This window comes from Chelmon rostratus, chromosome 2 (assembly GCF_017976325.1).
Source record: "Chelmon rostratus isolate fCheRos1 chromosome 2, fCheRos1.pri, whole genome shotgun sequence".
In the NCBI taxonomy this organism is placed as follows: domain Eukaryota; kingdom Metazoa; phylum Chordata; class Actinopteri; order Chaetodontiformes; family Chaetodontidae; genus Chelmon; species Chelmon rostratus.
The window spans coordinates 26550441-26622529 of record NC_055659.1 but is presented as its reverse complement, the minus strand read 5'-3'; the positions used below and the strand labels follow the sequence as shown (position 1 = coordinate 26622529).

Sequence of the window (72089 nt, the reverse complement as noted above, 5' to 3'; positions counted from 1 at the left end):
TGAGCTCTGGTACCTAGAGGTAATGCTTATGAAACGACGAAGGCCTTGTTGCATTATATGAACTTTTACAATACATGGATGCAGCATGTACTGCTATATAAGCATAAGCTTGGAAATGAAAATGCACAATCAGGATGTAATATAGACATGTCCCCCTGCAGCTTGAGTGTTCTTGTACTGAAGAGCATGTGTTAATCGCTTTTGGGCTCAACTGCTGGACCTGATGTAGGCCAGAGTTTGTATTGAAGTACAGCACTAGCTTGCAAAGTAGTCCTAACCTAAACCTCTACAGTGAAGTGGCTGCATTTTGAGCACAACTGACAATCACAATGGCAAAAAAAGACTATGAAAATTGAACTTTACTGCTTTACATAGATGGGTACATTAAATGCACTTTGGCACCCCAGTTGGCTTCAGGACAGAACTGGTTGAGTTTTTCAATGCTCCATAGATCTGGTGTTCAGAAATCACGAGTAAACTTAATCCTGCTCAGAGCTAAACTTAATCATCTTATAGGTGATGATGCTGGATGTGAAGAAACACTTTCATTTATCACTTTGTGGTTAGAACCGTTCCTGTCAGTGCCCATGTACTAGAATTAAATTCAGGGAAATGTGGTTAAGCTGCAGGGTTTCAATTAGCAGGGACGAAATATGCCTCAGTGTACATTGTGTTTTCACATTAAAAAGTCTACCTAGTGCAGCTGGAACATGACGAGGAGGACTGGCTAAACCTGAGACTGAAGGAGGATGCACATCTTGATGTCTGCTAAGGGCCACGAGAGAGTTTGATCATGATGTCAATGTGGTGACCATCACTGCCTGCCACTAGCAGACCCAGTGGAATGTGGTGTGGAAATCAGCAATGTTAGCCATGAATGCAACGCATGGATGTGTGCTATGTGTGCCGTGGAGGTGTTGAATGGTGCTCAAGGAAAGAAGACGATGCATTATGGATGTCAACAGTTGGAAGAGGAGAGAGAACGAAGCACATAGGAAAGCTTCTATAGGCTGGGAGTCCAGGTGAGCTAAATCAGCTGATGACTCTCCTTTGTCAGCCAATGTCCTCTGAGTTTTTAATCAATACAGCTCACATTCACACTGTGCGTGCAAATCCACATCCTGAGGCATATATTTTTTTAACAATTCAAATCCATTATTTTTCCATAGTGCAGCAATTGTGTGTTGGGCTCTGGCTGCTGCCGAAACACAGGCGGCCTCCACTCAGTACTGTGCCTGAACACATCCTGTGAAGACACAGATGGAGCGCTGAAGCTGCTGCTCAGCTACAGCTAATACATCCTGCATTAAGTCATGCATTAACTCAGTTCAGTATTACTTTAGTATACTTTTTGTGCTATGTGCTTGCTACTTTCACTACACAGACTGCATTGAAAGGGTGTAGAGGCAAAGCATTACAGTTTTTAAGGGGCCTTCTCAACAGTGGAGGGGCCTTATAAAGGCGACATATTTAATCATAAATCCCTCAGTTGACAGTGATCACCAATCAAGAAATGTGACTCTTTGCATGATTAGATTTGCGCAGAAAAAAAAATTGTCAGATGCAGCCAGAAATGTCCCGAATCGAGTGGCTCCAGCCCTACAATTGGCTTGGATTTCTGTGCAAACAGCCAGAACACCACGGACAGAGCACACTTCATTGTTATTTTTTTAACGCTTTTCACAGATCCACCATGTACATTGTTGGATTGTCGGTGGAGCGTTGACTGTATTCCCTTGCATAAAATAGCTCTGACTTGGATGTATTTGCTCAGTGATGCCTCAATAGCATTTACTTCCCTCGCAGATGGCTGCTCTCCTATAGCCTGGAGGAACATAGTCAAGTATGAGCTGCTCTTAAATGTAACCCAGTGAGCTGGCTTCAGTTGTGTTAGTATTACAAATATCTCTGGGACAGGAGTATATGCATTTATCTCCAGAACACTGGCTAACAAGAGAGGACACTGAATACTTGATATTTAAGGGCAAAGTGAATTCATGTAAATTTCTGTCTGACAGTCTTTGGGTGTCCGTAGGTTAAGATACGACCATTTATGATCAGCATTTTGCATCCCACATCTCCACTTTGCTATCCCCAGTGAAGTCAGGAAGCGCAGCCATGTAGCAACTCTAGTGCTTTTCCCCACGAGAGAGATGATGAGACTAATTCAGGACCATTCGATCAAATGAAACTTTTCAGTCAAGCTATTTTTCAATGTCACATTTCTTTATGTTTGATCCATGAGGTAGGCCTGTCCCATTGGCATCATCTATCATCATCAAGTCGAGCTACCGGGCTCTCCTGACCACTGAGCAGTCGCTCTCGAGAGACGGATGCCTCCGAGGAACATCTGTCAATCAAAGACTCGTGGAGGCTTCGCTGCATTTCCATCTTCAATCAACCACAAAGAAACTCATGAATCTTATATGCTGGAATCTCGCAATGCTCCTGCTGCTTGTATAGGTATGCATGCATGCACGTGTACCATTATTTCCACGCGGCACACTCACATGCACACACAAACCCATACACATACACTACTTCTCTACTCTGTCTATCTTTGACGTCCCAGTTGCCCGAAGATTTTCGCATGCCTGTCACAGATGCGATTCCTCTGCCAGCTCTGTTAAAACTACAGATTCGAGCCAAGACTGGGAAATTAGCATCGCGGAGGAGAATGTCTTGTGTGTGTATGCGCGTTTGCTAAGGTGAGTGGAGTACTCTAACATTTAAAAACAGCCGATCAATTTGCATTCAAAAGATTTGTTTGACTGCAGTAATAGCTTAAAGGTGAATGCAAAATAAGACTTGGTCAAGCCTTTGGCGATGCAAGAGCAGCAGTTCATTCTGTCACTAGAGAATCATGTTTGAGCGCCTTTGAAGGCTAATCAATGCCACCTGACATCTATCTACAAAGACCCCCAATTTAAGTAGTCTACTTAGCAGAAAATATGTAAACATGCCAGTGCTGCTCACCTGGATGGGCTGAACAAGTCCTTGAAATATCAATGCATGGAACAGCTGCTGATGCAATGCTGACAGAAAGACTGTAGTGGGGAAAAACAGTGAGTGAGACAGTCCCCTGAAGAAAGGAAGGACAGGACAGACAACAGATTTTGGAATATTTGTGGTCACCAAAGGTTGAGCACTTTTCAGACAGAGAAGATGACAACGCTAATTGGGGTCTCACCTCGGGGACATCCTCTCCTTTCAATGCAATTTCCTTTGGAGGTGATGATTTGGCAGAGGATCAGAGGAGAAACTGGTACAAATGAGCCCGATTTTCTTCCGAGGCTCAGCGGTAAAGTGGGAAAACTGGGATCATTTCATCAAATCATATTGGTGTTTAGACAAAACACGTAGCATTCCCCCTCTGCCAATAATAATAAGCGCTGGTTGCCAAGTTGCGAACATCATGTCATTAATCTGTGGTGCACTACACTCAATTACTCCATTTTCTCCAAGGAGCGAGGAACAGACTGTGGCCTTAACTGCGGTTTCACAACATCTATAATTAGAAAAACAATTATTCAATTCCATGATAATCATGGTTGCAACACTGTGTAACACAATACAGCTGCGGTGTCTTCCTCACTGTTCCCTCTCACCTTCAGAGTTCATCTGGGGCTAATGAACACGGCTCATAAGAGCTACATGCTCCCCAGCGCCTTAGGAAGATATTTCACTTGTTTATGTCCACCATATGGTTGGTGTTACTTTTCAGTGGGGACCGGGGAATAGGGTTACCTTCAAAAGAGGCCTCTACACACAAATGTCCTGTTTCGTGTTTGCTTATCTTTTGGATGTGCAGAGCTTAGTACTTTTAAATGCTGTTTTTTAGGTCACTTTGAAGGTAATGTCACTGCTCTGCTACAAAAACAAACAAACAAAAAAACATTCAAGGACCTTCTCTTAAATAATTCATTATATGTTTCATTCAGCATGTAATAAACCTTGTAGTGCCACAACCCCATTTAAAGGGCAGTAGATGATGGTCGGCAGACATCCACGCGGAAAAGTTTGTTAACAAAATGTTAATTGCACAGAGGCTGAATTGAAAGTTCAAGCATTCAGTCTACACAGACAAAAAAGCAATAATTTAGTCCTCTCAGTTATTGCTGATAAAATTATTTATTATAACTCCTTTATAAGAGTTTCCTGGCCAAGCAGCAGCAGCCCATCAAACACAGTCTGAGATATACAATGCTCAACAGTTAGAGCCGATAAGACTTCAGTTCACTGCCAGAGTACACAAAACACGACTCAGGTCAATGGGTCTTGAATCACACTGGGGCAAATAGCTCAGTCAAAGCATCTGCAGCCTGATGCGCCTTCCTTCAACACCTTCAGTGTATTTTTGAAAACATCTAAAGTGGCCGGCTCCCCCAGAACGAAATCATTCTGCAACAAATTCCAAGCCGCAGGAGCGTACCTAAAAGCCCTTTTTTTCCATTTCAAGACAGGCATTTCGGACAGATTGCAAGAGTTGCTCCTGCGAAAAAAGTCACAGAGCAGATATGGTAACTTCCAGCATTTTTCAGGTCTCTATGTTTGCTTAAGTATGAAGGAAGCAAGTTAAGAATTGCCCTATAAATAAGGACATTCCAGTGAGTGAGTCTAACGATGGACAGTGCTGACCCTAGTCTACAGGGAGCAATGGTGAGTGCAGGGTTTAAGATTTGAAATGAATCTCAATGCACGAGGTAGACGGTATCTAACGCGTGAGGGCATTGAAAGATACATGCATGTATGTGTATCACTGTTATGGTCAATTACAGACCTAAAGGAGTCTTAAAGGACCATTACTGCAAGGTCTGTTTAACATTATATGTAATAACCGAGTGGTCACACAGTGCTGATGATGATGGAAGTTCTGTGTGTGTGAGTGTGTGTGTGAGAGCGTGTGTGTGTGTGTGTGTGTGTGGTAACTTGCAACATTGCAACATTAGGATGACAGAGTGCAGGCTGGGAAATAAGGTGAAAAAACCACGATAGCCACAACAGACTTGTCTCAGAGAGCACAGATGATAGCAAATTAGCAGCTGGAGCAACAAATGAGTAATTGTTATCTTAGTTCAAAGGGCAAACAAACCAAAGTAATCTTTATTATGCTTGATACAACAAAACTGCAAATCTGATTCTGAACGAGTCGTGTTTGTCGTCCGTCACACTGACAGCAAATGGACTTTTAAGTCTAAAATAAGGAGCAGATTGGCGACGCTGTTTCGATCAGCAAGAGAGCAATAACAGAAAACCTGCATGTATTTTACCAACTTTCTTGACAAGGAGGATGTATTGTGCATTATGGCCAAGCACCTGGGACAAGGCTACTAATGTTACAAGGGTCTGGGTCCCAGCTTTCAAATAATAAGCTGGTTTGATTCTTGGTAGTACATTTCTAGGTCTTGCTGAGTTTGGGAAGATATTTTTCAACCTGTGAAGTGTGGGGGTCCTTAAAGGAGAAAGAACAAAGACAGACTTCCATATGAGAGGAGTTTCATTGGGGACTAAGGAGAGATTAAAAAGATGCATTAAAGTTAAGTTAATATAAGAACGTTTGGCTCTAGGTTATCAGGACCTGCTGTTTTATGGTGCCTAAAAGTTTGATGGCTTTGTGTACCTGGCTTACTGTTACCTGACCATCAGAACAAATGGGGGATTTCTCTTGCAGATGGTTGAGAGGGTGAAACAGCGAACCAGAGGCAATAAAGTGTTTAATGAAACAGCGAAGCATTATGGTTTTATCAAGGATGTTATGAGAGTCCTTGACAATGCATGGGGGAGGCTAAGTACCATTTTTATTTCCAGATAATGATTTCGCAGTCTTCAAAAACAGCTTTAGCTTTTCAATGTTTCACTAAGAAAATGCTCAGCTTTAGCTTTTTATATTTTTTTAATTCTTGCCTGAAAACCAGCCAGTCTGAATCGAGACTAGGAGCCCATGCTTTGGCACAAACCACATTACGCTCATGTAGTGACCTGGATAAGTCGGCGGTGAACCATGCAGTGTCCTGGCCTTTTACACTGACTTTCTGAGAGGAGCATGTTTGTCATTTCAGTAAGACCCCATGAAAGAATTTCCAAGCACTTTCAGTATCATCAGTGAGCTTAATTCTCTCCCAATCAAAAAACTCTGGTTCCACCCAATGTTTCATATTGTGCTTTATGATGCATGGGTGGGTTTGGGGAGTTTTTTAAGGTACAGACACACAGAATGCAGCTGATGGCTCATTTGTTTTCCAACATGGCGACTGGGTCACAATCTTTCTCATATTACAGCCACAGTACACTAAAATATGTTTGCGCACATTCAGATATGGCCACTGGTCCGGCAGCTTGCCATACCAGATATTCCAAACCACTGACTTGGAGAGTAGGATATTCAAACCTGCTTTTTATGAAGATAGCAATACCACCAAGTCCTACATACATTATATTCATCAATGCGAATATACTTTGTCCATAACAGATCTGCTTAACCATAATTCAGATTTAACAATTACATTCAAATCAGTTGAGGGAAGGATATATAAAAAACTGCAGTGTTTTTCAAAATTTCTGCCCGTGCGATGGGGAAAAGTGCTGCCAAGTACACTGGACAGGAATGACAGGGAGACTCCTGGTACACTCTGACGACTAAGGTTGGATTAGCCTGAAGTTCCAGAACAGAAATGCAATAAGCAATAATGTCATGGTCGTTGTACAGTGCTGCATCAGTTTGTGAAGTAAAACGACTTACGGACATGTGAGTCAGAGTGTGGTTTGCAGCAGCACGGCAAGAACACCGAGGGAAGGCACAGAGGTAGCAGCACAGCAGGCAGCCGGAGGAAGGCAGGTAGCAGGTGAGCATGGAGCTATCACAACGAAACTCACAGGCCGGCGGCAGACTGTGGCAGGTTGGCAGAGACAAAGCGGCAGACCCAGCAGCAGTTAGCAGGAAGTGGAGCAGGGAGCGGAGAGTAGTGAATTAAAACACAACAAAGAAACTCACAGAACAGAAATGACAGTGTTTTCCACTTAGTCTGTGTTGATTATAACTTGGCTCTGTGTAATCAAGCTTGGAGTGCACTATTTCAAGCTCTGCAATCATAAAAAAACGGAAACGCTCGTGCTGCCATCTTGGAAATGCGACTTCATTGCATCAACTTTAAACGAGTGCATCAACTTTAAAGCGGCTATAAAGCTACGATTAATATATAAAACAAAAAAAAAAAACAGTTTTGAAAAACCCACTCTACACTCCCTGCTCAGGGATGACAGTGGTGCTCTATAACCACTGGAACTGCTAAGTAATTATTTTTCTTAGTTACTTTCTTATTTGTCATATCAACAAAGACGATTGTGATATGTGACAAAACCGCCCCAAAGAGAGAGAAGCAATTATTAGAGGTTTAATAAAATGTTATTTACTGTGGCTGTATTTGAAAATGCCTATTAGCAGTTAAACTAACAAGTTTTAGAAAAGGCACCCAGTCTGATTGAAGCAAGGATAACAAGGACAACATGAATGCTTCCAAAGCAACAGAAGTTGCGGGAGGACAAGCTCCAAATTGCGTTACATTTGCATTGAGGTAAGATGAGAAAAGGATGGTGGCTCTGGTTCTGTCCAGTCCTCAGATAGGCGCTACTGGACAGAAATGATACAATGACAAAAGTGAAAAAGAGTGAAAAGTAAGAAGAGCAGCCTATATACTATTTATGAACAAAGTAACAGAGATAGAAATATTCCAACTCTCGCTCCGATGAGGAAGTGGACAATATTGGCCGTAATCAGTGGAGGTCAGGGTGTCTCTGGTCTGTATTTGGATAGAGGACCAAAAGTGGGTGTGGATTAAACAGAAGATCACTTTAAATCATCAAATGTGTTTTAACCTAATATTCATTGGCAGTGCAATTGTTGTGCTGTTAAAGCATCAAATTGATTTAATATTGGCAGATAAATAATTATGAACTATATCTCCACATCCTCATGCGTGGATTTTGCAGCCTGTGCTTACCGCTGATTATCAGTTAAAAACATGCAACGGCCTTCCTCTGTATAGTCTCGCCATAATTAACCAGAAAAGAGGACAAAACTCTTTTCAATTAACACAAATGACCAACAACAAAACAAAAGAGCTATCTTTTTTCACCTCGGCGGAAATGAAATAACAGCAGAATATGAAATAACTGCAACTTTAACAGCAGAATAAAACCTCACCAAAGCAGACAACACAGAGACGTATAAACAATATAAACTCCACAGCTGCTGCAGACACAAACACGCATATTAAAGTAAAGAGAGCTGCACAGTTTTTACACACCGCGTAGCGCACACACAGTGCTCTGTGGTTGTCTCAGTCTCTGTAGCTGTTGTAGGCCACTCACCTGTCTGAAGGTCCTCGTCAGTCTGCTCTTGGTTCAACTTCTTTGCTTCACTATCCTCAGTTCATATTATAACCAGTCCTCTCAGCCTGTATGCCCCCGTATCCTCAAACATTTTCTGCTTAAAGGGACTTTGCAGTCGTAACTAACAGTTGTCAGAAGCAGCAGACCTCACACCCCAATGAGGGAAGAAGTTCCTCAGAAATGTAGAAGTCACTGCTGCAGGATCCACCATGAGCTTTTCAGCATGACTAATTAAGGATGATGCAACCTTTTTTAACTATGCCAAAGCACAATAATGTAAAAAAAAATATGCACAGTCCTCATTTTAGTGCATTTTAGTGCATTGTTGTACCGTTCACTATTAGGCCCAAACCCCTCGCCCTCTCCCCAAGACACACAGCCAGTGAATATACGCATTCAACACAGTCCTCCCTAGATGAAGAGAGAGCGCGTGTGACGTCGCTCTCCCAAGGGGGAGCCCGCTCATCGAATGCAAGGGTTTTTCCAATATGTCAGGGCAGGTGGGAGCTACAGTTAAGAATGGGTATTTTTATCTTGTGGCCATCTACAGTGATATGAAGAGACTTGATGGTTGATGCACAGACACGTCAAACATGAAGATGACTCTTTCTTTTTTTCACTGAATAATAATAATTAGCTACTTCAGGTGTTTCCATAGCAATAAGCGTGTGTTCAAATTCCATCCCTAATACATCAGTACATCCCTAATAATCAGGTACATAGTCACTCTCCCACTCAAACACACACACACACACACACACACGTATGCAGCAAAGCGACAGCCTGTGGTCTGCCTTGCATCACCAGTGCTGACAGTGTCCAGATGTCTGCACCATCCTCACACTGATTGCTTTCACACTGATGGCAGAGTTGGCGATGAAAATAAGTGCCTTCACGAGAGGAAAACCCAGATCAGATCAGATCAGAGCTGAAGGACGGAGGAAAAGCTACCTAGTGGAGTAAGACAGGGCATTTAAGGTCAAATGCAGAATTTTTCTTTATCAATCTTTATTCATTTCTTAATTTATTTGGTCACTTTCGTTTGTTCGTAGTTGACAAGCTTGCGTTCATCCAGCCTACCCGGCATTTCAAAGTCTATTTTTTTTCTTCATCATTAACAAATGGAGTCTGGTGATAGAGCTAACGAGCTTAGTTGTTTCAGCTACATCTATGCATCTTAATGATGTTGAAGCAATTGGTTGTCTCAGTAATTGCATCTTTGAAGAGCACTGCTTCACAGGCAGCACAAATGGCAATCCTCAGATTGGTAATTAAAAGTGTGCAGTCGACGCTGGGATGGGATGATTAAGGCAGTATAGACTCTCTACTGACAGATGATGGAATGAAAGTTTTATTGATAACGGTGCAGAGGAGGCATCAGCGTAGCCCTGTCACAGTGAGGCACAAATATTTCATCCATCCACCACATGCATCTGACATATTATGACCTCATAAAGTTGAAATGGCCATCGTTTCAGCATACATGAACCAAATTTTCATCCTCAGCCCACATGGGTTTCCGACACCATAAATTCATACAGGCCAGGACCAGATCACAGTGGACGCATTTTCAAACAGACAAAGTCCAAAAATAGAAAAAAAAAACGGCTAAAACACCTTTCAAAATCATATCTTCAGGCCATCATTGAGTGCAACAGAATTCACTGACAAAACTGTTTACTATGCAGAACTGCAATATCTGAATAAATGCTAATTAAACAAACTTAAACACAGCTATTCTGGTTTTTGCTCATGTGTACACCAGACCATTTCAGGGTTTTGTTGAGCCACTTGATGCAACGTTAACTCTCTTAAATCATCAGAATTTGTACAGTACAAAAGGACTCCTGCACTTTTGAATCGACCAACCTCAATGGGCAGAGGACGAATATCAGCTCTCAAGTGTGCAACTAAACATGTTTCTTTAGATAAACTGCAGGATTTACTTCACATAAACACTGTCTTATTTTATTATTTATTTAGCAGTTATCTTCTGCCATCCAGGATTAGAAGAGTCCACAGTCAGGTCATATCACATTTTGTTTGCACTCGCCCGGGAACCAAGTCCACATCTCTTCGAATTGTTGGAAAGGGAGCAAATATGTAAACCCCCAGAAAAAAACTGTATAGCTGTACAGTTTTAGATTCGTTTCAGCCCCACATCCCTGAACAGTTCAGTATGGAGGAGACACATGCATCATAAAGTTTGGTATACTGAAGAATCAACAAGAATCATTACATAACTTCAGTTTGTTAATGACTGATCCCAGCACAGTCAACTAGAGACCCAATTCTAATCTCATAGGCCGTTAATTCATCAAGAGAAAAGCAGTATTCATATTCACTAACATGTTCTAAAGCGGCTGAGCCAAAGTTAATTCTTTGTGAACGTCTTACCATACCTTTCTTTCTTAAAGGCATTACTTGTGTTTTACTTTGATTTATTTCTAAACTCCACTTATAAGACCACAAACTAACCACATTTAATAAATTCTGTGGATCAGGCTCAGACTCGTCCCGTAAAATTCAATCTGCAATGTGTAATGAAATATCTAACTTTATCTCATCCAAGCAGATGGCAGCAAAGATTTAAGTCATTCATACACAGTGAAAGAGAGTGAGCATATCACCTAGTTTTTCTTCAAAAGGTGCAGAGAAACAACCAGCACAGAAATCATTGATCTCATCATAAGCAACTGGGTGACTAGACAAGGCTTGGCTTGCGTTGTACATTTAAAGGCATGCAAATCTCTATCAGTCCAATCAAAAACATTTTGGAAGTCAGCGAAACATGTTTGCCTTTGTTCTAATTCTAATAATGTACTGAATGCATAAGACAGATACAGGCTCCATTCTGCTCATCAACAAGATACTGTCCCATTTCTAAATGCTGTGTGAGCTGCCTGGTCAGTACATTGGAATACAGTTTGTGAGCTGGGCTATAGGCTGATGTCCCTATAATCAAGGGTAGTCTGTGGATCTCGGATGACTTTGGAAATGCATTGGATGATGGATTCAAAGCATGTCTTGAACAGACATGCTTTGACGTCTTAGAGATGTGGAGATTTGAAAGCTCCACTTGGGATCCTCTCTATTCTGGCTGCTTTCTGCAATTTTGCTTTGCCTTCAGGCCCTTTTAACTTCTTCTGTAGTGGTGTCACGATTCAGAAATGTATTTGGGCTATAACCTGCTATATTCAGAGCCAACACCAACTCACATTTTGTAGCACAAACATTTAAGAATGCGTCATCAAAACCAGGTGGAAAATGAAGTCCCGCCCTCGTCCCTCTGGTAGCAAATAGTAGGAAAAAACAGCAGGATTATTAAGCAGCTCATTGTGCTCCAAGCATACTTCTATTATACCATCCGCAGTGGCATCCATCGTCGTTTATTCTAAAACCTTCCAACAAATACTTTTTACCAAACACCCCAACTCATCCTGAGGCTTTTCTGGCTCTTACATGTAGCTTCCTGTTGTTCCTAAACAGGGGCAGCCTGGAAAATCACCCTGATTATAATGTGATATGTGTGTTTGGACGAGATGTTTTGTCTCTCGTCCAAGAATGTTCTTCAGTTCTAACTGACTGGTGGGAAGTCTCAGGTACTTATCCTGTTGCAGGATCAATCTAGAACCACGTCTAGAACCACAAGCAAGTCCAGTGGCCTTTGGACGCACTTAGAAGTACCATGACCTGGATTAATCTTCATAGACAACAGGCTTGAGAGTCTGCAGTAATACAATTCCTAGTTCAGACATTGGATGCCTTTCACCGCTCCTGGGTCAGGTCCTCTTTCTCGCATTCTCAGCACTCCCTCTCATTTTTTCATTCGAGTCCTGACCATCACTGTATTGCAGGCCCATAACAATGACTGACACATCAGGATCAAATTCATCACAAAGTTGGGGGCTGATTGCCCATCATAGTAGTCAGTTATAGAGCCGAGCTCTCGAAGCAAGATTGGTCAATGCCAAGATTGGTCAATGACTGGTCATTGACCTACACACTACTCACACACACAAACACACAAAACAAGTAAATACGAGTTACAGCACAAGAACAGAAGCAGCAACTGCATCCAAGATGTTTTCAAAACATGACGTCCAAACTTTTGTACACACAATCAATCAGGAGTGTTTGACATTGTCAGTGGCAAAAATATTCACTTTGGGAGAGATTCACTATGGGCAGCAGCATTGAATAACATCTGTAGCATCTCATCAGGGCATTTATAAATCCAAAACAGATATCATATGTATGAGCGAGTGGTCAGTCTCTTCTAGGTCACTGTGCCGCTAAAGATTTTGGAACAACAAGATTTCCTATTTCCTTTTGCTTTCTACGCTGCGTCTGCATGTATCAGAATCTTTGCAGACAGGAAATAAACAGGAAATGAGGCAGACATAGATAGTTTTGTGTCCAATGATTATTACCAAAACGTTTCAGAGATACTTCGTTTATCACTGTAATGACTGATATAGTTTTTAAACATATTTTTTATCTTGAATTTTAATGTTGTGGTTGGGTTCAGGGCTCCCGGATTTAACAGTGTATCTTTATTAAGCTGAAGCCTCTCCCCTTGTTCTACTGTATCGTATACACTAATTTTTCACTGTCACGCCACGTGTACATTTTAGATTCTGGCTTATTGTTTTATTGTAGGGTTGTACTGGGCAAGCCTCTACAACATTATCATGATTGACCACTAATGTTTATTAAACAGGTCTCGTGTATGTAGCCTTACAGTATCAGTGAAGTCTTTAGTACATCATTCATACAGGTGTATCAGGTGTACTAGTGTATTAAATGTGCTGCAAGTTTATGTTCAGCCAACAATGGCCCAAAAAGATAGAGTCACACTATTTACACAATTATAAAATATAAGCCTGCAATCAATTTGCACAAAAATAGAGCGTGTTTGCATCTATTATACTGTGTGTTTTTCAGACAAGTAGAATATCTGGTCGTTAGGAAATAAAGCCGCATGTGACAGTTTATTCCTGTGCCAATCTGCTGCTTCTTTTGTGTGTGCATTAGAAGCTCTGGGACAAGCAGTATGACATACAGGCAACCAATGATGGCACATAAACTCATGTTTCACTGATCAATAATTTACAGTGACTGACAACGTCCAGATCCCGGGGGACCTCCAAGGTTAACGACATACATGCATTAATGGGCTGAAATGTTAGAGGTTGCTTGGCAGGGTACAACAGATAAGAAGATATTGTTGTTCTGCACTGAATGATTGAGCAAGCAGTGTAGCTAAGGTACAGTAAGAGCGAGAAAGGTCAAACGAAAAGACAAATCACTTACAAGTACATAAAATTTGCTTGAAGTTAAAAAAAGACATTTGATGGTGGATCCATGAGAGGATTGTTGGCTGTTAGTGTTACAGCTTGACAGCAGGTAATCAATAATGGAAGACTCACACACTAGGTACTGAATGTACTTACCAGGAATTCATAGACAATGCAGAGGAGATGTGCTGTAGTATCTGACAGACAGAGAATACAATCAAACTAAAGAATGATATCAGAGTGGTTAGCAACAGCATTCACACTGTCACAGATGTGTAAAATAGGCCACGTTCAAAAGGCAGTCCTTCACGCTCAGCTCTGAAATGCTGCTCAAATCGGACTTATTTGAATGTTTTCCTCATATCTATTCTAGGATGCAACCAAAATCTGACACCAATATGAACTGACAGCCGTGTTGAAAAGGCTCGTCTGAAGAAAGACAGAAACAAAAGATGTCACAATTCAGCAGCTTGTTTTGAACACATTTTGGTTTTGATGCCTGCCCTCTATTTTTGACTTGAATTGAGGCTTCTCCCCAAACATCAGTCAAGCCATAAATTCCACTTCCTTTCCCCTGTTGTTCTCTATCGTCCTTCAGGACAAAGAAAATCCTTGCTAAACAAAGTTGTCATAGTATCGAAGTTAAAACACTCATCTCAGTTGAACAATATGAGGCAGAGCAGTGTAATACCTTATCTGTACCGTTCACAATCTCAGTATACTATTCGATTTAAAGCTGCTAATTAATATTTGTAGCTGTGCTACTGTCTGTCTGTCTATCAGATCACTACTTTGGTCCAGACTAATATAAGTCACTGAATGACATTCATGGTCCCCAGAGCAAGAATTCTGCCTTTTTTGAACCCCCAATGTCTTCACAACTATTGGATGAAATCTGCTACACACATTCATGTCCCCCTAAAGATGATTTTAAATAATTCACAAACTTTCAAATAAATAACTGGTGATCCAGCTCATTAGGACATATTTTGAATTTGTCCAATATTTTGGTTTATGACAAAATAGCTACAAAACTAATGACATTCCCATGAGCCTCAGCTGTTTGGTGATTCGTGCTATCTTGCTAATCAAACTAAACTAAAATGCTGACAACTATAAACATAATACCTGCTAGAAATAAGCACATTAGCATTGCAATTGTAAGCATTTAGCCATGCTAGCATTAGCATTTAGCTCAAAGCATTGCTGGTACATGCCAAAGCCACCAGAGTGGCTGTAGACTTTAGTCTTGTTGTATTCAGTTTTTGGCAAGTTACTTTGAGAATGAAATTAATTCCAGATTACGATTTAGTTTTGCTTGAATATAACAAGCTACTCTCTAATATTCCTGCCTGTGTAGGGTAATGCATTACCAAATCTTCTACTTTTGCCTTACTTTCACCAGAATAACTGCAGAAGTATGAATAGTGTTATATATTACAGCTATATTATTATTCATAATAAAGCTATCACTAATTTAGCCTCAGTATAACCTGGTGTCTATGGCAATATTATCTTACCTTATGATTGCTTCTGACAGGGACAGGGCCCGTTTTCTGATTTGCACGTCCCACACAACAAATACACTCTTGCTGTAATCTCTGCAGCTGCAGCCCCGGCTCGGTGCAGGCTCACGTCTCCGCCGTGTCTCACGGACGTAATCACGACCTAAAGCATTTATTTGCACTTCAAGTCTATTTTTTTTATAAATAGACACTGAATAAATATATTTAGTATTTTGCAACCTTGGCAGAGCAGAGTGTGCTTCTGTCTGGACAGAGACGGCCACACACACACACACACACACACATGCACACACACCACAGCACACATTTCTCATCACTGAGCAGCTTGTTACGTTTCATTGTTTTATATTCCTAACTTTACTGTTTGGTGGATGTTATTTGTTTTTGGCTCTTTTTAGTAAGTTCATATTGTGTCTCTACTTAATGGCCTTTTTTTCTTTTTTTACCGTAATGCAAACTTTTTGTTGTTATCTGCTGTGTAAATAAACTTTTGGCAGTTAAATGATGGTGAAAAATACCGTTCCATTGTAAACATCCATTACAATTCAGAACCCAACTTTTTCTGTGCAATGAGGGATTATTACTGACATTTTGGTGCCACTTTCAATTGTATATTCCAAATAAAGTAGTTTAGATAATCTGGCAAGACTGATGGGCTGTTTACAGCCTGTCTGAATGTCTCACTGTTTGAATTAGTTGCAGAAACATCATCGTGTTCTCTGATCTGAACATTGCTGCACTTAATGTTATCATAACCAAATTATGGCCCAAACTATGCAAATAAGACATGAATTGCAAAAAACTCAAATGATTCTTTAAGTTTTATTTAGGCCAGGTCCCTAAAAGTTGCTTGTTTTAACACTGACTTTTTCCTTCTATGGAAATAGACTTTTTCCTTCCATGGTATCATTTGCATTAGGATTTATGATTATTTTATGTCAGCAGCCTCAACATAACATCCATCATAACCATCAGATTGTGTAAAGACACAATCCACAGACCACAGTGAAGAATGAAGGTGATAAGTGCAGTGTTTGTCAGTCTGAGCCTTCAGCAGTGGTCTTCCACCCAAAGCCTTTTCCCTGTGAACCTGGGAGGAGAGCTCTACAGGCTGCCTGTCAGCTGTCCCATGGTGCTTGGAGAGGGCTCATGGTCTTTTTAATTCCCAGCCAATCTTCTGTCCATCACGGCACTTTATCCCTGCTTTAGAGCTCAGCTCAGGTCCACACACTGTCACTTTCTGACATATCTCGCAGCCTACACCTCGACAATACCAGAAAATATTGTCAGCTTCTCCCCACCCCCAACTCACTTTCAATATGAACAACAAATCATATTTTCAAACTGGATGTAGGAACAGAGCCTCCTGCCTACCTCCCCACACCAATCCACTCCATCTTTGACTTTTCTTAGCAGTGTGTGCGTGTGTGTGTGTGTGTGTGTGATGGGGATGAAGCCATGTGTAGAACAGAATAAGAGCTCTGGGTTTAGTTCATGACAGATCACTCTGTGCTTATCAGGTGACCCAAGCAGTTTCTTCGGATTGTCCCGCATGTTGATAATAATGAGCGGAGGTGGATTCAAAGCAGCACAACATGCACAGCGCAGCGAAGGTAAAGAAGCCACTCCTCGAACGCTGCCATTCTCAGGAGATTTCCATGAATAAAGGATTAGCTACAAGCTGTGAGTCAAGCTCTGGTTCTTCCAGTTGCTTTACATATTTAAGGCCGAATTTTGCACCAGCAGAACAGGCGGCTTAAAGTCAAAGGAGATTGTGCAGCAATTTTGCAAAGTGGGAATGAGTCTTGTGCAAGTATATTGATGTACGTTCTTGAAATTCTCCACATGCGCACGTCTTATCAGGTCTGCAATTTAAGAGATGTGTTAGACAGAGTGGGCTAAATATATGTACATATCACAGTGCCGAACGTACTTTGTTTGAACATTGCAGAAATTATCCCTGACTTTCTCCTGGTAAATTTCCACCTGAGAACGTTTCAGGAAAAAGCCAAAGACATCCCACCATGTTGGACATATTTACAGTAAATCAATTTCTTTATGACACAGAGATTATGAGCTGAGATGAGAAGCTTTCTGCGAGCTCGGAGGAAAGTCATATCGCTGCTGATTTTATCTTCCAGGACTAATGCTAGGGAAACTGCCTAATCCATCATAAATTTAATTGCCTCAACCAGGATCTTTGCTACTGATATCAAGTTCGGGAGTGTCCGTACATGACTTTGATTAAACACTGTGCTTCTCTACATACCAAGTGATGAGAGCGAATGCTAGACAGACAGTCATTTAAAATACCTGTGCTGGTTTGGTAAGATGATGGTTTTCCTGTGATGAGTAATACTCTTTTAAAGGTCTGACAGAACACTGGCTTTATGAGTACAGAAGCGTGACTATTCACAGACACGAGTGTTTCAACCTCTGCATCTTATCTGGTTATGTGTCTTGTCTGCAGAGACTGAATGGATTAACCTTGATTTCACCCTGAACCGGCTGCCTTTGACTCATTGTAGAATTGTGCTGAATTTCCACCAGAACCACTGTTTTGTTTGAGGCTCAGTTCAGAGGATGAATGATTAACAATCTAAAGGACAACAGTGTCGATTTCTGCAATGTCTGAAATGTGGCTTATAGTCATATTCAACATGCTGTGGCGGTATTCTTGACTGTGCTGTGATAGATCCGATCAAACTGGTCTTCACTGCAGAACATCTACAGCAGAATATATTGTCCATATCTGACAGCACCTATTCGCACTCAGAAAGCACTGCTGCCTTTCTCTACTCTAACTCTTTCCTTACTTTTTTTTTTGTCAAATATGAATAAAACTTAATTGTCCATAATAAACTGATCAGGCGGTCTGTGTTCACACTCAGTCTGAGCACACACTGATGGATTGTTGGCACTGCAGAGAGGTTTAGTAGGAACATGGGAACGTGCTGCATTATGTAGGTTGATGATCCCAGAGAGGTCTATGTGCTCACGGGTTGGTTGCAATTTATTGTTTGTAGTCGATAAAGAGTGAATACAAGTTTGAAAATGGATACCAAAGATTAACACTGAGCCAACGGAAGTGAGCGAATAATGGAGAGGGCTGCAGATGACAAGTAAACAAACAAAACACAAACTCTGCTTTCTACTAACTTAAAGCGCCAATAGATAAGTTATTTTCTTTGACGCTGTCATGATAAAGTAAATGCTGACCGCACAATGGCTATAGAATAATGACACCATTGGCATAGACTGGTTCCCTACATGCCTCGCCTCGGCACTTTTGTCTGCCACCAGGTATGATCTCCTGGGAAAATGAAGGCTGGTCCAGTCCAGCTGACATAGTTTCTGTCTGCTTTCATGTGTCCATTGTAGACTAAATGAATGAATAAACTTACTAAAATCTAAACTTCTAGACTTCTTTGTTGTGGTGGTGCTGATTGTTTCTTCACAGAAATTTGGAAACAAATGAAGTTAATCCTGTGTTTTTGGTCACTGCAGCTCGTGAGAATCAGGAACAAAAACATTCAACATCTATAATCTACTGTAATGTGGGACAATTTAAAAAACTATTCAACATTTATGAGGAAGTAACCATTAGTGATACAGATCCTTACTGAAGTATCTATGAGGGGAATCAGCGACTAAACTACACATTAAGTAAAGAATATTTTAGTTTTTATGTCGGCAGAGACTGTCACTTACTCGTCAGAAGTCCGTTCTCAAATGATTAAGTTGGCTTCATCTCTGTCTTTGCTGTGGCAACTTCTAAAAGCCAATCTCTTGCTAATTTTTCCTCGGTCCTGAGGGAAAACTCTGCCTCTTTCTCATTACCTTTCTTTCACGAGTGCAACCTGTTATGGTCCCACAGGAAAGTGATCCCTCAGTGTACTTACTCAACATATCTGCTGCGACGCTCCACCACACACTCTGTACTACAGCAGAACTCTCCTGAGACTGAGATCTGCTACCTTTCAGCGAGGTGTATGAATCCCACGAGCTAAAACACATCCACAGATTAAAGGCTTTCAATGTGAAACTTTTATTGAGTCTTCCTGTCATCTCACAGAGATATCTCATTATAAGAATACCATGGTATTACATTACTGAAGTAACAAATTACAGACTCAGTTAAAGAAGCACATTAATCAGAAACGAGAAGAGGAAATTTGAAATACAAATTTGATACATCATAATGAGATACATTCTAGCAAAAATAAATAAATACAAAAAAAAATAATTAACAAATCCTTCAAAAGCAACAAGTTTAAGGTTGGTGTAAATTTGAATCCTCATAAATATTCTTTTAAGCACTTAAGTCATCAAAACATGAGGGACAAACTACTGCACACTCTTAAACATGTCATCTCAACACCTGCGCCTCGTCTTAAGGACAGCAAGACACACCCATATTAATTAAAGACAGATGGTGGATTAACATTTGCATGATCAACACACGACATGACAACGAGGCATCGAACGACCTGAAATAAAATCTGCACAGCAAACGAATGTGAAATCTAAAATATTACAGTGGCACATCATTACATCTTTACATTTCATCAACATTACTGTAACCTTTGTGAACTTTCTCTCTTTTACCTTTGTGTTCATCTACAACTACTTTGCATCACATCTTTGATTAAATGTGATCGTTAAGCCGATCATTTTTCAATGCTGAATATAAACGATCTTCAAAATATTCAGTAAATTATTTCACTGATACTCTGTTTTGGGGGTACAGTACACTTATACGGTAGGTGTTTATAGTTTGTCTTATCTTCTGTCATCATTTTATCAATCTGCCACTGCAATCACTTCCATTTTCCCTCCACAAAGTTACAGAAAATACAGTTGTACAAATAGAGTCACTAACATTCTACCTCTATGTTCGATAAGCGTGCCCTTTTCAAATAATTACAATCTGCATATTTAAAAGACAGTTCGACGGCAGATTTGAAAGACATAAATTTGATAAGGCAAAGCAGCTTTGTTACATGACATCTACTTCAATATACAACCCATTTAAGCAGCAAATCCTTGATAAGTCTTTAAAAAGAGTTTCGTTTTATAAAATCAACACAGAAAACCTTCACAGCTGACCGCACTCTGTGGCTGAACGGATGCTGGTGTTACAATGTTAATCCTGAAGGTTGCCTGTTTTCATGGATTTAGCAACACCTGTGGTGTTTGGAGGTCACATCAGAGGGGGACGGGGAATAGTATTCAGATTTTTGAAGTGAAACGCTGTCCTGCCCTGACATTTTGACCACAGCTAACATTAAGTTAGCTGGCCCCGCTGCCTGCACAGAGAGCAGCTCGCACACATATTGCATCGGGTTGCGGGTTGCCAGGTTGTGTTGAGAAATGGGTTGAAATTGGGTGTATTGTGTGGATTTTGTGTGTAGATTGCGTTTCATACACGATCCGGCAACTCGGGCGATGTCAGACAAACATACAAAACGTGTGGATCGGTGTCTGATGATTATACATAATAAAGGTTGAGGGCCATGCAAATTCTGCGAGCTTCCCGGGAGAAACAATGTAAGGGTGCTGGGAGATGGCCTCGAATACAGCAGAAAGACGGGAAACATGGGAGTGTTGGCAGGTGTGAACCTACATAATTTCATGCAACATTAAACATGCACTGTGGACTTTGGAGGCAGCAGTCTGACAGTTATTCATTTGAAGAACGTCTCGAGCTTTAAAGCCCCAAAAACAGCCTAGATTGCATTGTTGACTAATGTGGAGCGCAGCAAGGATTACATTTATTAGATAATCCACTGCTTGGGCTGTGATTTCATTTCGTGCATGTTGACAAACTTGGCAGCTTTTTTCACAGCAGACTGCAGCAAAAGCGCAGGTGTTGACAATGGCTCTGTTATATTCAGGTGTGGAAGGAATCTATGCCATTTAGCCCTCGCGCACAATATGAGGGCTGTACTGCAACACCTACAGTGCATTAAAGGCAGCCATTATTGAAATTAATGTTGTTAAATTTATCAAAAAAATATTTAGAAATGTATAAAATATTTCAACTTGTTTGACAGATTTTAAGGGGAGCTCGACTGAATTTACACAATAAAGATGGTTACAGGTCTTGGGGAGCACTGCTGCCACTGTACGGCTGTGCAAAAAGAAGCATTTCGTCCAACCAAAGTCTGATAAATGTCCTCAAGCAATGTCACTTGAGTCAGCGTCAGTTGGGTCCAAAGATAAAGGGTTAGAACAGTGACAATGAGTGCCTGAATCAACCAATACTTGCTCAGTGCCAACATAACTTTTTCCAATACAAGTGTTTCAGTGAACAAGTTTCATTTTTCCATGCCAGCTTTTGTTTTCAGTGCCAGAATTCGCTGTCACTGTTCCAGTCCCACATGTAGACTACAAGTTTGGAATTGAAACAAATCTGGGAGTGTGGAGAAGTGATCTTACCACACCTCTGTAGCCCGCTCCTCATCTCTGCTGGAGACCAGCGGACCAAGAGTTCATTAGCTGCTACTTGCATAGCAATCTCTGACCGAAGCTGCTGCGTCCACTTTTGTGTCTGTTTGAACATTGTGACTCCAACAATGTTACAGGAGTGCAATGCAAAATCACTGCTGTTTTAGATGCAAGGTGTACTGTGCAGCCACAATCAGGTATGTGTTTCATGCGATAGCCTGTGAAACCAAAGGATGAACCATCTTCTTCTCACCGACCTTCTTCTCACAACATGCACAGAACATTGGGTGCATGCATCACTCCCTGTGGATACTTTTACATCTGGTACCTAAACCAAATATTTTGGGAAATATCTTATTGGTGTTATTGCCAAGTGTTAGGTATGAATATCAGTGCCACTCTCATATCTGTGCATGAACTATGGAGCCCAGGGCCGGGCTGCTTAACAGGCTGGAGGCAGGGGGACACAGCTAGAAAGCGAAATTGCTAAAATGTGAAGTAATTCCTTTAATTTTGTATGACTCCAACAACAATGAAAAATAGCATAAGGCTACAGTTGACGTTGCTTTTAACAGGCTTTAAATGATGAGAAGGACGTAAATAGACGGTACGGGTATGTGTCAAGTACATGAAGTAAGTGAAAGCTGCAACTTTCGGTCTGCAACATTCATAGAGGTCACAGCAAGCCAGGAGATAACATGGAAGTCGAGGCAAAATAGGTGGAAACAGACGGTGAACTGGAGGATCCGGGACATGAACCTGTGCTCAGGTTCATTTCAAAACGCCAGATAAGAAATTCATCTTTCCATGTTTATCAAACGCGAGCATCCTGGAGGATTGCAGTGGTCCTGAAAATAGGCAGATGAAAATGCTTTCTAACGCTGCTGTTACCTGTGAGTAACAGTCCAGCCACAGATTTGTGAGCATCTGACAACCTGTCAGAATGCTCCCATCATCCAGTTTTGGTTTGCAAACCCGGGTCTGAGAAACTCTATTAGCTGGCTGAATTTCCACAAGTCTGACATGTAGAAGAGAATCACAAACTATTGATTCTAATGTCCAGAGCTAAATATAAAGGCATAAGAAGCTACAAAATGAACATAGAAAGTACAAAAAATATCATGAAACAGCAAAACTTCACTGGAACTGGACACGCACATCCTTTTGAGTTAAGACCTGGGAAAAAAAGGATAAAAAATATTTATTAGCCATAGAAAGCATGTTGCCTCTTTAAGAGAACTTTAATGAAGCAGCAGCGAGACAGCACATACCTCTGCCAAGGATGCATTACAATCTGAATTTTCATTGTAAAAAAATACTGAATGTGCATCAAAGTGCACACGATAGTAATCATGCAGATTTCTGGGGAATCCTTAAATCCTGGGAATATTTGGGCTTTCTCCAAGGATGGGCAAAGGCTGAGATGCTACCTACAGGCCAAATGCCCCTGTAACTCACTCTGTGTTCTTATGCACATATGTGAAAATGTACACATATGTGCACATATACATAAATCATCCAAATTTGGTTTCAATCTCACCTTTTTTAAGGCAATGTGTGTCAAGTAATAAAGTCATTTTAAGTTAAGTGATTTTTGAGATGTCCTGCCAACACACACACAGACAAAGAGGACTGAAAACACAACGTTGTGGACGGAGATTACTTTGTATACTTTGTGCCTCCTCTTCCCAGTCGTGTGGTGCAGTCTTATTGCAATTTCTGTGTGTATTCTGAAGGCCTTGTTCAAGCTATGGTAAAGCTGATAAACAGTATCAGTCACACAGGGGATTAGTTACACCGAGTGCACCCGTCCCACTGCCTCTCTGCTTAATTCCAACTCCAATCATTTGCATGCTGCAGAGTATTTGAAACTTACTGGACATCTTTGGTATGCGGATGGGGCCACTGCTGGTGCCATGGCCCCCTTCAGTCAGAGCTTTGATCTCAATGAGGTAGTCCTCTCCAGAGGGGATTTGCAGCTCCACACTGGTCTTATTGGTTTCCAGTACAGTAGTCCTGCCTTGCCAGTTCTGACGATACACAACCTGGTGGAAAGTGTGGATCCTTGGGTGAACATTAAATTCGTTGGTTGTGACGGTCGGAAATGAACCCTTTGTAACCTGTACGACTTCAGTCAACATATTAAATGAGTGTGTTAAAAACAAATTAAGCAGGAGAGTGTGTGCAGCCAGACTTTGGTTTGACTCCAGGTGGAGGAGCGCAGGCTTTTCAAAACAGGACCTCAGATATCCTTTTTACACATTTAGTCAAGTAATTTCATCTTCATCAACTTGCAGCATAGTGTTTCATTTCAAAGTTCAAAGGAAACATGCGGCACAGACAGACAAACTGTCAATTTAGTTTTCAAAACATGAAAAATATGTAAGACAGCTTCACTCTTCATTCGCAGTGTTGCCTTTGCCGAATTATTAAACTATTCCTGTCTACACGCTCCCTTACAACAGAGCTCCACAAAAGACTTTCATCATTAAATGAGCAGGGCTGCATCCCTCTGTCTGTCTCTCTTTCGATGTATATTTGTGTGTGTGTGTGTGTGTGTGTTATTATTTGCGGAAAGCATTATCAAATGCAGTGTTTTTTAACACAGGAACGCAAAGTGACTCAAATATGATTCACTGTCGTTGTGGTTGGAAGAAGCTGAATTCCTCCTGTGCATGACGCATTCATTTTATCACCTGGAACAGATCTTTTAATTTTGAAAGGCCAGACAGGGCCAATCCATAACGTAACACTGGAGTGCTGAGGTCTATCTTTCCACTGCAATGAGAAAGCCATTTATTGGGATGACAGCCGCTGAGGCTCTATTTGTTTCCCCAGTTCTGGAGTTTCTGCTATTACTCTGACAAACTCACCTTGTATCCCGTCACCTCAGACTCATTTTCCATTGCCTTGACATGTTCCCAATTTAGAAGGATCTTAGAGTTGGTCAGGTTCCACTCAATATTCCTTGGAGGCTGACTTGGAGCTGCAAGATATATAGTTATATAGACATAAGGTTCACAAATGAATACATAAAGCACTGCAGCCTGCCTTGATGCAATCATCAGGTGTTGCAGCATTTCATAGTATACACTATCTATACTCAATCTTCTGGAAGACACTGGAGAAAAATGTGAAAACACAGCTTATGTGGATGAAATGAAAAGTTGACCCTGAAGCAGCAGCATATTCCAGTGAACAGCTTCACCGGTTGGTGGTGGTTCACTCTCAGGTAGCACAGCTGAAAGCAACACAGGATAAAACATTGAAACGTAGCATAGCTGGCAGCTGTATTGAGGAGCTCAGTTTTGGAATTGCACTGAACATAATAGAACTATTACTATGACTGATAAAAACAACACTAATGCTAATACTAATACTACCATTAATAATAATGTGTTTATTTTTCAATTGATTTGATGCATTGCAGTGATGCAGTTATTGCAGCTTGAAATGCTTCACTTATCTCTTAACGGATAGGTTTCTTATTTTCTAAGTCCATCTTAAAGCAACAGTCCGGTGCCCATATGAGCACTCCAACAGGTTTTTCTCACTGTAATCTAAAACTGGCTGTGAAGAGATCCCATCCTCATCCTCGGCCGTGTCATTGGCTGGCTCTTTTCCTAACTCACAGGCAGGACGTTCTGTGTCTCTAGACACAACTTTAAAGCTGACAGTTTTTACATTTGCTGTGGGGTTCCACATGGCTCAGTTCATGCATTCATCTCCTCTAGGCTAGATTACTGTAATACCCTTTTTGCAGGAGTTCCCGAAAAGACTGTGCGACTCTCCTCCAGCTCATAAATACATCTGTGACCTGCTCGCTGCCTGCAAGCCCTGCAGAACTGTCAGATAATCAGACACCGGCCTCTTAACTGTACCCATGATCAGAAGCAAATCTGGCGAGGGTACATTCAGTACTATGAGCCCACAAACTGCTGAATGATACAGGATGTACCAGCTGTGTCGTATTTAAAAAGCAAACCTGAGACCTGCCTGTTCTCTCTGGTCTGCAGCTTGTCAGTGCCTCTCAGATTCATATTTGTTGTATGTGAAGCACATGGAGCCTACTGAGTATAAAATGTGCATATAACTACATTTGATTTGATTTGATATAAAGTCTGTCTTTCCAACTGTGAACCTGTCCTTTAATGATTTCTGGTTATTTACACGTAGTTCTGCTTTTCTTTTTTCTTTTGACACACAAATATCACATCAGGAACATTTAGCACAAGAGTAAACACTGCCCTTTTATTTTTCATCACTCAGTCACTTGTTAAAACAACTTTTTAAACGTGTAATCAGCATGAAATCACGTGTAGCCTGGTGTTAACTACAAAAATATATGTAGGAGAAGCATCTGTGATGTCGGGGTGTGTGAATCTAAGGTGGGAAAAACATTTGAAACTGATTTAATCAGACTGGCAGTGGTTAATCATGAAGTATGCATTTGTTATTCCTTCTAGCTGTCTGTGGAGAACTATAATAATAATTATAGGCACCGTCATTGTAAATGGGTTTAAATGTCTTCAGGTAATTCATTGCGAGTGAAATCCTGCCAGCTGAAGTGTCAGTTGAAGTTGAAGTTCTGAAATAGTTTGAAGTTCACAAACTGAAAGAAGCTGAGGTGAAGGGTGAAGTGTGAGAGCAGAGGCGGCTGAAATCTCTTCAAATCAAATCTCAGTTTAGCCACACATACGAACACTGAAAATAACTGACGAGCAGTGGAAGATTAGCAGCTGAAAACTGAATTTACAAAAGGCTTCACGTGGCAGCAGCAGACTAAGTGACTGCAGCATAACCGATGTACAGGCTAAAACCAGATTTTTGTTAAAACAATACTCCTGTCAGATACACACAGGAAAGTCACTGGCTGCCCTACTTATTCCTCCTCTCCGTTCTGGCAGTGAAGTGATTTCTTCTTAGACCCACAGCCTACGCACAGCGACCAGGTAGAGGAACAAAGATGACTGAAGTAAAAGGCAGAGCAAACGCCGAAACAAAGCACATTTTGGGGCACTGTGTGTTTGGACTCACGCGGCTTCTTGGTGGTGATGTTGAAAGCGGGGCTGCAGGGTCCGAGTCCGGCGCTGTTCTGGGCTCTGACTGAGATCAGATAGACCGTGCTGCCCTTCAGGCCAGAGAGCAGAGCCGTGGTGTTGATAATCCTCACTCTGTCTGCCTCACTCTGCTGAGATCCTTCCTCCCAAAACAGAACCTGGACCAAAGACACAAGGGTTACCGCCACACTGCTTACCTTACTCTTTCCATTTCTTTTTTTTTTTAAATCTGTAAAGCGTGTGGCAGCTGAGTCGAGTCAAACCTAATTTATTTTGCCAATTTCCCACTGTGACAATCACAATGTGCTAATAAAGAAGAATATTATTATTCCAGAATGCATCTAGTCTGAAAGTGCCTATATATAAGATTGCAGGTCGAAACGGAGCAAGCTGACACACAGTATATGAACATGAAGTACTAGGGCACACACACGGAGACACAGATATCAAGTCTACTAGCCTCTTCTGCGTTCATGCCGTTAAATTGCAAGAAATGTGGGTTCATCTAGGTTTAAGTCTTTAATATGATGAAGCAGTGATTCTACAGGACCTTACTTACTTACTACTTAAGACAAAAAAAACAACAACTAGCTACCGAGCTCTATAGGCAGTCCAACCAGCATCTTTGAACAACCAAGTGATACTGTATCTGACAATCAGCAATACCAAAGGCACTGCTGGGAGTGAGGAGTACAAGGATAAGGAGCTTGTCAGCATCTGTATTCACGGGGAGATCATTCATGACCCTAACGCAAGGCAGGAAGACCAGACAGGAAAATGTCAAACAGATGGTTTGCGAGTAGGTACTTATTCAATTGGCTGCACAAGGTTTTTCGGGGATGTTGCTTGGGAGAGGCAGATTAGGGACAGGGCCTGGAGCTGCTGATAACAGATGCATCTAGGGTGGGGTTTTTTTTTCCGCCAGCGGTTTAATTATAACAGTTTTATCGGCACTCGGGAAAATACCTGAAATACCTGAGCAGGAGAAGTTTACAGTTTTCACACCACCTCTGCTGGGAATCTACGCACACGCTCAAAGAGGGATGAAGGAGAGGCATCTAAGGAGCGCTGTCTTGCTGCATCTTAAGTCTTACAGAGACAGTGGCAAGACAGTGAATCATACCTCCACTGTTTTTAACAATACCAGCGTTTGCGTATGGGAAACACAAATATTTAAATACTATTTTCACATAGCTTCACATTCTGTTTTGAACCTGGTAGGGAAAAGTTTAGAAGAGAATGAGTTATTTGCACCATTGACTTAAAAAGCTCTGACATATTTTCCTTAACAGATCTGTGAGCATTTCTAGAATCGGGGTTCTGACGAAGGTATTTTGCACATCATTATACCTGGTTTTCATATGTACAACATTTTAGCACTATACGTTTTTGAGACTAGATTTGTACACACTTAAAACAACTGCTTTATACGGAGCCCCTAAAGTGTCATAAAGAAAAAAAAAACTATATCGTGCGCACGAGATACTAAAACGTGCGCACGAAATACTAAATCGTGCGCACGAGATACTAAAACGTGCGCTCGATTTAATGCACTCGTTCATTTATACAGCCAGGTAGCAACAACAATAGACAGCCTGGCTCCGTTCACGACTGAATCTGATTTTAATATTTCCCGTATTTTCCGCACTATAAGGCGCACCTAAAAGCCTTTAATTTTCTCAAAAACCCACATTGCGCCTTATAATCCGATGCGCCTTTTATATGGATCAATATTGGTTAATTATGGCTATGGTAGTCAGGGGGCGTGGTCGAAGTACTATTCCACTCTCTGCGTGCCGTCATCTTTTTACTGGCGTGCAGTCAGCTGTCAACCTGAAAGATAAAATGACTATTTCACTGAACAATGAAAAAATATGAATTTATAGGCAATTAAAATATTAATCAAACGTGGTTAATGTGATTTCTGCTCCTGAACCTCAGCGCACAGCGTCTGCACATCAGCGCTGTGCGCCGTCACCTGCATCTTTACGCATGATAAGCTGTCATCTGTGAGCGCGCGCGGTATTTGTTTGAAAACGTGCGAACTAAGATAAAAGACATTTTAAATAAATGGTCATTAATTATTTTCAGGAGCCGCATGTGGCTCCGGAGCCGCGGGTTGCCAACCCCTGATCTAGTGGATGCATAACGCAACCCCAGACACCACAGTACAGTAGTTTCTTTCTATGCGCCGCATAATGCGGTGCGCCCTATATATGAAACAAGTTTTAAAATAGGCCATTCATTGAAGGTGCGCGTTATAATCCGGTGTAATATTCATATTTTTTCATTGTTCAGTGAAATAGTCATTTTATCATTCAGGTTGACAGCTGACTGCATGCCAGTAAAAGGATGACGGCACTCAGAGAGTGGAATACAGCTGTTACTTCGGCCACGCCCCCTGACCACGATAGCCATAATTAACCAATATTGATCCATATAAAAGGCGCATCGGATTATAAGGCGCACTGTGGGTTTTTGAGAAAATTAAAGGCTTTTTAGGTGCGCCTTATATGGTGAATATTAAAATCAGATTCAATCGTGAACGGAGCCCGGCTGTCTATTGTTGTTACTACCTGTCTGTATGAATGAACGAGTGCATTAAATCGAGCGCACGTTTTAGTATCTCGCGCGCACGATTTAGCTAAAACGTGCGCACGTTTTAGTATCTCGTGCGCACGTTTTAGTATCTCGTGCGCACGATATATATATTTTTTTCTTCATGACACTTTAGGGGCTCCGTAGCTTTATGACAAATGCTCATATTTTCCAATCAAAATAAACAGATAATGACACAGTCGTGTTGAAGAGCCTTTAATAAAAAACACTGCAGTTTTGTCAAAGGCAAACAGGACAATATCAAGACAGCAACATTAACATCCACCGAAGGCCGAAGCTAAGAGAAACACTACTCTGAAAGGAACAACAATGTAAGAGCACTTGAAAAGCAGGGGGGAGGGATCATACAACAGACAGTCCAAGTCCATGTGAGGGGAACCAAAGTCCACAATGAGTGCAATGGAGGCAGCGATAACGTGAATACTGCAAAATGATGAACACTGAAAATTGCATCCTGTCTGCCTCGCCATTACACACTGGTAACAGCACACTGATCCCGCAGAGTGTGTTGCTTCAGAGCGCTTTAAAGTATGACTTGAGTTCAGGAGGGTAGTTTAGCTCAAGCAAAATGGCAGCGACAAACGTGGTTCTCTGCAATCGTGCTCCACCATCTTGCCCTTGAGGACGGTCCTGATGTCTGCTGGTTTTTATAAGCTGTCATCCTTGTCATTGTTGTGTGCAAATGTGCTAAAAAGGCCTGTTCATTGAACATGCTCATGTTTTTGTTGAGTGGTGAATTGAGTGTACCTGTTAGCGATGAGTCAACATTTTACGGTGCCCAGCAATAAGGACGGTGAAGGCATGACCCGCCCTGCTCTGCTTCTGATTGGCTTACCCTGATGTTCTTACCCAGACCATAAACAATCTCAGTCCTCATGAACCTGACGACCCCAACCAACAATGGTAATAATCACCAGCCAAACAGAGGCAGAGTAGGCCGGGTCATGACAAAGAAAAAAGATTAAGATTGAGCTAGTCATAGTACAGTAAACTCCAGTCAACTGGCTTGTTATTTCACCTCGCTGCCCTCTCTTAATGAATATCTTCAGCAGCGTCTCAGGTTGTACCCCTGGCTGCAGAAAAGTCTGGACTACAGGTGAAAACAAGAAAAATTACAAACATAAGAATCCCATAGCAGATATTTAGTAACGTAGGCAACATTAAGAAATAAAAGTTAGTAAGATGAAGTAAAACTGCTAAGTATTTTTTTTAATTTAACCTCAGCTTTTTATTTTTTCATCTTCTTCAAGCTCCTGATGAAGAGAGGTCAGGGTTATTTCCCCACATATGTGAATCTGAAACAGCCCATTTAAACAGGCACTTTCAAAAAGAAATACAATTATTAAATCCATTTAAATACGGCTCCCCACTACCACTGAGCCTCTGGAGGACCACTCACTGTAAAGCTGAAGTCTATCAGTGGCTATGGCTGGATGAACATAGAATGTACATCAGGGGCGGGGAACCTTTTTCCAATGACGGGCCATTTCAGTTTTTATAACGTCCTTCGAGGGTCATACTCAGTAGTGAACCCAGAAATCTTTCATAGGCGTGGCACACTCTGGTGCTCAGGCAGCACCTGAGATTATTATGCAAATATGACAAGGGGAGGGAGTGCTCGCTTGAAGAGGACAGCATTTGTATCAGGGTGGCCATGCCCCCCCCCTCGACCCCCCTTTGGCAGAGCCCCTGGCCATGCTAAATTATTGAACACATGTATCACACAGACCTCTGCGAGGGCTTCAGCTGCTTCTCTTTGGCCAGGCATCTGATATCTGATGGGAGTGATGCTGCTTGCAGCTGGTTTTCCATGAAATCCATCACATGATTTCATGTGGCTTTTTTTTCCCCTTTTTACTTTTTATGTCCTGAAAGCTCTCAGCAAACACCTGAAGGAGTTTTCACACTCAGCAGCATATTCAGACGTCACAGCAGCTTTTGTTCTTGCAGAGCAGTAAAATGCAGTGTTTCCTCTTTCTATTTGCACTTGTCACAGCTTTAATTTCACTTCAGATGATTTCACATTTGAAAGCAGAGAACTGAGAAGCTGCTGGAGCTCGAGGTTCAGCTCTGTGAAGTTCTTGGTAATGTCCACCATGAAGGTCAGATCACACAGACACTTGCTGTCACTGAGTTTCCACGTCAGGTTTTCCTTCATCTCTATGAATTATTCCAGACAAACTGACTCTCTGGAACAGTTTAACTTTGTCTGGTGCAGCAGCTCCACAGCAGCAACAAGGCTCTCCTTCACAAATTCTCCTTCTGAATGAGGTTTCAGCTTCTTAGCTATTAGCTGCTCACCACAAACCTCGCCTGCTCCACACTGTCAGTCAGAAAGTGGTCTGTGGAAGCTATTTGATGAGCATCTGAACTTCACTGCAGAGCGTTTACTTTATCTAAGCGCATCTGTCCTCTCAGCTCATCCATGTTTGTCGCTGTAATGACTCTTGAGGTCATCGTTTTCCTACACTGTGAGTGTGTCCCCACAAGCTAACTTAGACAAACTCACTAGCCTGACTTCAACAGAAAAACTGCTGTTTGTTCATTTATCTTGGAAAACACAAAACTCTGCATCTACTTTGTTTCCTTGACAGCTGCCATGATACACTGCCATGATATTAACAGCTATGTGCGTGTTGCATTCAGGGAACACTCAGAAGAATGTGTTAGTCGTTACTTTATGCTATTTTCTTCATCACTGAAAAAAAAATTAAAATTTGCATTAATGAATTTCCTGGAGGGCCAGATGCAACAGTGTTGTGGACTGTATATGTCCTGGAGGCCGTAGGTTCCCCACCTCTGATCTACACAATAACTAAATTAAATGTTATTTTTGAATTAATTTCTTTTTCCAAGCTGCTTGGTGAAGCTTTCAGGAGGTTTCCCACCAAGGGACAGCCCATCTTTAAGTTATTAGCCAACCACCTTAAAATGCAATTAAAAATCAAATAAAAGTCTTGAATATGAATACTCACCATTACCACAAAGACTCAGGGGCATCAGTCAAAGCAAAGCAGAAGTTAATCAATGTCCTTGGCTGGAGGAACGCCAAAAAAGAAAGAAAATCAAACGATAAAGTTGAACTGCTGCTCTCCTCTAACACTAACTCGACCTGTTCATCACATCTCCATCTGATTGTGACTGACTGAGCCTCAAACTGTAGAGACGTGTTACACAGGAGAAACAAAGCGAGGCCATGGCCCCTGGAGAGAAATCTTTCACACAGTTTGTGAAACATCAATGTTAACAGCTGTTTGCGGGCTCACTTGCTGTTACTGTGAGTAGTATGTGGTACATTTGCATCGACATTAACTAGCTCAGTTTGCTTTTTAGCAGATACCGGATAAAACAATGCACATTAACTGACCATCGCTAACTATGATTGATTTGATAAGGTTGAGTTACCTTCACAAACAGCTCTGGAGGTCCACAACAAATCCTCAGACATGAGAGAGGAAGTAGCAGAGTGCGTAACGGTCTTTGGCTGTTTCCCAGGAGGCCGAGTTTTCATTTTGAACAAAACACAACATGTTCATCTCAGCGACCTTACATCCCTGCTGATTCAACATCTCTCAATTCACCATCCACCTTTTTTTCAGTGGAGCTGTAATAGAAGTGATACTGATAAACGTAAAGTTTCAAGTTTTTTGTCGCACTTTCAAGCACAAAAAAAAGAAAAGTGTAAGGAATGGATGAATTAATGTTGCAAACACATCAAATAGGTGGTTATGCCTGCCGTCAACTTTTCAGCCAAACTTGACTGACTCAAATGAGTCAGCCGAATCCATGAAAACATAAGCAGGAGAGGGGGTTGGGTGAACACACAGAGTTAACTTTAGCATGGTCAGGGTTTATAGTGGCGTATAATTCTGCTTGTGATGCAGACAGGCTCAAACGTTTGCAGTTCAAAGTGTTGAGAGGTGTGTTTTCTGAAGCATTTTGTACTTTTGAAGTCTGTTAACACTTGTCCATTCTGTCAGTGAGGGTGGATCCTGCTCTTTTGGTGAACATAGGTGAAGCAGTGCTATGAACAAAAAGGGGAAGAAAACTGAAGGTGTGAAAGTTTTGTTGTCGTGGTGGTGCAGTTAGGTAAGAAGTGACTTCATGGCACCTCAAATCTGCAGTCAGACGTACATGTTTCTTTCTAAGTACACGAGTTTGAAGTTACTTTCCCTCATCTGCTATTACGTAGTATGGTTTATATGTATCAGCCAGAGTAAAGGCTGACTTGTGTGTGTGTGTGTCATCTGCTAACACATCAAGCAGACATGTTAGAGGACACCAGTGAAATCAAAGGCACTGCTTCCAATGCCTACATGGAATTACATTGGCCACTATTCATGGAGAGCCCTTTGGGGCAGACCTGCTCTGCTGGGACATACGAGAACCTCTCCAGGCTCTGTGCTCCACAGCTCGCTGCTCAGCCTCTGGGGGTGAGCATCAATGAAGTATTTTACTCGTTCATGTGGTAGTATTGTTGATACCCATCAACCTGATTCGAGGAAAATACATCTGTTTGATAACATGTAGCCACTTAATGAGACATATTTCCCCCATGGCTTCAGCGTTAAGTCACAGTTTGCGTAAAACATCAGAGGAATCAGTAGTGTTGGTACGATTCTCCAGATAGAAATCATTTGCACTGGTTAACTGGTTCTAAATAGAGATGACTTCTTGATTTCCATCACTAAAGGCCTGTGATAAAACACATTTTGGCAAACCTCTGTGTTCTGGCAGCATGTATGAATAGAACATTATGAATGGGCAAAGCGCTCCAGTTTCTTTGTCTCCTTCCCTCTGGCTGGAGTGAGGGACTGACTAAGGCCTCTCATGATGTTGAGGACATCCTCTTCTGGGATGTTCAGGATCACCTACAGAGAGACTTTATTTCTGGACTTCTCTCAGAGGAGAACAGATACAAAAGTTTGCATTGCAGCTATTCTCTGGGACTCAGGAAAAGCAGGTATGCTCTTCTTGTGTGCGACCCAATAAGCCACTTTGTTACGTGTAATGACTTGTACAGAGATGGTTCTAAATTTTTACTGTGAGGAGCTACTGGAACTAGTCCGGCCATGTTGGTTTACTCCAATTAACTTGGACACTTCCCGGCAGAGGAAGTTCCTTCACTTTATTTTTCACGGAATAACAATATGAACATTACAGTTCGGCCATTCTATAGCTCCTCATACCCCTTTTAAAAGGGTGTGGATGTAACATCAGAGCCACTGCGGTCATCTCTGACACAGTTGTCAGTTGTTTAGACTGATGATGCTGATGTATAACTGCTGGATGTGGAAATAAACAGCTGTTTGCTAGGTTTGTCAACTTAAAACATGATAATATGTCACCTACTGTATTGTGCTTGCAGCTCCTTCTCTGACCATTTGACCATTTCCTGACAGCTAGAAGGGACCTTGTCTACTGGAGGGATGAAGAAGTGAAAACTATCTATGACACAGACGTGGTGGAGAAAAAAGACTGTGGTAGCTTGCAGAGTTGGACATGAATAGAGAAATCAGCCCTTGGTTAAAATGCATTACATTATACTATTACAATCTATAAAATGCTTAACAAAGGGACCTTTGAGGTTACTGATACTGAGGCATATTGTTTACATTGACAGTTACTGTGTTACACTCTACATCTTGAGATGTTCTCCAAACTTCTCATATATTGCCAAAGACACTTGAGGGCTTTCACACTTGCTACATGGAATGTGCAATGTCATCAAATCTTGGTCTAACTAAGTCCAAGTAACCGCTTGTTGATGGGTCATCCCATTGCACATCGGTAGCTTAATTTTTCTGCCCTCACCAGTCAGCTGCCGCGGCACCACTTAATTGCTGCCTTGGTCTAATTGCAGTGAAAGGAACCAAATTGTCCCTCCAGCCAATACTAAAATAAATGATGGCCTTAAGGAGACATATCCTGTGGAAAAACACATGCTTTTAGGCTAACAACAAAAGAAACTTCGCTTAATCGAATCTTCATGGTTCAGGTTAGCCCACAACTAAAAATGCAAGTTGGAAAAGTCCTGCGACTGTCACACTTCTTTCCACCAACATCTTGCACCACCAGTCAATATTTGTTAACTTAATAATTAGAGTACTCACCTGATGCATTACTTTAACCTTTCAAATCATTAGGGGAAACTGAATGATGTCACCTCCAGTAAAATAGTGTGCAGCATGATTTAATGTCATTCTGAAACATAAGTCCTTTTGTACAAAGACTCAACATTTGCTCACCCAGAATATAATATTGCATAATTTCTGCATATTTTACTGTTGCTACATGACTTAAATTAGAAACCAAAGTGAAACATAACAGTTGGACTGCTGCAGCAGCCTTGTGCAGTACACTTGTTGGCGCTGTGCCCAGCCTGTGTAATTCAAATCATCCAGTAAAACACGATTAGACGGCAATTTAAGCTTCAATGAGATCAATTGGAATGTATGTCATAAAAAGTTAGAGGACAGGAAAAGTTTGTCATTGTGAGAGTTTGAATAAATATCAACCCACATGTCACGAAAAGATCATTTGAGTGCTTGTGTTTTTAGGTAGATAGGTCAAATAACAATAAATTAAATAATTTTTGATGTTAAAAAGTTTTAAAAAGATACATATATATATCTGTGTAATGTTTTTCCCTCTGTTTAGCATGTATATTCATGCAAACTGCTCTGTCTGGCTCCAAGCCACGTCATCATGGTGCTTCAAACCCCAGTTTTACAACAACATGTGTACCAAACGCTGGCAATGACCTCAAAGCTTGTGAGCAGAGGTTAGGCCACCTGGGTATACTCTACCAGGTAAGATATCTGGGCTTTCGGAGAGAATGTTATTTTTATCTAGGTTTTCCACGGTCAAATCCCAGGAGAGTGTTTGTTGTAGAGGATAGTGATGTATGATGTTCACACTTTCTCTTATTTATTTATTTCTTTTTGAATAGCAGCTCTCAGACAGCCGTGGTATTGAGCGTGAGTGTTTCCATGCCGTTCCTCTCGGTTGTTATATTGACATGAACACCATCTTATTGTTCTGTCAGTCATTCAGGGATTAACGTCTACTCCTTGTTTGAATATTCCTTGTAGGGCTTTTATTTCAACTTTTCCTTTTTCATACCTCATATATGATCTTCTCGCCGCTGGACCCAGGGGGAATCGGTTCCCAGTACACCTCAATCTCAGATGCTGACGCAGCGCGGGCCCAGACTCTTGACGGCGCCTCAGCCGGTTCTAAATATGACAGATCATGAATTATGCATGTTTGCAATTAAGAATGAAAACATAGGTTTTCAAATTAACTTAATGTCTCACCTTCCTCTGCAGAGAACACCCTGACGACACGGCTGAATCGCCCCTCTCCCATGCTGTTGTAGACTCCCACTTTGACTTCAAACTGGGACAGAGGCGCGATGCTGTCGTTTCTGTAAATATACCTCGATGCATCAGGTGATGCCAGCACTGTCTGGATCCAGGTGCTGCTGCCAAGTGGGCGGAAAGCCACGACATAGCCAAAGTCCTCTCCGCTCTGCTGTTCCTCTGGAACTGGCTGGGATAGGGACAGAAAAGTTACGCCCATGACCCAAACAACTGTGAGCAGAAATCTAATTAGGGAGTTGCAAAAAAGGCAAGTAGAAACAGTGCTTTATGTCGAACAAACTATGAGCAAGTGCAGCAACTTCCTGCGCCGTGAACCACGTCCAAAAAATGTGAAGTTGTCGACTAATTCTAGATCTGCACATGCATTAACACACTTGCACTAGCTCTTTGTCTCCATTCTGATTTACACAATAGGGGGAGTCAGTAGGCAGCAAATCAGAAAAGCCCTGCCTTTAATTAGAAGCCACTCCACTGAAGCCAGGCCGCCGCAGACACAGGAACACTGCCAGGAGTCCATTCTCGTCAAAAGATTCAAAGAATGCTCTGTCACAATGAATGCCCACTCAAACATGCCCATGATCCTCTTACCTCCCACATGATGACAAGTTCTCCTCGAGCTCCTCCGCCACCACTCACACTAACTGGCGCAACCTTGGGAACTAAACAAGCACAAAGGAAACTTATCATCCCTCGGTTTGGAGTGTTATGTCCAAGGCAGGTACAGAGGATTCTATTAAATCACACAGCTCTAAATCAGGTGATCACAGCCGCTCTGGAGAGCTTCTTATTTACACTAAATGGGTTCACACAGCGGAGAATTAGGTTTTTGTTGACTGTGGCATTACTACTCATGTACGGTGCCGTTATTAGCCAAGCGCCGTATGTCGGCCCCATGTGTGGAGCGCAACGGGAAACCTGTTCCCCTGTGATTCAACCAGCAGGATGGAATTACTCAGCTAAGCTGCTCCAAATAGACACTTTCATGTCGCTGCCTCATGGCACTTGCAGATAGGTCACATATTCTCTTCATGCAATTATTAATTAATCATGGCACAAGTTAAAGAGTGCTGGCGCACACGAGCTTAGTGTCGATAAATGTTTCAAAGTGTATTTCAATTTCCACTTATTTTGCATGCAATTGAGTAATCAAAGTATTGGCTTGAAAGTGAACAAGATTTGAAATGAGTAACATCACAGGGAGGAAGAGCACTGAACGAAACAGCAAAATTACATTTTCCAAGTGGGACTGATTAATTTGTTATGAAGAGAAACAACAAATTGAGAGGATACCTGCTGCTTTGGTTCGAATCTGTTTTGATGGCGTGCTGGGTTCTCCGACACCAACACTGTTGATTGCCACCACCCTGAATTCATAATCCACCCAGGGGTGCAAATCTTTCACTGTTGCATGCATCATCTGTCCAGGCACAGAATCAGGAACTAGGATTAAAGAATTTAGAATTGAGATGTGTTTTGTGTTGTGTTACTGGAGCACATTTCACATTTTGTCTTCAGCAAATATAGAAACACTTCAAAACCAGTGAGGTACATCACAGTGAAATGGTGACATTTGCAGACATTTGTCTCATACTGTTCCATGCAGTTACAGCACATTCATGGTGTAAGCGGTCCACCAGCTATACACATCCTTCATTTACTGTGGCTATTGCACAGCAGTGCCTGCAGCTCGCAATGCAGTTTCATATATGAATGCAATTAAGAAATATAATTAATAAACTGTTAGGTGACTTCATTTAATGTGGCTGAGATTACCGAACCGAACATATACCTGTAATTGGCTTGTTATGCTTAAATGCAGTGTCTTTCAGATAAAACTGTAACCTTAAATAGATGAGGTTACAGATGATCACTTAATCAGCCTTCAAGTATTATTTCTGCCAAATATTCTGGTAAGTAATATGGAGTAATAAAAATCTGAAGAGAAGACTGATATCTTGATCTGTCCTCATACTGGCTTTATATCACCAAGTAAGGTGACATAAATCAGAAGAAAGCACGTAACGGCAGTTTTACTAAGCTGTAATACAGGCTTCTAATGCCATTTTACCCTTTATCATCTGGGAACAAAGATGCACATCTCTCTAATACTTTGTCCATTCACCTTTACATACACGAGGGGAGGCATGACATTACACATGCCTTTCACAATAACACAACAGCACCACAAGCAGCAGTCAATATTATAAGACTCACATGCATTGTGAGGCTGTTGTAGGTTGCATTTGTTACTTTGAGATAGTTGATCATGTCTGTAATACAGTCCTTAAGTCTTCTTCCTAAGACTGTCAGGTATTGTGTTATTTCTGTGATTTCTGTGGAGCCCTGGACTGCTGGTCCTAACTGTTGCCATTGCAGCCAACGGAGAGCCTACCTAATAAACACTGGTTCAAATACAACTTTTAGTTACAATTGCAATTGAAATTACTGTACGGGAATGCCCGAAATATGTTTTCTGAATATTATAAACACTGTTTCCTGAGCATAGTTTGTCCACGGCAGAGAAGGGAAATGTAGGATCCAGTGTTTTTGGAGCTGGACCGATGCGATTTACTAAAAGTCAGGAAATCTCAGCCTCTGCTGCTTTGCTTTTATTCTTTTTTAATGAAACTGCAAAGCTGAATCACTGGAATGCTTCTTTAAAGGATGTTAAGTGCTTAGATCATAAAAAGGAATATCACCTGATGCAGTGAAACTGTAAGTGAGCTATCAGGACTGGCCTCAAAAATCTACTATGGGTTAGTTTGAACATGCTGTATATTGAGGTTCTGTCTAATGTTTGAGCTGCATCATGGTTTCCATATGTAAATTTTAGGAAGAGAAAAAAAAAAGATCCTCAATAGGATCCCTATCACTATAATGTACATATATGTACTGTACTTTTTAGTTTTTATCCATCTAGTTTTATCCATCTTAGTATCTGTCTATATCAGTTTTCCAAAAAAACTAGTTTGTTTGTTTAATGCTCACTAAACAAACGTTCATTCATAGTAAGAGCTATGAAATATTTTCAGCTTTTCTCTGGTCCAAGCAATGCATCTGACAAAGAGAGGAAGTCTTATAAATGACCATAGACCCACATATTGCAGTTCTGACTTACATTAATAGTGAATAAGTGTTTGGTGGTGGTGCAGCTGTTACCTGTTCTCACAGTCTGCCAGCCTATAGTGAAGGGGGTCCTGGCCTGAACCATGTACATGGTAACAGGGCTGTGGTTGTCAGGCCCGGAGCCCCAGGACAGCTGCACAGCGGTGTCAGTAATGTCAGTCACCAGCAGGCCTTCCGGGGCACCAGGAGGTCCTGCGGCACCAGGAAACAAGGACAGACACCTGTATCATCGGCGCTGCACTACAGCAGCAGAGACAAATGAATCACCTCAGGTTGGTACGGTCGACTCAGATCCCAGCACAGGTGTTAAGTGATTCATAACGCAGCTAACAACCTCAATTCATGGCTAGTGGAGCTATAATTGGCTCTATCGGGAGTGCCAGTCTAATCAATATATTGGATCGTGCAGTACAATAGGAACTCAGGTTATCTACTATCTCAGCTTACGTACATAAGTGAATTTACGCTTGTAATGATGCATTATCACTTGCATGGTCATGAAAATTCTATGATTCTACGACAAAAAACATAGTCAGGTGACTCATGAAGTATTGTTAAGTGAGAGGAACATTTACAAATTTGACCTATTTTCCTCTTGGAAGAAAACATCCATTAGGCTAAAGCTCCAGAGCCCGGATGTCCAAAGGAACTAACCAAGACGAGAGAAATCATTATTTAACAATAACTCGAGAGAACAACCCTGACCGGGGATTTGGAAAAACAAGGCAAGATTTTCAATTGGGATCTCATTGAAATTAGAGAAAGGAGCAACGCGAGATCAAACAAACAGGCAGGGATTGGGATAACTGACATGAGATTTCCTGCTAAGCCCACAAATCTGCAAAAGCAGCAGCGAGACCTCGGCGGGACTACCTGCTGCTGGAAGAAGATCACTGGGTATCAACAGCGTTTGGTTTCAGATTATGCATACAGAGACGCGCTGTGTAAAAGCTGCACCGCCTGACTTTGGCTGCAGAGTCTTGACGCCAGGCTTTGCCAATCTGAACATTTCAGACGACGGGATTATTCCCCTACTTGGTGAGGTCAGCCTGGACTTTCCTCTCCATTTGGTCATTTTTGATCATGGGTGACCTGCTCTGAAAGAGATCAGGCCGACAGTGCAACCAGCCGAGAACATAACAATTAATCATTAATTAATTAATCATTTATTATAGTGTATTTTTACCCACTGCTATTATGTGAATATTAGAAGTAAGTAACTCTGCAGTGAGGTGCAATTATAGTGTGACAGAGGAAGAGGAGGCAACAAGATGACACGATTAAACAAGCTCCAGTCAAACCTCAAGCTCCATGTAGGAAACATGAGGGAAATATGAGTGATCTGAAGAAGTCTCCTCCTCGTCGCTCCACACAGATCTGACATTTTCATCTGCTGCTGTTCTTCATCTCTTCAGTGCAGTGACAGCTCCACGCCACATGCTTCAAACACGTCCTGATTTATTCAATAAGTCTGTTGCCACCGCACTTTGCTCCATTTCGCTTTATCGATACACAAACTTTTCCACCTCAGCCAAGCATCAGAGGTTTTTGGTGACATTTTGGTTTCAAGTATTTCCTCTCAGGCTTTTTGAAAATTAAAAAAACCAAAAAAGCTTTTGATGTATCAAGTCACATGGGACCCTTGAATTAAATCAGCCTCTAATGCTCAGCACATCTACATCCAATATGTGTATTAAGTTAAGACACTGGAGTTTCAACAGAATATATGGGGCCGAATTTGTTAAAACTTACTTTGGAAATAGAGCTCATGGGTTAAAAACAGACTAACTCTTTAAGAAACACACACCTTCCATAAATAAAAAACAAACAAGAAACTGAAAAACTCCATAGAAAGCGTTAAACAATGACAAGCAGTGTAAGAAAGGAGCGAGAGGCGTACCTCTGACGATTAAGTCTGCTGCTGCTGAGACAGTGTCAACTTCAGTGTGCACCATGCACACATACTTCCCAGAATGCTTTAGCTGAATGTTCCTCACCATCAGGTCACCGGCAAATCCCTGATGACAAAGACACATCCGTATAAAAGTCTTGGAGAGGGGGACAAAAAACAGCAAAAGTAGCAGAATCAAAGTCAAAAACAGGAGTATGGAAAATCCTCGAACACGTTCAGTTTCTCTCTCAATAAATCCTGCATAGAAGAATCTTGCAGGAATTCACCACAGGACTACTAGGAAAAAAAAGAAAATGACAGTCTAGCAAAACAAATTAATTCAGTTTTCCATTGTAAGGAGGGCCGCAGAAAAACGGCCTGTTATGAAACAGCTTTCTTTTCTTTGAATCAGTGTTTGCTGTGTTCAGCCTACACCCTTTCAGCTCAGATGAATGGCTCTAGTAAAACATTCCAAAGCTGCTTTCTGCACTTAACCGTCATGTGCACGCGCGCACACACGTAACTTTCAAGAGTTTTTTTCCACAGGAAGACGCAGCAATTCAGAAATCACTCGCTCCGAGTAAAAAGCGAAGGCGAGTTACTAAGCAGCTGTTGTGATTATGTTCAGTGTGGAAATGTCAGAGCTGAGCGGCGGCTTCACCGAGCCTGGTGAGCTCAAGAGGGAGCATGAGGCTGATTGCAAAAATTTAGGCTCCTTTTGTTCAGGAGGATGATTGATTTGCTCGTAGACCGAAATCACCTCCGGGCTGGAGAAACATCATCCCTGTTTGCCTCTCAGACGCAACACGCTAACATCTGCTGGCGTGTCTGAGGTACGTACACACGCCTTCTGCCACGTGGGCTTTAAGGCAGAGGCCACTCACCGGTAACCTCCTGGGGCCAGGCATTCAAATGATGTGTGCGCACACAAACGCCACGCCGTGCGCCTTTTCCCACACACGTAAACTGGTATTTATGAAAGAGGAATGTGTGGTGAGAATGTGCCCACATGAGAGATTCATTTTATCATTCTTCTTATTTACACTGGAGCCATTACTTCCCAGTAAATGATCTCCTCATCTGATCCTGAATTGTGACGCATTTCAGAAAGTCTGTTTCAATATGAGCACTATCAATAAATCATTGGTCATCCTCCTGATGTTTAATAATGATGACTGAGGTATTAACAAGAACATATTTCAAAGGTACATGTGATGAATATGGGCGCTACAGATGACACAATGACATTTGTTGGAGTCAGTTAAATTGAACTTTTTTTGGTTAAACTGCACATTGACCATTCTTCTCATTGGCAGGTCTAATGAGTGATGGAGCAGGTCTGAGTATTGATGTGATGATGAGTATTGATATACCAAACGGATGTTTAAGGCCATTTCTGCGTCTAATCCTGGCTGACTGTGGGGGTGGAAATCAAGCTTGTGCATGTGCACCCATTTCCACAATGAGATTTATAAAGCAGGATCAGGTGGATAGCTTTATAAACGTGACAACATGCATGTTTTTGTCTTTGTGGGTAAACATTGTGGTAGTTGTGAATCTACACACAGATTAATGCATCTGGGCCCTGGAATCTCTGCTGCAAGTGCTCAGATCCAAGAAGTAGTCCGGTGCAAAACCCCGCTGCACCCTCTGCAAGATCTCATTTTTATGCTTTGCTTTTTTTTGTATGGATAAAACAATCAGGCTTTAGAGGTGCTGGTAGGGGGGTTTTGTGACCTCTGACCTGGAATCAGAATTCCAGTCTGTATTTGTGCTAAGCTAACCTAACAGCCTGCTAGCATTAGCCTTATATTTAATGGACAGACATGACAGTGGTATTGATGTAATGTCTCAACTCTCCAACGGGAAAGCAAAGTATATTTTCCTTAAACATGTCGCATCTCATTTGTTTAATCTGGACATAAACAGAAATATAAAAACAATAATTTGTGTATTTACTGGGGTTTCTTAGGTGCAGTGATTTTCCAGTGTCTCCTGACACGCTGCTGTGGGCAAACTCCCAATGACATACAGTATGTTAAGATGCTGCACCTATGTGGGCTTTTAGTGTGTGATTTCACAGGTGTGAAACCAAAAACAGTCATTGTCATCACTTTGTGTGCTGGTCAAACAAAACGGGATATAACGTGTTAGTGGTGAGCATTCGAGCTGCTGGTAGAAATAATTTAGAAGTTTGGAGAAAGTCAGTTGAGCTGTTTCTCTTCTGTGCTTTTAGGCTTTATGCTAAACTGCACTAATTTCCTCCTAATTGCCCTTGCCAAACGTAAAAGTGTATTTCCAAAAATGTCAAACTATTCCTTTAAGATTGTGTACACCTCTCTTTTTCTGCTAGACTCCCGGGAACGCAGTAATCTTTCCTAATTTTCACTCTCTCAGAACTGCCGCAGAGGCAGATGCCTACATATATTTTTAATCTAGGTTTAGATGTAGAATCAGGTGGTTGAGAAGCATTCAGGAAAACTCACTGCACAAGGAAACTTAACAATTTCTCCATTTTCAACATCACAGACTATCATAGACGGTAAGTGGCAGAAAAACACAGCTCTCTGTAAGTATCAACTGATTTTCTTTGACTTAAGTGTTCGCCCACATTAAACATACCCCTCCAATCAGCTCAAAGTGCTCCTGCCTGTTGAAATCAATGGCTTTCCCATTGAAAAACCACTTGAAGATGGGACTCAGGGACGAATCACTGGACACCTCACACGGCAACACGAGGCTTTGTCCCACGGTGGCGTCCAAGCTCAAGGGAGGAACTACAATCCTGGTAGGCTCTGCAGAATTATGGGGGGAACAAAGAAGAATCATGAGTGGCTGTACGTTGCACTGTATCTATATAAAACCCAGCCAAATGAAGAAGGTAATAAAGCTTAATTTGCCCAGAATAGTGAGACTGATCCTGCTCTATCAGTGTAATTAAGTGACCTTAAATAACTTCACTTAGGAAGCGAATGCCTTCCATAACTCAGTGATGAATAATTAAACACACTGCAATCACAATGTCAACTAGAAAGAAAGAACTCTCTCTCTATGACCGTCATTATTTAAAAACCCAAATCTGAAAATGCTACAGCAGCTCTTTTTAAATCAAATGTTGGTGACAAAATATTCCTCACAGCTAGAGACGGCGGTGGTTTGCCCCACTCTGCTACATGAACAATAACTCACAGCTGACAAAACCACGGATGACTTATACGTCTGTCAAACCGGCGGGAACATAAAACGGCTATATATTTCATTATCAATTTCATGCTTGAGCTACTATTTTTTTTTCCCGTAACAAAAGTTTAAACCCCTGGCTTAAAAGGTACAGCAGTGGAAACCTGTGGAAAAGAAAGAAATACCTTTCACCATCAGCGTTCCTGTGCTGCTGGATGCTCCAAAATGGTTTCTGGCCACGCACGTGTACCTGCCTCCATCAGCCTTAGAGATGTTGGTGATCCGTAGAGTCCCATCCTGCATGATAGTCTGTCTGAGGAGAGTGACAAAACTGAAACAGCCCATCACAAGCTCACGTCTCTCATTTGCTTAGAACTTATTTAGTTGTTATTTGAATGAAAAGTGATGATAGGAATCAAATCAACGACTTCCCAGTTGAGACATGGCGTCATTCCTCAAGCCGTCTGAACTTTTCCCCATTCATTTCATTTTGAATGAAGGCTTCAGAGTCTATCCCGAAAGTCTGTTTACATGCCTCAGAAGATAATTATCTGAGCTGAAGCAGAACAGATTTGCTGTAGGGTCAGCAGAGTATTGACAGTGCGGTAGCTTAAATGCACGTTGGATACGCAACGGGCCATCAGGGCCGGGCGGGACAGCGAGGAAGAGGAGAGCAGCACTGGAGAGAGGCAATTTGAATGGAGTTTTTAGCTGCAGCCTTATCAATGCACAACACGTGGTGATACTATCAACATGCTATGAGCCATTTCTGAAAAGTAATAACATGGGCACATGCATGCAGAGGTAACCCCACCTGAAAAAATGTCAGGCTGCTCTCATGGGAGAAATTTCCATTGTTATAACATTTCTCCGCTGGAAATGTGTGCATATATATGCATATATATGTACATATGTATGCGTGTATCTATCTATCTGTCTACATATATATATATATATATATATATACACGCAGAGAGAGATTATACCATATATACATCGAGAGGGAACTTTGATAAAATTGTTTAAAATTGCTTCCCATAATAATCTCAGCATAATTAAGAGACAAATGAGAGAAAAAGATAAATGCTATGTAAATCTGTTAATGCACTAATCACTCGTAAAATCATTTTTTATTTCTTGTGCTTTCTGATACTGTCTCTCTTTGTTGTTAAAATGTTTTTTTTGTTTTTTTTTTCCAAGGACAGCATTAATAGTGAATATACCCCAAAGCCCCTCACCAGTGAGGGAGGGCGTCTGTGTGTAGCCTGAGAGCTGAAACCAGGGGCAAAAAGGCCAGAAAGCACTCGTTGCTCCTGTGGCCGCTGCACGTGAAGCTCACTGCTTTGAGTGCGTGGCAATAATCGTGTAAATGTATCAACATATTTATCAACTCAGGCCTGTTCTCATATTTATTGTGGTAGCAGGACAGCAAGACGCTGCTCAGACAGACTGTAGTGAGGAGATCAGTCTGAAACAATATAAGTGAGGGGACACATACATTTAAACAGTGAGTGGGACATGTTGCCCACATACTCAGCAGAAATGACACCCGTGTTTATAATACTTCATATTCCAGCCTGGAACAGTTATTTTGGCGCCTCTGCACATACAAGTTGGAAAGCATGTAAACATATGCATAAATGAGGCAGATAATGCTCTCCTGTTGTGACCTTTGGATGCAGTAAATCAAACAGAAATGCTCCGCAGCCAGCTCAAAAATCAAACAATTTCACATTGGTTCCCGAGAATAAATATGCATTCACTCGAGCCGAGCCGAGACCCAGAGAGCATGTCTGACACGGGGTGCTTTGCCCTGATTTATTGACAAAAATATCAAACACTGAGTGATGGAGGCGCACTGAGAACATGACCTGAGGGGCAATGAGCTGCAAAACAAATAGAAACGTAAAGAACTATCTGCTTTGTAGACAAACTCCGTTCCATGCTGTGAATTTCTATTCTTTCACAAATGCGCTGCCTGGGTAACGCCTGGGTAATTTGTCTTCCCTTCCTCATGACCGACCCATGGAAAGAACATGATAACTAATCAATCCCACGGGTCACGTGATGAGCCGGGTCCGGTGAGTCATGGGAAGTGTGTGGGAGCGCGGCTGCACACGTCGATCTGAGCCGCAGCCCGAAAGAAAGCGAGACAGGCACGAACAGCAAGAGAGCAGCTACACAACGCATCTGACACCAGCTCGCAAATTAAAAGTGCAAAACGAGAGCCGGCATATGCTGCACTGTTAAATAGAGAAAATAAAACAGCTCGCTGGTCAGTTTGTCTTGACTCTTTCCTGCAGTCCTTTCAGCATCTACACTTTGATAGACAGAAAATGTGATACTCAAACCACTATTTGTTAACATTTTACATTTCCTCTGGCTGATGTTTTTGTTGTGGTCTGCAATAAAACATTTAATGAGTGGTTTTCCAAACAGAATGGACAGCTCTTACAAAATAAAGGAGCGTTTTTAGTGGAGTGAGAAAATCATAATCAACTGAGTAAAATCCCTTATTATCCAGCTGAAGCCATATAAAGTCACACACACTTTTTTTTATTATTATTATTACGTGCTGCTGATCAGTCATGCATATTTAATGATCTAGATGAATGAGCATTAAGTGTATTAAGCAAAAAGATTATATTGCACACTTTGTTCCGATCGCCTGCCAGCAAATTAAGTGACTAGAAATGCAGTGAAATAACCTTCCTCCTGGATTCAGCTGTTACAGGCAAGGATTTGCAACTTAGGGACACAAATATCAAAAATTAAGAGGAAACTTGAATCGATCAATTCCAACATTCTGAGAGAAATCAAATGTCTGGAGTTTCACCGTCAAAAGACTCGAAAGAATAATTTTTAACATTTGAATGTTTGCAAAATTGCTAATGGTAGAGGAACAGTGTATGGACTTGTTGGTAAATATGACTGATAATATTGAAATTTTGGGTTGTGATTAAAAGAAATACGTGCCGACTACCTCAGATTATAAATCGCAATTAACACAATTGACAAGGTTTGCAAGTGGGAAGCCAGTGGGATTATCATCCTTTTGCTGTTTGGTCAACATCATCTCCGGCTGACTTTTTTTTTTGCTTTTCAGCAGACCTATAATAAAACCAGTACCCTCATAAAGTCTCTCTAATATGCACTTAATAACTGCATGATGTTGGGCTAAAAGACTGAAGCTAAAGCTACACTTTCCACGCAGAATTCAGCATCCTCACCAGCTGATGATCCATGAAACAGAACTGTTCATGTAGGGCAGTGTAGCGCTCGTTAGTCCTCTGCATGTATGATTGGGGAAAATACAAGCGTTCACACTTTTCTTCAAATTTCCAAATAGTATACTTTTAATTTTAACAAGAAAAAAAACTTTGGGGAGTTCAAATAAGCATAAATTTAAAACTTTTTTTTAATATCTAGTTATTTATTTTTGCTAAACGCCTTGAATAAAAGAGGACAGCTTCCCTGACCTTAACGTTCACAGCTGTCCGAAACAGCTCCCTTGAGAATTAAAGCTGGTGATTTTCACACGGTGTCAGTGGCTCCGCTGTGTTAATGCACAAGATAACTGATGACGCTCAACATATGCATAGAAATCCTATTACATTAATTTGCAGATGCACACTATGCCTTTAATTGGAGGCTATTTTAATGTCAGAATGGCAATACTTGGGAGGATACTTACTGAGGATACATGAAAAAACAAAAAGCTCCAATTAAACTTGGTTTGGGGAAAAGTATTGGAGAAATATGCATATTCATAGACATTATAAATTGCCTAGTCTGAAACAGCTAATTGGTCAAAAAAAGTCGAAGTTTCAGACAAGACAAATCTGAAACCAGACTCTTTTATTGTGTTACATGTTTTCAGTTGTGTATCTGATGACGTGTGAGCATGCTTAAAGGGAAAACTCCAGGATACTGTCCTTCCTTCTCCACTAAAAACGCTCCAACATTATGTCACTCGGCTAAAATAGCGAAGTCAGTTTGGAGCATCTTGGCGAGGGTCAGATCTGCCTTCAGTCCCACAGTGCCGCAAGTGGATTCACGCTGAAAAGTCATTTCCACTGATGGCTGACAACCACTAAACTGTTGTGATGTTTTCTACACACAGTTTGAGTCCCTTTCCTTTTTTTATACCTCTCTCTCAGTTAACCTGCCCAGCTCCTGACTTCCTGAACCGACATGAGCCTCAGCCCGCTCTTACACCGAACATTTAATGAAAGCAGCTCTCATGGTGTGCTTGAACTCTGTTGGTTCTTAATGCGAGTATCAGTCTCTGATCAGGCGGAGTGCAGCAACAAACTGCTTCTTTTAGCTTGTAGGTGTTGCCTGAGACCTTAAATCACGACACGGTGTGGCCCAAGGTAGAGTTTCCCTGAAGGATGCAGTCAGATTGTTTTTCTCTGTGGTTTTCACACAGGAAGCGTCCCTGCAGGACCTCTGCTCTACATCCAGCACTCTGAGAAACTGTGGGCCACTGGATGCTTTTAACAGCTAAATCATATTGTGCTTTTCATCACGTGCCTTGAATATAGTAGGAATAATGGCTTCATTCTTGCATCATGTAAAAAGGGACCAGGTAAGCAGTCATATGCCAAAAAAAAAAAAAAAAAAAAAAAAAGTATTTGTATGTGAAGAACAGGTGTCTAACTAAAAAAATAAAACAAAATAAATTAAATTTTCTTGGACCAAACAAGGCTGTTACGCAACGCTGCCTTCCGAACTCCCCTTGAGCAGAGGCATAAATAACAGTGAGTCCAAGGAATAAAAATGACCACAGGAGGAAACCCTTTAACAGATGCCATCAGTAGCATGAGCAGCGGTGCATACAGTACCCTACCTCTTGCCGTCCTTCAGGAGCTCGCCCCCTCTCCACCAGGAGATTGTGGCCCTGGGGGAAGCGTGGGGGCGACACTCTAAGACCACCTCGCCCCCCCTCTGGATCACCGTGGACTTCTTCACGGGTCGCCGGGTGAAGTCAGGTGGGGAGGCTGAGGAACAGACCCGTGTTAAGGCCATTTGTCTCGCTTTGTGGAGGGGCAACAGCTGCGCATCAGCAGAAATGTCAAGTGCATCACCAGCAATTACGGAAATTATATTTCGCCACCAGACTGGCTTATTGTATGAAAGAATTATGTAAATGACAGAGCGAGGCCATGGCTCACTGAGGAGCTCCAGCAGCCTCTTTTTATTTATTCATTTACTTTCAGAAACGAGGCAATTTCATTCCACTGACAACACAGCGTACCGAGAGTACGTCTCTGCCTTCAGTTCAATTCATTGTAAATGATACAGAGCAAGCAAGCTGCTTACCTACAACCTTGAGCTCAGCGCTGGCGTAAGCAGCTCCGTGTTCATTGTCCGCCACACACTGATACATGCCAGAGTCCAGCAGGCTGATCTTGGATATGGTCAGTCTACCAGCTTCCACATGGATCCTCCCCTGCAAACCAGACCAGCTGATTAATGTTTGACAACACCTTTCTCTGGTTTGTTTACTACTTTTTTTTTGTTTGTTTTTCACAAGATGAATGCAAGCTTTTGGATTATCCTTTGCCTTAAGGGTTTCCAGCATTTGCTAAGCCTGAGTAAGATTAGTCACTGAATGACTTCTAAAAGCGACCTCTGCAGTATTGTTTGAGGGAACAGTGCATTTTTTCGTGTCACAGCGAGGTCTCAAATTTATTTTAGAAATATCAAATGTCAGTGCTGCGTGTGGTGTCTCACCTCTGCTGTTAGCGGCTGGCCGTTCTTCAGCCATTTGTATGTAGGCCTGGGCTTGCCCATGGCTTTACACTCCCACTGCAGATTAGCATCAATTGCCATGTGAGCATCTTTCAGTGTCTGGACCCAGTGCAGATGTTCAACATCTGTGAAAAATATCAATGAATATGAATATTTATTGACAAAAATGTCAAGGTTGTATTGCAGAAACACAGTATTTAGTTTTACCAATATCTGATTGCCTTGTAATGAGTAGGAACGGATGAGTTTAATGATATCTTCTTTTAATATGCACTGTTAAGATAAAAAATGGATTGCAATTACAGGTCAGTGTTATCTGTTGTTTCCCAGAAACACTGGGTAAACAGTGCAGAGCAGATTTCTTTAAACTTGGGTGGAGATGGGTGTTTGCTCTTAATTTGAAGTCAATTTCGGTCTCATTTTGACTGCCGGAGGGGTTTTTGAGTCTGATTTACATACATGAAAAGGCAAATTTGCACTACTTGTTCCATTCAATTTGCACTCGCAATCTGCGTGTAATTAGTTCCTGATTTACTAAGTAGTCAGTGCCTGGAACTGACCTGCAGGCGCATTCTGCAATAGGTGCAGCTCATGGACTGGAGATCAGCGAGTTCAGAGCAGAAATGAAAATGCGTTGTGCTGCAAATACTAGAAAACGATGCAGTTCAACTCCATCAGAGAAAAAACAAAAAACTTCTATTACTCATTAAATTACAATACAGCCTGACCCGTTGGCCTTCTTGCATTATTAAAGCAACAGGGGTCAATAAACCAAATGATAAAAGCAGAATGCAAAGAAAATTCAGTTTACACAAGGGCTGCAATCAGAGATGACACAGCTGGGAGAGAGTGAGTCACTACAACACTGAGGTAAATGTCACCAAATTCAAACTGTAAATGTCTTAACAATAAAAAGCACTGTTGCAGCCTACAGTGATTTCACACGTCACTGATCACTGAGTTCAGGTTTAATGAGTACAAAACCATAAAGCCGTTTTCCTCCTTATTTGATGTTCTAAAATATAGTTAAGTTATTATTCATTTAGCCATTGTTCAGATTCAGTATTACTGCCCTCTTTTTCTTTCAAATAATCTATTTTCGTTATGTAGCTTTCGCTAATTTATCCATTCTTTTTGCAAGCGAATTCATCAAGGGAGCTGTTTTCTCGATGTTTCTCCGGTGTGCTCAGTTTTCATCTGCTTCCTCAAGTTTCTCCTCTCCACCACCACCCCATTCTCAAGACAACTGCGTTATTTATTTCGATGTATTGCCCTTCTAAAATGCTGCATTTTCCATGCAAAAGTGGAGTGCATGATCAACCACGAGGAACTCCTGCTCTTTCATGATCTGACCTTGAAACTTTGAGGGGAGACGTGCACTTTACTGGTGACAAACAGAGAGCGCTTCTCTTGGAGCAAAATAAATAAAGTTAGACTTGGTGCTCATCTCAACTTCTCGTCATTGTAAACCAATGCTCGTGGGAATTACACTTGATGAGAAAATATCTTAGTCCAGTCACATAGACTGAATTCTAAAATCTAAAACAGGCAGAGATTTCCACTATTTAAAGGTGTCATTCATGTCTGCCTCCACAGTCCAGTCACCAGAATAAAATGTTGGCCTTGTACCTTTCTGCAAACCACAGGCACATATGTTTCATACGTACAATATCAGTGTTTCTGCAGCAAGAATCAAAGTGACGTATTCAGATTACAGGTGCATGTGTCAAATATGGGATGTTGCTTTCAGTTTCTTTTGATTAACATAAAACTTTTTAGAGTAGCTGTTGCACTGGTAGCAGCTAACAGGGATCCAAGTAAATAAGCAAAAAAATCAATCTTGGTGTAATCATGGAGTCAGAGTCAGTCAATAATCGGGTCTGCATACGATTATAGTAAGAATCAGAGGATTCGTGTCCATGCAGGACTTTGGACTCGGAACTAAACTGGACACATCTCAGCAGTTGTCCGGTCACTGGCTTCCTGTGAGTCACAAAACTCTGAATCACTGCTGCTTGTCTTTAAATCTCTCACTTGTTAAGGACCTAAATACATCTCTGAGTGTCTTTCAGCAAATGAACCCTCTCAATCTCTCAGGCTGTCTAACTCCAAATTTAACATGGAGAAGCAGCATTTAGTGACTTTGCAGCAAAGAACTGGAACAAGCTTTGACTGTACTCTTTTTTTCCACTGCCTCTGAATGAAAAATCAGCCATAATCATTTTCCACCTTGTACTTTAATTCAATCCAGTTTTTGCATTTTTTATTTCTTTTACAGGGTTTCTATCGTTTCAATTTGCGTTTTGTTTTTTCATGGCTTATCACATTTTGTATGCATTATGCAAAGCCCCTTGAAATGCATTTCTGTATGAAATGTGCTGCACAAATAAACTTGTCTTGCCTTCTGTCAGCACTACTGACGTCAAACTGGATGGCTGCCGTCTGGGACACGCAGCCTGTGCGAGCAGCATGTGTGCGTCGTGGACCCTCTATTCATTTCAGCGCCCGTGTCAACAGGTTAGAGCAGCCACACAGCGGCTCACGCGTGGCTGCACCGATCTAGAGATTTGGAGTCTCGCCTATTTCATCCTTATGACGCATGCGTTTCTCAGCAAAAATAGACAGTGGAAAACGAACTGCTGACAGTCCACTTCAGTTTCAGTGTCTACATCTGTAGAAATTGCTGCAGACATGACAGGATTCTGAATGAGCGTGAACAAAAATCACATTATCGTCATTTTTGCTGGCCATTATCAAATGCAAACTCCATATACAGTACAAGTGCAGGGCTGTGTGGACATCACAGGCATGTGATCTGCAGCAGTTCAGCGAGGTAGCCGTTGTGCACAGGTAGAGGTGGGCGGTGTGTCCCAAGCCTCAGGATCAAAACATACAAAAACATAACACCAAAGATCTAAGCTAACCTAATTTACAGACAGATATCCATCTTTTCCAGCTCCTTATTAACACATACAGCAGACAGGAGCGGCAGGGACTCTCACTCATCTCCCTGCCTATAGAAGACAGCTCTGGAAATTCACTGAGGCTTTCCAGTGACATACAAGTGACTCATTTGAAAGCAGTTTGACAGCTGGTTCCCTCTGATTCTATGGAGGTGGCAGACTTATCCTGACATGAGTAACCTCTTTTTTTTTTTTACTTCAAGCCGCCGGTTAAACGTAATATGCAGCATGCAAGGAGAGGTCTTTAAAGTTACGATCACCAAAAAGCACAGATAATGAGCACAAATGAGGCCCAGAATCGTGCTGATATTTCACACTGAGAAAATGACTCAATTATTTTAGATAGGACAATCACTAAAGCACTTGTGATAGTGTTCTGAGAAATACAAATATTAAATCATTCTATAGTAACGTGTTGATTAATTAATATAAAGTAAAGAGAAAAAGATTAACACTCATTTTCATGCAACAGGAAGCATATAGTATACATACTGTGAAACAGGAGTTGCCCTCTGGCAACATTTCGTCCTCTGCTGTTTTCGGCCACACACTCGTACACACCAGCATCCTCTGGGCGAAAATATGGGATTTCCAGAACACCACTTGAGTGGTTGATTTTGATCTTGCCAGGGAGTGGATTTCCATCAGCTCTTCTCCATGAGATGGAAGGCACAGGGCTGCGGAGGTCACACGGGAAAGGTCACGTTGGCTCACACTGGCCAGAAGGACTGCTGCCATGTTTGTCGGCCTGTTTGTTCTAATAGAGGATGTCTGGCCGCTTCTCAATTCTGACAGTGCTCTGGGATGGGTGGAGCTGCACCGAGCGAATGTTTCTGACACTTACTTTCCTAAGGCGAAGCATTCCAGCTTCACTGATGATCCTTTAGAGACGTGAAGGGTGTCAGGGAACTGAACCTCAATCTTCGGCTCGTATTCACCCATAACCACTGCGTGACGGATAAAAGCAAATCACATCAGTCAAAACACAAAGCTTGGACATGCAGCTTCCTGTAAGTCATGCAGAGGATGTGGCGCAGATGACGCTGGCAGAGAGCGAGCGTGCGCGCTGACGGGGTATAGAACAGCGTTTGCTTTAGCGGATGGGTGAGTTTGGATTACATATCTGCCTCTGCTCAAATCTGAAGTGGTACACATAAACGCTCCTGATGGGGTTTAGCATGTGTGGGAAGCTCCTTGGTGTGCTTGTGTGTGCCTGCGTGCACTTTTGTCAGTGCAGACTACATTTCTGGTTATGCAAATATGTGCCTTCATGCAGATACAGAGGGTTTCTCGCACACACAACCCTGCATAGTTCAGAGGCTTTGGGATGGTGCAGAAACCTCGCTTAGCGAAAGCAAAAACAGTGTCACACTAAAGACAAGCGATTTATCTCCGAGGCTCACCCTCCCGCCGACAGCGTGTGTCAGTTCAGTGCGCGAGATAACCAGGAGGCAGCAGAGGCGAACTGAGGATGCTTACCGTCCCTCCGCACCACCACAGGGGTTGGAGAGCTGAACACTGTGGCATTGGTCATCATGTTTCTCACCACACACGTGTAGTTCCCAGCGTCTGAGGCTTCAACTTTGGCTATGTACAAGTTGCCTGTCCTCTGAGAGATAAAGCGACGGGCGTCCTGCTGCAGGAAGCTGCGCTGTCCGTTGAAAACCCATGAATATTTGATCTCTGGGAGAAAAAAAAAAACAGACCCAACTTCCAGTGACATTTCCAAAATGACCAGGATATTAAGACATGTAGGACATATATGGAAAGAGATATCATTATAAATAAATTATGATTCTATTCTGTTTCTTACTTTGCTTTTCAGCAACAAATCCCATAAAAAACACCAATGAATTGACTGTACAAAGGATTGTCTGTGTAACCAAAGCCTTCCTATTTTAAGGCCTTGCAAAAAGTTAATGGGTCCCATGATTCTGTAGCTGAGCGGAACATGTCAGCAGAGTTTTAACTGCGAGAGGGAGCTGATCCGATTCTTCAGATTTGATTGGATCACTCAAAGGTGGGTGTGGCTTTGGCAAGCTATGGAGCTGTAGAGAAATCAAATCTGTAGATGACCCCATGGCCTCGACCTGATCTCCCCTCACCAACCCAGAGAACAAAGACAAATTAACTAATAAAAAAGCCATGCTCATTAGTATGAAAGTCTTCATTCAAACACACACTTCAGCACACATGATATCACTCTGCAAGCCACTATGGCAGACAAGCTAATGGTCACACACAGCTTTCTACTTGGTATATTAAAGTGCAGGTTAGCTGGTCGCCTCAAATCACCTTTGATTGCACACATTTATGTGTTCACTCCTGAGCTCTGCAAGAGTTTCATTTCAAGAGAAAAGACAGGGGCTTTGTGCTAAAAACTAAAGACAAAAGGAATATTCTTTGGGACATACATTTGGCCTATACCAAGCAATAAGAGAACAATTCAGGCAGGGACAAAGGATTAGAACTGGGGTTAATTCACTGGCCCTTTGAATACAAGACATCAATAAGCCCCATTGTTGCACTGACTGACCCGTTCATTTATTATAACGAACACTGCAACAGTAGTTTCTTTTGAGTTAATCCAACACTTTTGCCCAGGTCTTGAAATACGCTTTGTCACGCTCCTCGGCTTTAGCGTCTGTGTGCAACGGGTAAAGCCTTCCTGCCAGAAAGCCCTTCTAACATGTGGTTCACATGGTGAAATGGTCACAGTTGTGAAACGCTAGGTTTGGTTAGGTGTTGTAAGTACTTGATTAGGTTTAATAAGACTTTTTGTTTGGCAGGACTTTTTTCACTGTCACTGCCTAACATTGCTGCTGCCAGGTTTACAGTGGAGTTAGTTGACAGCCTGGTGTGTGTCATATGGCGCTCAAGGGTACCTTGAGCGTCGTATGAGACACCGTGGTGCGTGGCAGTATGTTCGTATTTGATGACCTGGCAATGAGACCAGGCTCATCAATCACCTGCTCCTGCCTCCTACTGTAGGGTCAACTAAACGTGTATTAGTCACATCGGAAGATAGTCCCCCAATAATCTCACTTTTGCTTGAGCAACATATAAAGAAAGAAGTAACACATGAGAATATTATATAAAGAATGTAAGAATACAGTATATTTATGACTCATTCTTAAAGACTTGTGCCTTCAGTAAGAATGAGCTGGCTTGGAACTGAGTGCCACAGACTGGGCAGGGAGGTGGGAAAGTACTGAGAGATGGACTGAGGTTGAGTTCAGACAGACAGCAGCACTCAGCAGTGACATAATGCAGCCCACCCATTCTTTTCAATCGGACCTGTGTGTTGCTCAGCGGGGGTGTCGACACACGGGGCCCCAGCAAATGAATGCAGGTTCATCCTGCATAGACGTAGATCCTGGCTCAACTTATGCAACAACACAGTGGTAGCGCATGAACACGGAAACTGTGCTGTTTAACTCACGGTTGTTATAAGCTCTGTCTTGTTCTGTTATGAGCATCGGTGGAACGTGTTCGCATCCTAAACGCTCACTTCAGACTCAGTGTTGATCTTTTCACGTGATTTGTTAACAGTAAGAGAAACATAGAATGACTCCTGCCTTTTCTTTGGAGTGAGAACACAGTCACTGTCAAGTCAATCAAAGATGGAATTCACAACAGATGATCTTTATCGTAGTCTGTGTTATAGCTTTTACAGGTAATATCTATTTTACTTGTCACGCAGGTTAATGAAGAGGATTCATGTCACAGTAAGGAAAGGAGAGGAATGATAGGAATGTCAGCGTTTCAGCGCAAAACACATGCACAGCAGCAGAGAGGGGGAGAGATGTCTGCAGGGACTGCAGAGTGAACTTGGCTATTAGCAGCCGTCCTGTATCAGACATGTGACATTCGGCAGTCAGCCCTTTTGACTGGGCATACGGTAAAAAGTCCCACTCGCTTCCTTGAGGGAAAACAGTGAATTAAAATCATTACGGGGAAAGTCAGGGCAGAAACTGACAGACCTTTCATGATTAGGGACTATCAGAGACCGGGTCTGTTTAAGAGCTACGGTCTCACAGCAACAGAGGACTTGCAGGCACATAATCTCATGTCCTCTGACAGAGTTTGACTGTTAGCACGGCTCCTTTTACACCACTTACCTATTGATTGCTCAAAGAAGCTTCAGATGGCTCCTCTTTTTAATAAGGTGCGCCACTGTACTCTTCAAGTGGTGCATCAACAACCACTAAAGGAGATTTGACATCATTCAAACCTTGTGGCAATAAAAAAACACCCTTTGCACCATTTTTCAATTTTAAAACACCTCAAGCTAGCATTATCGTTTAGCGCAAATCCCATCAAATGTGTGACTATGCTCTGTTTAAGAGGAAAAATAAAGAGATGGAGGCTTTTAAAGGGGGAGGGAGGGAAAGCTGGAGGGAAAATTGCTAAAGTGTGGAATCCCACGTGGCCGCAGGATTCATCTGGCAACAGAGAGCAGAGAAAGGCTGGTACGCTGGCGTGAAATTGTGCTGGTGGGCACCGAATGGCTGCAGGAGTGCGGACCACTTTGAGGGTCTGCTAATCAGCAGCACACAGACACATGAGCCGACTCACAGCTGTGCCACGGGATAAACGCTCCCCCGGCCACAGCAGCCACCAGCAGCCCTTATTTCCCAAAGATAACCTGCCCACATCAGGAAAAAAAAATGACAGTTGGGGAAGTGGAGCACCGGAGACTTTATAGATGACAGCATGGTCACAGATCATATGGGCGAGAAAAGTGAGCTCAAGGTTAAGAAGTGTGACGCTATGAAGGATAAATGTGAAGGCACGGGCCTGTGCAGGTGGAGCGGTGGCCGGTCATAAAAAAAGTTGTGACAGATAATGAGAAGTAAGGGGGAAACAGTGAGTCAGAGCTGGAGCAGCGGAAAGAGAAGGTGGGAAGGTATAAAAACAAAAGAGACACAGCAGTGTTACAGGGAGATAATAAGCAGCAGAGTGAGGAACAATAAAGATTGCTGAGGCAAGCAAGAGTGCGAGACTCCGGCAGACAATGCAGAAGAGTTAGGACCGAGCGCTGTACCTCCGTAATGGGGTGGAGGGCCGCAGAGCAGAACCACCGCTTGACCCTCTCTCACCGACACCGTGTTCCTTGACTTCCTGCTGAAGTTCTGCAGAACTGTTGAATGAGAAATAAAAAAAAAAAACAACAGCTTTTCAGGGTTTGACAGCTGTAATAACTTTACCCAGAGGTGATGACCAGGGAAGGGCATTTCATTCTGCGGAATATTTCCCTGTCCTGTTCACATTGCTTACAAGTCAAACCGAGAGTCGCCTGTTATCATCACAGCACGTGCAGGAGATTGGGCGGAGGGGGCACCCGGGCGCTCCTCACCAATCGAGCTCGAGAGATTACTTCCACCTTTAATTAAATGCTGCTGTGCTTGTGTGAGAGAATGAACGGCGGGAAGGCATATCAATCCCAAAGTCGTAGAAATACCAGCCAAGTCCCAGGAGGGGTCGAGCAAATATCAGCAGTGGTCAAATCATAACGGGACTGATTAGAAATCCTCCAAATCAAGACATGCGCTCCCCTTCTCATGTGCTTCATGTACTCCACTGGTGTGAGAGACGAGCATGAAAAGGATCACATTTCAGACCAGAGAACTGCCGTTCAGTCAGAGACATTTTCACATAGCATTGGACGTCTTTGTGAAGCTACTTTTGGGAATCTTTGTTCGCGCCTCATAAAAATGTGTGATGAACAAACATCACACAAAGCAAACATTTTGAAGTGTGCGCTGAACGTGTGGATTATGCCGGGTTTTCGAAGACACAGGAAATTTAGCTTGAAAGGACTCATGGCTCTCTAACAAACCGCTGCAGCTCAGCCAAATGTACTTCATGTACAGACTCCCTCATCTCACCTGTGCCACACACGCATGTGGGGTGGGATAAGAAATAATACATTATCATACATCATAGGTGGGGCTGTGACAATGATGGCCAATCACATTCACTACTTTCATCTCCCTCAAACAGAGGACTCATACAGGGAATCCTGTATAATCCTGTATAATGTGCAGCAGCCAGGAGCAGATGATGTCTCTTTTTAAACTGAATCCATGTCTTTGGACGTGTTGAAGATCCAGTGGTCATCATGTTGTCTGTGCATGCTTATCATCACAATGCACCATATCATAATCATCTGCAGCTAAATAACACTGTGGTGCATTAAATAAAATGAAGGGTGAATTAAAAGTGCTGTCTAGTTTTTTTATGTTGTATATTATTGTTGTTTTAATTCAGTTAGATTTTACTGTTTTATATATAAAAAATGACTGTGGCTGGATGGAACAGATACCCGCTGCCTTCAGATGGCTCTGAAAGAATCTCCAGAGTAAAGGAAAGGCCTTCAGTACAGGTTTCAGACTACCAGTCGTTATACTTTACTCTGTCAATGTAGAATCAAATGTTGTTGTCTGCATGCATGATCATTTCTGGTTGAAATACGCAGAATAAAAGTGGAAAGCCAAACAAAACATGAAGGAGGGTGTTTGTGTGGTTTCAGAGAGAGGTGTGCCTTTGCCAAAGAAAGTCACCAAAAAATTATGCACACATTATTATGGCTAATATTAAGAGCTCTGAGCTGGCAGGCGGTGGACTGTGTAAACAGCACTCATTCTTTGCACCAAGACAGCAGTGCGCTGCTGGTTTGGCATCGCCTCTGTTGCGCCTCTTCTCCCACTGGGCCGCACTGAGAGTCAGGCTCGCAGTGCGAACGAAGCCCGAGACACCAAACCAACGCATCTGAGGAAGCATCCTCAGTGTTTCAAACCCTCTGCAACATGAGAATAGCTCCCACAGTCTGTTACCAACTACTGGCATCTGCTGTATTGTTTAAAAATAACACTGAGCATGCTAATGGAGCTATTTTTGCATATTAAGAGGGTACTGTTAGCAGGCTGGCATCCAGATGTTGCTATGTGAATATGCAATGTAAGGTCAACATACTGTGTGAACTCACAAAGCTTTACTGTCATTCTTAGACCCAATGGTGGAAAGTAACTCAGTACAAGTACTCTATTTAAATAGAATTTTAAGGTACTACTTAATTTAATATTTCAATTCTGACCTACTTGCTGCTGTACTTGTACTACATTTCAGAAGTATTGTGCTTTTTACTCCACTATATTTATCTGACAGCTGGAGTTACATTACAAATTAAGAATCTACCAACAAAACATATGAGCGCTTTATAAAATACGATACGATGCTATACATTAAACTATCTGGCAGTATATGAAGTAGTTAAAAAGTGTTCCGCCTCCACCAGCTGTAACATTAAAATAAAGCTTATGTGTTACAGCATAAGTAATAATATATGAACTCTCTGAAAGGGCCCATTCTGGCCAACAACTACTTTTACTTTAATACTTTAAGTACATTTTGCTGTTAATACTTATGCACTTTCACCTCAGTGAAATCTTGAATGTGGGACTTTCACTTGTACAAGAGTATTTTTACAAAGTGATACTGCTGAGCACTTCTTCCACTACCAACTATACCTACAAGCATGTTTGTGCTCATTCACTCCATTAGATCAGCCAATTATTTGAGAAAATTTAATCAGCAACACTTTTGATAATCATTTAATCACTGAGGTTAATTTCTTAAGCAAAAAAGGTCAAAATTCTCTGTGTCTGGTTTGATAGTTTGCATTACACTGAATGAATGGATTTGAGATTGTTGGTCTGACAGAATGAGATATCTGGGCTCTGGGAACTTGATGAATGTTTTTCACCATTTCATAGAACAATTAAACCAAATGATTAATTAACCGGCTGATAATGAGAATAATCATTATCGCAGCCCAATTCTAAATCATTTGTCTATTTCGTCAAGCACAATATTACAATGAAGCAAAGGGAAAAAACAACACAATTCCATGTCTGTAATAGGATGTGCAGTACACAGAAAAGCAGGACTCACATGCAAACTGGACTTTTGCCTCCCTGCTGACAACTGTCCCAAATGTGTTGGTGGCAATGCACTGATACACTCCTCCATGATTGATAACATGAGGATTATTGATCAGCAGGTTCCCCTCGACGAGGCTGTAGTTTGGATCGGACTCTGTGTTTATTTCTCTCCCATCCACTTTCCACCTGTAGATAAAATGCACAAAAGTACTTAGTGTTTTTGGTGAGGGGTTAATTCACGACTACACCCGGTCTGCTCATTCTGGGGAGGAAACTTCATTTTCAACTTTCAATTAAGTATTTGGAAAAAATCCAGAAAACACAAGGACACACATGGTTAAAACATGTAATTACCCCCCCTACTTCTAATGAATGACTACACTGAAATGCAAATGTAGCCAGAACAGGACCACAGCCTGGTATCATTCAGCACTTCATCCCACACATTCACTGACACTACACACTGGTCTCACCAGACAGTCAAAGGGCAGTCAAAGCACTTACCTGTAACGTGGAGGTGGGTTTCCTTTAGCTTTGCAGTTAATAAACACCTGCTTGTCATCAGTGCTCAGTGGGAAAATACCGTCACTGGGCTCCTGGGTGAAGACAGGACCGTGGCGCGTATTCTCTGTGTTGAAAAAAAACATTAGCTGCACAATAGTGTTGAGCAAGTGATACTAAACAAATGCAAAAATACATCACTCAGTGCTCAGGAAACTGTATATGAACTGCACCCATATAATTAGCTGTCAGCACGGCTCTTTGAGTGGATTCTGCATTCAATAAACCCTCTTGTGCGCATGTCACGAGGCAGATAATGTGCTGCGATGAGAGAGCAGTTAGATGAAGATAACCCTGTAGCATACAGGCTAACTGGCATATTCTATGCAGCCTTCAACACAAGCCCTGAAGTTGGGTTTTACTTTTCTGACCTGATTCAGTGTCAGGACGCTCGCATGCACACAAGTCGTTTTATTCATACCAAGACTATGGTCATGGTTTGGCTAAAGTTCCTGTTTTCTTTGATTGAAAAGTTACTGTTGAAACTGAAGCACACTTACAGGAAGAGGAGAAGAAGGAAACATTGAGTGGCTATTGTGGCACAGATAAATCGACTGTTCGCTAAACCTCTCCCACCTCAATTATTATGGCAACACCTGCCGGGTTTTCCTTTCTCACACATTGCATTGCTAGTTGGCAATAAAAGCAGCAGGTCGCATTAAAAATTCAGTTTTTGAAAACAAGTGGTCCTTGAGTTCAGACAGAGGGAGACAAAAGCTGGCCTCACATCCAAAGGTGGCGGCTGCAGGCTTTATAGAGTAAGATAACACGAGTGCTATTTACTTGCGGTGTTATTATCTGTAGTAGCCTCGCTCAAGTTTACAAAGGTGTTTCACTGAGAGCTAGATCTGCCACTCTTTATTTAAACTCATGGCTAGCATGTGGTTGGCTCTGTGAACTGTCAATCACATGCACAGACTAAAACACAGACAGAAGCCTGTCTCAGCTATATTACATGTCAAGAGTGATTAGACACACCGACAAGTCACCCAGCAGGCTAATTGACGTGATTTATTTCATTATGAGCTTAACGCAAGAGAGTGGCAATATCAGAGTACTGTCTTATTCTGCTTATAACCTAATTATTAGAGGCTCTGCAAAGCTGTTGTCTGTACGTGTGTTGTTTGGACACGTGTGTCTGCTCAGTCAAGCTTGTTGTTTTGGTTAACTGCAGCCAAACGATCAATGCACAGGAGTAATTAACCGATGTTGCACTAATTACTCCCGTGAAATCCAATATTTCTTCAATAGATCCTGGAACACTGGTGTCCACCATCCCTTTCCTCTGACACCGCAGATCATACGCCGAGCTGCACGCCGTTCATTTCCCTTTTTGTGCTTTTTTTTTTATACATCCCTAACCTTGAGCAGGACAAACAGAGCTCCCTCCCACATTATCATCATCATCATCATCGTCATCATCCTCCTAATGAGAGTGGGAGTCTTTGCCTCAGGTAAGGGCCTTGTTTCCCCAGCCTCTGAGGGAGGTGCTTCAATTTTACCCTGGTTGCGATGTCCTTTAAATTAAACAAATTAATGAACCTTTAATAGCTTGGCTGTTTCACCCGGGAAATGATCCAGAGGTGCGTGTGCATGCTTGAGAACAGGTTTGCCCGGTAAACACACCAGCTGGACTGACCGATTGCACACATGAGCACAAACACATTCATAATTAGTTTTCATGGGAATGCATACCAATGTGAGCTCAATAACAGCTGAATGTATGTACAGCAGAGCACGCACAGACCCTGGATGTACCCCAGTGAAACTGCTGACTTGAGATGAGATGCTAAATCAATGGAAATGCAAGCATAACACAACTATAGACCGCACTCCATATGCTGTCGAAATTTAAATGTATTTGTTTGATGACTTGTAAACAGTTGGATTAACCTCAGTACACAGTATATCCGTCAAATGTGACTGCCAACATTAAATCTCACTCGCTTGTATAGGCCTCACAGGTTACGTATCCAGACATTAAGTGAGAGCTCTTAGAGAGATTTTAACTCCTGAGCTGTGGCTCATACAGGTATTTGGGAACTGACGACTCATGTTGCTCTGTTTTCCTCCATGCAGAGAGGAGCAATCCGCCACTCCGTGGGGATCTATGTTTCTGAGGATGGAGTAAGGAATAAATTCGTGTTAAGAAGAGAGTTAGTGGGGCTTTTTATTGTGCTTGCCATATTTCACGTGAGTGGCAGCAGTTGGACATAAAGCGAGAAAATTGCATAATAAAACAGGGAGGCATATAAAGACCAGAGACTGAATCCTCTCCTTCTCTCTTAGTCTTTCTTGAAATGTAAATGTTGCAGTGAGCCACGCTTATCACAAGTGATCTGAAAAGAAAATGTAAACTCTGGTTACAGTTAACACTTCATTTCAGCATAAGCTTTAAATTCAAATGTCTGGCTCTCTTATTTTGCCCTGAAATGCCCTGCTAAGGCTTTCAAAGTCAAGTGTTGTTTGGGTTTGCCCTTTGAGAAATGGTTCTAGACTAGTATCTGGGCCTTCTAGATACAAAGCTACTAAAATCATGATCCCTTCTGAGATCTGCAATAACTCCCCCTCAAATGAAATGATAACCTAGACATGTGTGAGCAAGAGGAAAACCATCCCTGTGCGAGATGCATGCATATCAGGTGTGTCATGAAAGGCGACTTGACTTGGTGCCTCACCAGCCAGGCACTCTTTGAGTGACAGAAGGATTAACAGTTCCCATGGCAACAACATCTTCATTTTCCAAGGTCAAAGATTCTCCTTCTTCCCATCCAGTTGCCAGGGAGTGGAGAATATTTCTTAGGCAAACGCTTCTCTGCTTGGCTCTGGAAGAAAAGGAGGGCAAATGGGCACTGTGGGGTTGAGGAGCTGTAGCCTACATCAAGCCTTCTGTGGGAAGAAAAAAGGAAAAAACAGGCTGGAACTTGTGGAAAATCGGTGAGTCATTAATAATTCATTCAACCAAATAAGCAGAGCAAAGATCCCATGCCGAAGGGCCAGCTAGTGGCTGATACTGGGGAGCTGATATTTAGTGTATTATACTGCTGCTACACTCCCAGGAGCAATCCAAGCAAAATAAAATAAAATAAACAAAAAAACAAAGAAGCTCATAGGAACTGATGAGCAGAGCATCCTGCCAAACCTAATGCTCAGCTTTAAAACTCCCGGGTCCACATATTTACTCGAGCAAAATGTGTGATGTATTAAGTGCACAATATACAGTATATCACAGGGAATGCTAATAAATACAGGCAGATAAACTGAGCTGAAAAAATAAAATCTGTCTGTGGGCAAATGATTCCACATCAAAACATGCATACAGGCAGCACATCCTCCATGGATCACCATGCCATTGATTTAAACTTTTATTATTTGGCCAGCCTTTTCAAATGACGTTACAGTTTACGCTGCTTTGGCGCGGCCTGGATTCCCACACATCTGTGTGTTTGGATGTTACTTCTGAGCCCATCGTTGCAATCAATAGTTTTATATTATCAGTGGATGAGACGGTAATATTTATTCTGAAGAGCCCACAGATAATCATCCCGTGACTCTGCGGTTCCCCTCAGCATTCGGATGAATGCCAATGGACCCATGCCAGTTGCTTGTGTTAATAAACAACTATTTAGACATAATTATATATTAGTTTTGTGTTTTATCTTAGTTTTGCTGTCAAGTGGCAAAAAAATTCTACAATCCAACTATTTACGACTGTAAAAATGATACGAGTTGTTATATTTGCAAACTTTTATGAGCTTCACAAACATAACTTTTTCCCGATAGCTTTACTTTGTCCTTTTCTGTCTCGGTTCATGTAGTAAATCACTGGATGCAAAAAAACAAGGACGAATCACTAATCATGAAGGGAGGAAGGGAGAAAAGGCATTAACTGTGTAGGAAGTGAAGTAGATTTATTCTGCTCTCCATTATCTATTCCAAGAGGGCACAATACTGATCATCCAAGCTTCATCTTGTCAGTCATCATTGATTTGGTTTCCACTTTATTTAACCTTCTGCTCCTTTTTGTTTGTCATCCTGCCCACAGCCTTGTCATGAGTCTCAATCAAAAATGGAGGGATGGATCAATAAAGGGAGATTTGGTTGATGTCTTTCCTTATGAGACTCACTGGGTTGATGTATTCGCCCGTTCAGGAGGAAACCAATGAAGAAACTTTATCCATCTAACAATAGAGGATGCAGTCTTTTGACTGACGTGGACTCTGAGCCATGAAATGTTCTCTTCTTTGAAAAAACTGCTCAGACGGGTGCTGTTTTCAGTCTATTCAGTCTATATGTTGATCATGGTGCTGTATGTATAAGGCTAAAATGACTGACACAAAGCTGCAACTGGCAATTGCTGTACAGTCAGATGCAAGGCCTTTATTTCGAGGTCTGAGAAACTTTAAATGTGAAATGTTTTCCAGACATTTTGTCAAAATGCCTATCTGCAATCAATACTGTTATAGGCCAGCGTCTGTAAGTAATTCCAAATCAATACACATGATTTAAAATTCAGATGCACTTGCCAAGCACCATGAGAGCCGAGGAACTCAAAACATTTCAAATTAGACTCAGATGAATATATAATGCCAATTCCAAAAAACAAAGTGTAAAAACTAAAAAAACCCAGAATACAGTCATTTACAAATTAACTGAAACATGTTGCTGCATCAAATCCAGAATAAGATAGTGTTGTGACGTTCACAAACGAACTGGTTCTTTGGAACGGCTCGTTAATATGAACGATGGGAGCCGAGTCGCAGCTGGGAACCGTTCTTTTTTTTTTTTTTCCGGGTTACATGGGGAGGAGCGCTGCCCAGCTGCGCGGTGCTTATTAAATATGCAAATAGCATCACGCCACCTTGTGCACGCTGCCTTCACGTGAGTGCGCCAGTAACAAAAAAAAGCAAAGCACTGTCAAAGCAGAGTGATATGGCGACACCCTGTGGAATATTTACAATTAATCCAAATCAGACTTTAAAATCTAATCCACACATAACTTTATAATCAACATTTCAGAATAATTTAAACTCATATTGGTGGGATATCTAAATCATTGCTCCCAGTGGTTATTTCCAAGATAAAACGAGTTAAGGCCAGACTGCCTTCTTAAAACTTAATAAATATAAAAATGAGCCATATGAGCCAGTTTTTTGAACGGCTCTTTGAAAGGACCAAGATCCGGCTCCCTGGATCCATAAAAGAGCCATAAATCCCATTTCTAGAATAAGCAGATATTTACTAAAATCAATGAAGGTGATGAGGTCAAACGTTAAATACATTGTCTCGGCACTGTTTTCGATTGAGCATAAGTCAGAAAGAATCAGCAAGTTATCACATCCTGTTTATTTATGTAAGTGTCAGGGCTGTACTACATAACCTGCATCTTGGAAGCGGTCTCGCGATTTTGACTGGCAGTTATAACGAGCAGCTTTATAAACTGATGAACGTGAAAAAGTGTGAGGCTCTTCACGTTGATCAAAGTGATCTAATCACTTTGAGCTTGAATTTGAGTTCAAATGATTTGAAAGCCTGTAATGAGAAGCATTTACGCCTCGCCACAACGTGGGGTGGCTCTAATTGCACTATTTGATGTCTAACTTCTAGGTAATACTATAATATCTACATTAATACCTGCATCATTCATTCATGCATGTGAACTGAAGACAGATCAATGCAAGGATGGTCAATGAGGAATTGCAGCCATTGGTATTTAGTGGATTGTGAGGATATGGGAACCATTACAGTCCATTGCAGAGGTTGTCTAACAAGCCCCTGCAGCCTTGAGTCATTAGTGTACGTGCTCTGCCCGGTGATCGATGTTAATTTATGTTCGCTGTAGTCAGCTGTCCAGTTTCACTTTCAAGCTGATCAACTTTATTCCGTCTACTCGCAAACACATGTCTCCCCTTGTTCATTTCGCATTCAAAGTCAGGCTGAAGGACCTTGATTGCATTTAGCCATAGACAGTAGCTATTATGCATCGTGTGGAAATGCAGAGGCTACAATCCCGTAAGGTATATAAGCGGGGGAGCTGGCACTGTTCCTCTGTCAGATAGCACAACTCTGTTTTAATGATGCATAGGTCCCTGGCATCCCTGGGGAGGATGTGTTTCTTGGTCACAGTCCAGAAATTTAAAGTAGTTGCTTGTGATCCCCATGATTAATTTATATACCCTAGAAAAAATACAATGGTAATAATTCTTGCGCCCAGCGGATGGTGGTCGCAGGTGTTGGAAATACCAAATGGGATGAGGCCAAGCTAATGGTGCCTGGAAGGGAAACTATCTGTCAGGGATAATCCCTAATACTGTAACACTCCGGCATAGATAATGTGCTTTCCCCCGCCTCTCTCACTATCCCGTGATATTGAGATAGCTGTGGAGAAATGATTAAACGAGGAACGGATATTGACATGGATGAATGTTCGGATCCAGAGTGAAGTCTTGCCTGGTTTAATGCTTAGTGATGATTAGCTTCCCACTGTGGAATAGCCAAACTAGGCTAAGAAAAAAGGGAGGTGGAGGGTGTCCTGTGAACTCTGGTGAACCATGTTCCACTTCATTACACTCTGAGTAATTGGATAAACACGTGACTACAGAAATTAACTTCGGCAGCCATGTGAGAGGTAATTAAGAGTTTTTTGGGGGGCATACCATGACAAACGCGACATTCTGCACTGCACAGGGCTCCATGAAGACGTCGACCTGACACCACATTATCATGGCTCAGAGCCCCAACAGCCTGAAAACATACTGTACAGCCTTGCTCATTTTAGTAATTGTTCATTGTTCAAGCATGTCCTGTCTGTACAGGCTTCAGTTTGCAGCTTTGTCTGATCACAGAAGATGCCAGGCTGTAAACATCCAGAAAAGCCTGTTGATCTGATCTACTGTAAATTGTCCATTTCTGTCGAGGGAGATGGATACACCTTGCCAGTGCCCTTCAAACAGGGCAGTTCTTTCTTTTAAGCTTGATCGTTTACTTGCTGCACTCCTCCAATAACTATGCTTTCCATTTGAAACGGACCAATAGATTGCCAGGGCTGATAGTAGATGGCTGATATGAACTTATTGCTGATATATCGGCTTATGCCTTTACCATATGTAAATATGGAAATTAACAAGCAACAGCACCTCATCAAAATAAGCGATAGGTTGAAACTATGTCTCCGTTACATCACTTGTCCACTAGAGGGCGCTGAATTTTTCATTTTCAAGCGTAACATGTCGCATCCTCTGCAGCCACATTGTTTTTAAGGTGTCCTTAACACTGCATGTTAGCTTGAACACACCCCCTTCCCAATTCAAACAATGCATTCAAACTCAGTCTCCACCTTCCAACGGCTAGTTTATACTAGCAAGGCTTCAGGATATGAGGGGATGAAGAGGGGCAGAATAGGCGAGGGTGTAAATTTATGGCACACACATAACAAAGATGAAGACAGCAAACTTCTGTCACTGCAAAACTGAATGTAACATTCAGTAATAACATAATTTTTGAAACTAGAACTTCCAGAATTATAAAGCCGATCATCACAAGTACAAACCTGCTTAGTCAAATTCAGAATTTCTTTGTATCTAGACAGGTGTACTTGTTTTTAGTCTGACTGCACAACTTTTAAGGGAACGTGGTCTCTTTGAGGCTGGATATTTTCCACTTATTTTAAAAATCTTGGAAAGGGAACTCTTCCTGCTATGTTGGCAGATAATTTTGCCTATTTCAAGCAATATCTCCCCTCATTTCATTGCTTTTGTTGTTATTGAGAGAGTTTTTTGCAGTGTAGTGGTAGTATTCCCACTGCATTTACTGCTCTCAATTGCTCCATGTCTTTGAATAAATTTCAGTTCTATACTCTGCACACTGATGGCAGTTGATTTCTGCATCTATATTTCTGGAGGTGAGTGCATGTGGAGGGGTTAACGAGGGAGTCCAAGGCTGGGATGTGTCAGGGAATCCTTTTTTTACAGATTTTGGGGCATCTACAGGGTTGAATAACTGGGTAGTTTTCTAGAAAAAGGATACTATATGGGCCAAGATCAACTGACTGACAATGTGGCCTAATGAAGTGTGTAAGTGTTATGTTACTGTTTAATTACCAAACTTAAGGGACTCTTACCAGAGATACTATATAAAGATATCTGTCAATAGTATTATCAGATTTTTGAAATTCTCTGGGGGCATTTTATCCCTTTATTAGAAACAGATAACAGGAAATGAGATGCAACAAAGGTCCCAAACTGGACTTGAACCGGGAACACTGCAGGTCATGGTTGGCTGGCATGGTGGGCTCCTAACAGCTAAACCACAGATGCAGCCCAGTATTCAATTTAAAAACCCTCAAATATCAATATTAGTACTGGCCTAAAATAGTATATATATATATACATGCACACACACACAAACACACACACAGTTCAACTGCACCGAGGTTCTACTGTCTTGTATCTTTTCTTCCTCTCATCTTTCTGGTGGCATTTATTTGATCAATAGCTTTAGCCTTTACATTCACATTCATTCACATTCACATACATTGATAACTTAAGTTTAACATCGCAACATTGCATGTCATTTCTGACCTCAATAACCAACAATCAATTGTGGATTAATAGAACAGAACACACACACACACACATTTCAAGGAAGAGGAGGAGATTACTGTAGCTATGCTACCGCAGCTCCTCTACCTGGAAAAACAGCTATGGTCGCAGTCATTTATAGCATGTAATAAATCATGAGGCCCAACAGACAAGCATGTTTTCCACTGATTGAGTACTCACAGAGTAAGTGGAGTCTGCTTGCTCTTTCCTCTGCAGCAAAGACACATTCAGCCCTTTGGCCAGCTAAAGGAGAGAGAGACAAGAGAGAGAGAGAATTACAGAGATGGAAAAGAGACAAAATATCGAGGGTCCAGAATAATCCAAAGACACGAGAACTGAAACGAGATGTGGCTGTGGCAGGAAGGATACAACAGGACACACCACAATTTAGGATGCTCCTTCAACACACAGACTTATGAAACATGATGGACATTTCGTATTGCTCTCATTGATGAACATGCAGACTGCAGTTTGGTTACAAATAATTTTATATACAGAAATAATATGAAGGTAGAAAAGGTTGCAATGTAGAGTTAGGGGTAGTGTAGGGTGGGTTTATGATTACATTCCATTAAAATAATGATAATGGCCCTGTTCTATGACCGAGCAGCAGGCAGAGTGGAGGGGCAGAGGGCTTGTTTGTTGACTATGTTCATCTAGTCTGCCTGATTCATTGATTCTTTATCTGACTGAGGTTTGTGCAAGTTAGAGTCTGTGACCCTGTCCATGGCTCTGAAATATCAGTAGCCTACCTGTGCTGTGTATTGATAAATCTCTGGTGCTGTCCGTGGTGCTGAGTCGTACACAGATCTGTAATTGTACCTTTTATCCTCAGTCCTGCCCTTCTGTCAGTTTCATCTTGGATCTATGATATTCTCTACACTAAATACTATAAATACTCTGGTCTGAAATATATTGTAACCTATATACGATAGAAAGGGTAGTGTTACTTTCAATCACAGTGACAGGTAGCAACATGTAGTCGCAAAGGAGTAAGAGGATCATAGAGACACACTGCTGCCAGTAGTATTCCTATAATACAGAAATACAGTTTATACTGTAGATGTTTGCTGAAAGGTATCCCACAACAGTGTCCTTTAGCAGCTGTACCTGTGTGCGTGTTTGATTAGTGGTGTTGGGGCAGGGGGGTGCTCCCACTGGGCCATCCCCCCTGTTAAAAATTAACAAATGACCATTGGGATGCAGTCTAATAGGGTTGTAATTGTTGACTCATGAATTAGCTGCAAGGACAGATGTGTGACTCAGATATGTGATATGGAGAAACACAAACAATAGTGCAGCAGTGAACGTGATGAAATGTTCACTTGCTGCACTGC

General features: G+C 41.8%; 1 protein-coding gene across 2 annotated transcripts; it reads right to left on the bottom strand.

Moving 5' to 3' along the window:
- Positions 1-22235: 22235 nt before the first annotated feature.
- Positions 22236-64891, bottom strand: LOC121614801 (contactin-4). 2 transcript variants are annotated; one of them, XM_041948895.1, is made up of 22 exons: positions 64831-64891; positions 62096-62219; positions 61602-61777; positions 58693-58788; positions 55125-55328; positions 54490-54592; positions 54138-54322; positions 50665-50807; positions 50251-50380; positions 49778-49928; positions 45111-45238; positions 44368-44540; positions 41755-41872; positions 39888-40046; positions 38019-38168; positions 37317-37387; positions 36663-36897; positions 36469-36581; positions 26702-26882; positions 24538-24650; positions 23541-23709; positions 22236-22840 (listed from the first exon to the last, which is right to left on the bottom strand). In XM_041948895.1, the coding sequence occupies exons 1-22, from the start codon at positions 64889-64891 to the stop codon at positions 22752-22754; spliced, it is 3072 nt and encodes a 1023-aa protein (XP_041804829.1). In that variant the 3' UTR covers positions 22236-22751. The 2 variants fall into 2 exon arrangements, with proteins under 2 accessions (XP_041804829.1, XP_041804822.1); XM_041948888.1 differs by lacking the exon at positions 22236-22840 and having other exon boundaries at positions 23437-23709; positions 64819-64885.
- Positions 64892-72089: the final 7198 nt, after the last annotated feature.

Bases quoted from the DNA above. Each gene is read 5' to 3' on its own strand.
- LOC121614801 (XM_041948888.1), bottom strand. From the start codon at position 64,885: ATGTTGTTGCCATGGGAACTGTTAATCCTTCTGTCACTCAAAGAGTGC. The intron at 41,873-44,367 runs GTATGTTTAATG...CTTTGTCATCAG, and splicing joins ACTTTGAGCTGATTGGAGGG to GGATTTGCCGGTGACCTGAT. The intron at 36,582-36,662 runs GTGAGACATTAA...TGTCATATTTAG, and splicing joins GGTGTTCTCTGCAGAGGAAG to AACCGGCTGAGGCGCCGTCA.